The sequence below is a fragment of the Tachypleus tridentatus genome, chromosome 7 (assembly GCF_004210375.1).
Source record: "Tachypleus tridentatus isolate NWPU-2018 chromosome 7, ASM421037v1, whole genome shotgun sequence".
In the NCBI taxonomy this organism is placed as follows: Eukaryota; Metazoa; Arthropoda; class Merostomata; order Xiphosura; family Limulidae; genus Tachypleus; species Tachypleus tridentatus.
The window spans coordinates 160,497,677-160,554,904 of NC_134831.1; the positions used below are offsets into that span (position 1 = coordinate 160,497,677).

Genomic DNA, 57,228 nt, shown 5'->3' on the forward strand with positions numbered 1-57,228 from the left:
GCTTCCACCGGGACACGCGCGTAGGGTGGCATGGACCACGGCTAGTCTCTCTCAAAAGTATAGGAAAATGATCACTGCCTAGTGGATTATTGTCAACCCTCCATTAAAAATGGGAAAATAATGAAGGGGAGGAAACCGAGAGATCAATAGCGGTAAAGGACTGACTAGGTGCGTGAAAATAAGTGGAAGAACCAGTATTGAAAAGAAAAAGGTTGTGATCAGAGAGCATACGCTCTACAGAGCTACCCCTCCCATCAATAACAGCACTTCCCCAGAGGGATGATGTCCATTAAAGTCCCCCAGGAGCAGAAAGGGAGACGGCAACTGTTCAACGAGAGCATCAAGGTCTGATTGATCACATGTCGCTCCAGGGGACAGGTAGAGAGAACAAACAGTGATGGTATAAACCCAAAGAAACACGGATCGCTACAGCCTCCAAGGGTGTGTTGAGTGACAAAGACAGGGTGGGCACATGCTGATCAACCAATAGTGCCACCCCTCCATGTTCTCACACAGCCTGTCATTTCTGTACAGAGAAAACTGCCGAATGGTGACTGTATCAGCAGGTTTTAGAAATGTTTCTTCTTAGGAAAGACATACAGGATGGTAGGAAGCAATCAGTGTTTTGATATCATCCAAATTAGAACGCAAACCTCGACAGTTCCATTGTATCAAGGTGGTCATTTTTAATGACGGGTAGGCGAAGTAGTTGGAGAACCCTTCTGTTTACGACCACGTCTTTTTTCCTTACTGTCCTTATTCGGAGGAGATCTATCAACCTTCATGGATCCTGCCCTGGGTCAATTGGGCAGGTCTTTGTTATTGGAAGGGGATTCCAGTGACTGAGGACGCGAACGAATGATTGTTTTGCCTCCTGGGGTGGAAAAAATGTATCAGAAGAAATGCCTGTATTTGAAACTGAAAGATGTGGATCTTGAGATTTGTTGGACTTGTGGGAGGAACAAAGATGGGTGTAGAAGTCGATTCATTAACCTTTACAACCATGGAGGTCAAAAGGCTTTTCATTGATTTTGAAAACGATTCTCTTGGAGGCACAGAGGGATCTGTCTGCACTCCCACTATAGTTGCGGAACGAAGTGCAGCAGCATATGTCCGAGATGGAGTGGCGGGCAGCAATTTGCGAGCCTCAGGATAACTAATGTTATGAGTCGTTTTCAAACGCAGCACCTCTTTTTCCTCCAACCATTTTGGGCAAGAACGAAAGTAGGAAGGGTGAGAACCATTGCAGTTGACGCAATTTGGGTCTATGTCACATTCATAGGCATCATGGTCCTTGCCACCGCAACGAGCACGTCAGGGGACCACGACATGATATCTTTGAGTGGCCGAACCTCTGACATTGGAAACATTGGAGAGGGTTTGGAATGTATGGCCGTACCCTGCCAATTAGATAACCTGCCATGATGGTGGCAGGTGCACGTGATGATGTAAATGTCAATACGAGGGTCTTAGTTGGCAGTGTAACTCCATCTTTGCAAGTGGAGATGCGCCTCACAGCAGAAACTCCTTGAGTGGAGAGACCAGCGAGAATCTCTGACTCGGGGACATTCTTCAAATCCCTCTCAGCAATAACTCCTCGTGATGAATTCAAGGTAGCATGAGGGGTAACCTTAATAGGTATATCCCCAATTGCCGTTGAATTCAAGAGGAGTTCACTGTGGTGGGTTGTGGATGTTTCAACTAATATGTCTCCAGATCGAAGCTTCTTTACTGACTTTGGAGAGCCAGCAAGTCCTCTAGTCCCTTCTGAATAAAAAAGGGGGTCAATTGCCCTAAAGGTTTTTTCTGAAAGAGAATGTAATATAAGAAAATGAGGTACGTGTGTTACAGATGTTGAAGATTGCTGCTCAGAGTCTTCAAGACGTGGTCACTTACCTATTGACTGTTTTTCAGTAGTTCATTTAAATTTTTTGAAGGAGGATCCATAGGAAAAAAGAAAAATTTCGGTACCCACTGATCCCACCCACCATGGAGCCCTACGAGGGGATGCACTACAATGTCATGCAAGGACAATGCAGCAATGCCAGGGTTACGTGAGCACTATACCCAAACACCAGCATCAGGCACAATGTCCACAACACCCGTTGAGAACTTCCAACACTGGTACTTGGTTGACTCTAGCCCAAGTGGACCAGCCGATTGACCCAAGGGGGGCCACCCAAAGGCCGCCCGTCTACAGGAATTCGAGGCCAAAGTGGTGTGTTAGGGTTGGACCCCTCCTCCCCTTCACGGGTCGCCACGCACGGCAAACACGTGGGTGGATGTTTAGATCCCAGAGAAGGTAACCAGATAGAACAGAACCTTCCCTGGGAGGTCCCCTCACCACGTACAGGAATCCACACCGAGAGGCACTAGAACAGACCACTGCTTTTATTAGAGGTGAGTAACCTATGACTATCGTTGGTTGAATCTACAAGAAATTTCTCCACCAATCAGAAATAGCCCATCATAACAAGCTCTCCACAACCCATCAGAATACTAGAATAAAGACTGATTAAACCAAATGCACATTGACCTTAATACAAAAGGCATAAGATTTTTGAAACATCATCCTCTACACTCATATTTCTATAACAGGCAATTGCCATCCATTCTACAAAGTTTCATTTGTTTCAATCAACTGTCAGACAGTCAAATGGTCATCAGAATGTTCTTCACATTCATCCTACAATGAAACACCACTTGGCAGCTTGGAATGCTACTTCATACCAGTCCTTGATTTTTCAGTTTAAGTTATGGATTTATCAGCTTTATCTCATTACTGAGTGCTTGGCCCCAGTTCCTAATTGCAGATATTCTGCCGAATTCGAGGAGTTCCTCTTCTTGTTTACATCTACTAACAAATATTGCTCAATATCTCAAAAAGTAAGGACTGCAATGCTCTTTCTATCATTAATTTTTCAACCAACTCTCCTGAAATGTAACATAATCAAATGATTATCACATAATGTATTGCATGTATACCATATAGTGAAACATGATATTTGACAGCTTAGAAAACAATGAACACCTCTTTCTTTCAATCAAGTGACTGTCATAGCAGTTCTTTTGCCATTCCATCACTAGTATGTTTGCTTGATTCTTTCAGCAGTAAGAAGCACTCACAGGTTTCTAATTCCAATTATTCTACTAAAAATCTAGCACAGATGTTGCATACATCTTAACAAACGTGGTATCCTTGGATAAAGTGCTTAATAAGATGACTTGGCACACCGTAATGTGTTCATTGTAGTAAATGTGGTGTTTTATGATAAACTACATCATCACATCCCATAGTGTCCTCAGCCAATGCAGACAGTTTAGCAGGACCATCTTCAGTTTACACCAATAACATGGAAGGCTCCTGACAAAAAATTTTAATCCTGTTGGATAATAACAATATGCTTTTTCTAGTGACATTATGATGAAATGGGAAAAATTTTAACTAGCATGTGCATAACTACTTTCTTTAGAAATTGGTAATGTCACACAATGCCTTGGTGACCAGAGACTACCCCAGCAAGTCTCAAGACTTTCATGCCATTTGCTGCCACCCACAACTCCTACCTATGGCATTAGAATCCTGGAAACAAGGTGTAACCATTTTAGGTTTCATTAGGATCACCTGGGATTCCCCAGGTAGGTTCCCTTCAACTGAAGGAACAATTCAAACACAGACAGTGTTCTCATCCAACATGGCTGATGAAAGCTCTGGAATGCCTCTCCCAGACTTTACTACTCTCTCAGATTATGTCCTCACTATCACTACTCTGCTATAAAGTTTGTGGTCTCAGAAACCTATAATACATCATAGCATCACTTACAAATTCATTCTACCAGATGTCCAGAAGAAAAGCCAGAAGTTTCCAAAATATGCAAGTTCAGGATTGTTATGCAAAAATTAAATTGAACATGGAAAGTAAAGAAAAACAAGCAAACATCAGCATATTTTTAAACTTTGTTTTATTTTAACAAACAGTGTTATGTCACCTACATTGGTCAAACTTATTCTGTGTTATCATCATCAACAGTGAAATAAAAAGCAAGAGAGAATTCTGGAAATATTTTACCTAAATATCCATGTAAAACAAAGAAAGTCAGGTATCTCAAAAATTCATTTGTTGATGTGTGCAACCTTTAATGTACACACAGTGCTAAGCCTAGCCAGTTGTACATGTTTCTGTATTGTCTGTTTTAATAGGTTATTTTCTAAGAAGTCCATACAAAAACACATTAAAGTTAGACTGACCCTCCACAACAATAGCTGTAGTCATCTTTCTTGTGTAAAGGGGTTAACTCATATTTATTACCTCAAAACATCTGGTCAATACAGACGTGATTAACTACATACAGAAACTGCAAGGAAATTTAAAAACATTACACAAATGTACCTGAATACAAACATATTTCATGGTAATTTAGGAAGGGCAAAACCTGTGATAACTTCAAACAACTCAGTCAGTGCAACTTACTTTTCTCAATATTCTCATAGATTTGGGTAAATCGGTAAAATACCCAGCTCTAAGTTTAAGCACTGTATTATGCTAGTGCCACTTTTGTAAATGAGTATTTCCAAACAACAACAACTGTAACATTCACCACTATGGAAAAATTAAAATTAGCCATGTCAACAAACATACAAAACTAGAGTAGCATCACTGTATATACACCTAACATTTGTAACTTGTGTTGATATAAACATTTTCTAACCAGTTAAACCTAGTTTCTCAAAGGTTAAGTTCTTGAAAGCTTGAGGCAAATAAAAACTATTACATAAAAGTTTTGTTAAACCTGTGTCATTATTTACAAACACTTGTATGTCTGTCACATTAAAAACCAACAATAAACTTTTACAATAAATAAAATTTATTTACATCTCTAAAATGGATAATGTACACAAAAAGTTTAAGTAACATCTTATCACTACTCTTTGTAAAAATGTACTATAAAACAACAAAAACTGTTCGTACAAATTAAATATTTGTTAGTATCACAATAAAAATATATGCTAAAAGTAATAAACCAATGTCAAATTTTGTAAGAGAAAAGACACTACACTTGAGCAATTCTTTTAGCCACAAAATTTATAAAGTATTTTAAAATCACCAAAATACACTCTTTAATGTGCAATATCAGCACAAAAAAAATTGTTAATCATTACTAAGGCATTTATCCTATGATAATAATTTATAGACAGTTTCTTTTGCATTTTAACACTCAAGCAAGAATTTAAAATCTTATTCTAGGCAGAGTCCTTGACCATTATCTTCAAGGAACACATGTATAACATTATACAAAATTAAGAATTTTTAGTAAATTTATTTCATTGGACTTATCAACCAAACTGTTAATGTTCAGAAGATATTCCTCATGTTTGTTCTTCACCCACAGAGTTTTGAAGAACTCCTTCAAAGTCTAGTCCCTTGAATTTAATAGATGTTTGTATTATATCTTGAAGATGATTATCTTAGTCTGTATAAACTTCCAGCTTATTAAAACACAGAAAGCAAAAAATTAGTTTCTCTTGAAATTATTACTAATACAAAATATTTTATTAATTTTGTCACCTTAACAGTTTCTTAACTTGCCTTCTCACTGAACTCGGGTCTGCCAGAACGGTAGTATGTGTGATAAGCTTTAAGCAGGAATACTTTTTCCTATGTTATACATAGCTCTTTGGTAGTAATAAGTAATGAAGAGAAAGAAACCATTATTTGAGTTTTATTATAATGACTGCTCAATCAGAACTGAAGTAATATTAATTAGACCAAAAGTATTAAGAAAACCAAAACCTTACAATCACAAGCATTTTAAAAGTTTCCTTGGAACACTGTCACTTAGTGTTCATAATTATTAGCATAAATCTCAGGAATGTGGTCAGTCCTCAGATTTGTGTCTCAAGAATACAACCACTTCCTGTACTTTTGACAACCAATATTATTATGATCTAATTATTAAGCTGTATAAAATTTGAATTAATTTTCTAAAAGCAAATTCCTTGAAGTACATTTTAAGCAAGTCTTAAAATTTCAAAATTATAATGTCATTAAAATGTCTTCTTTCCCTTGCAAGTTTTAACAGTAAAGATTTTGCAGTAGAAATTGAATAAATACTTAATGAGGAAGTCTGCATTGAAGTTCAACACTTCAGTTTAAAGTTAAATATCAAACACTAATAACTAACGTAAAACAAGTGTTCAACTTTGATTTTTAAGTTTTATTTTACATGATATATAACTAATCACTAGAAGATAGGCTTAGCATTTCATTGACAAAACTTGCACATTTGGTATTTGTTTAAAAATATGAGCATACCAGTTGTTATACATAAATTTGCAGTCAATTACTGTTGAAGTCCTATTTTCTCTGTGCAAAAAGAATTTCTTGAAATAAAGCAACAACAACAATAATGTTTGTCTTCAAGTCTAAGAGATTTAAGGCAAGCAATCCCACAGTATTTGTTTCGTAGATTCATGTAAAGTGTCAGGAAACTTTATGTCAAAGATCACATTCAAGTCACCTCTTCTATTTGGCTCTTTGGGATATGGAAGACCTTGTCCAACAATGCGACGAACCATATTAGGTTTAATGATGTCTTTGATACGAAGGATCAGTTTTTCTCCACTTAGGGTAGGCACATCAATGCTAGTTCCACATAATGCCTAAAAAACCAAATTGAATAATACGAACTTTAGAACTTAAGTCTGATTTTTACAACAACAACACTTATTGTACAACAAATTAGAAACATCAGTAAAAAGATTCAAAATTTTTCAGTACATTTTTGTACAGGTGAAACTATACACCATTACCAGGTAGTTGCAAATACACAGGATGGTATCTTAAAGTTTTGTTTTAACAAAGCACAAGGATTGAGTACTGTAGAATACCAGGTGAGCTGACTGAATAATAAGTGATACAACAAAGACCAGTACCTTTACTAATTTTAGAATATACATTTGCATTTATGTTTTTGGAAAGGCTTGCATCAAGCCTCCAGACCAGAATGTATTTAAACACTATTTTATTGGTAAAATATGAGCATATAAAACAAACTTCTAACATTTTATAACCAGAAACAAATTAGACTACATACAAATATTTCAATGCTGGACAAAGAATTTATAGGTACAAATATCAAAACAAATTTGGTACAAAAAACACAAAATTGTCAGGATGGGAAGTCACTATCACCATCAATGTCAAACATACACACATTTTCCCAACATAAACAATTAACATATTTAAAAGAATTGGTTACATAGACATATCAATTCATTTTATGAGCCATAAGCAGCCATGCTACACCTGAACCAAAACCATTTCTATCTTAAACTACAAATATTTTCTGTGAATAAAATATATACACGTGCACATACACTTTCTGAAGTTGAATAAACTATTATTGAAGTATTAAGGTTACTGAAAAAAAAAGTCAAACATTTTCTTTTGTTAATTTCTACTTCCTTTCCAACATTCATGTTGAACTTAAACTTAATTTCTGAAACATTAATTTGTTACAGTCAATGGCCAAGAAAGTAAATTTCAATCTACCTCTTTCAAAGTGAGTTTAGCCACATATCTAATATCGCTGCCTTCTCGTTTAAAAGTAGAGTGAGGTTTATCCCTAATGACAAAGACTATATCGGCAGGTATGGTGCTAAAGCCTTGGTCTCCCTCTCGCTGGAAAGTAATCTTAGTGCCAGCTTTCCAACCAGGTTTAATGTTTATTGTCAGCACCTTTTCTTCTCGTCGTGTTGAACGACCATCGGGGTTTAGAACTCGACGACTGATCTTCATCTTTTTGGTGCAGCCCCTGAAGGCTTCTTCTAGTGAGAGGTAAAGATCATGTTCGACTGGTGGGTCTTGCTTGTTTGGCTTTGATCTATTCACATGTGGGCTCCCTGCAGTAAAACTCTGGGAGCGGAAAGGATTATTACGACCACTAACTCCAAAAGGTGAAGCAAACAGATCAGTTTCAATGTTCATATCATCATCCATGAAGAACAGGTTTGGCCCCCCTCCGTGCCCACCCATTGAGAAAAAACTTTCAAATGGGTTATCAGTTCCAAAGAATTGGGCAAAAGTGGCTCTAGGGTCTCCATGAAATGTGTAAGTAAACTGAGGCCCTGAGCCACCTCCACCTCCTCCACCAGTTCCTTTCAGTCCTTCTTCACCATACTGATCATATATTTCTTTCTTGTTTTTATCACTTAACACTTCATAAGCTTCCGCTATTTCCTTAAACCTTTCTTCTGCCTCGTGGCTTTTATTCTTATCAGGATGGAACTTTAGAGCTAACTTTCGATATGCTTTTTTAATTTCTTCATCTGAAGCATTTCTGCTTAAGCCAAGAATTTTGTAATAGTCCTTCCCCATGGTATTTAAGAACAGAACCTGACATGAGAAAAACAATAACTAAAATCTTCAAAAATCTTACAATACTCCTACTAGTAATACTGAGTAAACACAAAGTTGATTTTCATTTAAAGTATACAACAACCTTAAGAAGTGAAATAACGTATGAACAAGAAATTTCAGTTTTAAGTGTTGATATTTATTAAAATACTTCTATCTATACTACAGTAATTGATCATTTTTAAATGAGATGATGAAAGCTTTCTGAGACAAAATTGCCATTTCTAAAAACAAGAACTACTGAAATGGCTTCTCACCACCCTGTTAGAAGAACAAGTCCAAGGTTATGGTGGTTCCTACCATGCAAAACTATGTGTTTCTCTCTTCATCCTACCATTCTCACAACTGTATTAAAAAAAAAAAAAGAAAGGATGATGCACTGATACTGCTGTAAGCTATAATTTTAATATTTTAATTTAGATGTTTCCTAGAAGGAATTTGTCATTTTGATGACACCAAGAATATATTAAATTCACAGATATCTAAACATAAGAGTGTGCTATTTATAAAAACAAGTAACCAGTTGCTGATGAGTTGTGAGTAATGAATCCAAAGTTAGTAAACATTTTGTGAAGTATTCAATAATTTGACTGCAAACAAAAAGTAAATTTAGGGTCAGGAAAGTTACACACCTTAATTATTATGCCTATTCTGATTTTCTTTATTTGGCAAGTTACATATTTATCAAAGGCAATAAACTCATGCACAAGTCTTCTTGTTTTTTCAGAAAATATTTAGTTACCAAGTTTAGGCTGAAAAGTAGGGTTGAGGGATTAATGGTATTTACCAATTAATTAATTGATTAGTACAATGTTCTTCAAGTCAAAGGATGTACAAGAAAAAACAAAAAGGTAAATATGCTGTCAGACAGTTGCCCTCTCTCTGGTACATAGTTAAAAAAGAAAGAAATGGGGAAAAAATGTAGGCAGTGGATATTGGCAGACAGTTGCCTCTCCACTAACCAAAATTAGTGATAGAAAACCTTAGCAGTTTTTTCACAGCAGATATAGGGCAATGAATATCAAGCCTAAGACCCTTGAGACATGAAAATCCCAATCTACCCATCTGACAATGAGGGTGTCCAATGACAATTACGTTAATTGAATGAAAACTAATCCAAATCATGTTATTATCTGCAGAATTAAGAAAATTTGAAATTTTATAAAGGTACAAAGATAATTATGAGAGAAATCATTAAAATGATTTTGACAGAATACATAAAATGTTAAGATTTAAAGGGTGACTAACTGTTACAAAATTTAGGCAAGTATCAAGTACTGAAAAGTAAGGTGCATTGGAAAATAATTTTTCAATAAGTTCAGAGGTCTTGTAGCCATGACTAATATCCAACTGTCTACATTCAGTCTTATGATTCCCATAACCAAACAGATCTTTAATCATTCAAGTTCCTAATAATGAAAGACCTGCTCTTTAAACTTCTTTTTGTAGCTTAGTTTCTTTATATCTTTGTAGTAGTTCATCTCTGCACATTTACTAGTGGGTGATTTTCTTTAATATAAAAACAGGATTAAAGCTGTAAAACAAAAACCTTTAACATCAATCCTATTTTGTTTTCAGTGAGTTAATGGTTAATAGTGAATGTGTATGTAATAGTTAGTTTGTTTCAGTGAAGTATTTGATCCAATACCACACATTAATTTGACTGAATAGCTGTGAATCACAAGTAAGTTCATTCTTATGTTACCTAGTACTGGTACTAAAGTTTGCCTCAATGTCATTCATAAATTTAGGCTACATATCACAACAGTAGAAATGTCCTTTGTTACAAGGACTGGTCTTGGCCTTATTTTCACCAAGTAATTTGAAATGATTAAAGAACACTTTCAGAATATTTATAATTTAAAGACTTGTGTCAGTAACACTAATTATTACTGTGAAGACACAGAAATATATCATTCCAGTCATTATCAAAGAAAATGTGCAATAGCAAGCACAGTGCCTAAAGGTACAGTTCATAATGCTTGTTAAAATTCAAATCTGCTATTATTCTATGCAACATACTCAAGTGCAAGTTGAAACTTGTTCTTCATAGTTTTCCAGAAGTCCTATTGGAGTTAAGATCTGGACAATATATCCAATGAAATAAGTTACAATGATTCCCAAAATTAGGCAACCTTATAAATATACCGTGTAGATCATAGTTAAGTTTTTGTGTCATTTATTATAATTACAACTGAATAATAAATAGTCAATAAATTATGTACATTTGCCAGCGTAATCAAGGTGTTTGGTTTCGCTGGCTGCAAGAAGGATGTTACTGCTTTATGAATGGATTTGGATTATTTAGTGTGTTGGGTAAATGAACTGCAGATGAGTTTTACATACAATAAATGCAAGGTGGTACATGTGGAATATCTTAATTCAAGTTAAGTATAATTAGCAATATTATGAAAGAATGGAATCTTGGGGGAATGGTTGATCAGTCTCTAATGCTATTCAAAAAGTATGTTGTTGCTAATGATAGGGCAAATGAGATTTTAGGTAGTATCTACAGAAATACTTAATACAAGTCTAAAAAAATTATAATTTCAATGTATGGGTCACTGGTTAGGCTATATTTGGAGTATTGTGTTCAATCTTGGGATCCTTTCTTTAGTAAGGACATTGAATTATTGGAAAAGGTTCAGAGGGAGGTTACTAGAATCATATCTTGGAGATAAAGGTTGTAACACAGGGACTAGTTAAGATCTCCAAAATTATTTTCTCTAGAAAACAAAGATTTATAAGGAATCTGATTGAAATGTTTAAAGTTATTAAAGGAATTGATAATATCAATGCATCTTTTCTTAACATAATGTTAAAGAAAAACATTGGAGCTATTGGCTGGCTCATCTAGGTCTGTAAATTAAATTACAATAATTTTAAAAGGTAAATAAAATATCTTAAAGCTGGCTTTTATCATTCATTTACTTATCACGCTCTTCCTTAAACTCACTCAAATTTACTGCCTCTACAACATCCAAAGACAAACAACCCATTCTAAGGACCAATCCACTTGTAGAAAAACAAAACTATCTTAGCTGAAGATAATTCCTACCCTGCCAAAATTTATATTTGTGTCCACTGGTCCTATTGTTCATATTGTTAAATATTAAAAAAGATGATGCATCAAAACTATTAATTCTCTAAACAATCTTAAACATCCCAATCAGAACCCCAGTAACTGTTTTTTCAAGAGAAAACAATTTGAGAGGTTTCAGCCTCTGTCTCACATAATGACCGTTCCATCCCAGGAAGTAACCCTTCTCTGAGCTCTTTCCAACAATTCAATGTATAGAGTCCAACACTGAACATGATACTCCAATGTAGCCTAACCACTAACCTATACATTGAAATTATAACTTCTTTGGACTGCTAATCAATATTTCTGTAAATACACTCTAAAAATCCTATCTGACCTACCACTAGCAACATCACACTACTTGGATGGCTTTAGACTGATCAACCATTACACCAAGATCCCTTTTTTTCCTAATACTGCCAATATTATTCTCATCCAAATTATACTTATAATTCAAATTATGCTAATCTATGTGTGATATATTGCATTTATTATAATTAAAATTCATCTACCATTTACTTGCTCAAATCACTAAATAATCTAAATCCTTTTGTAAAGCAGCATAATCCTCTCCACAGCTAGCAACACTCAAGACCTTAATATTATCTATAAATTTAAGTAACTTATTGATCATTCCTTCATCTATGTCATTGACACAAATCAACAAGAACAGCAGTCCTAAGACTGAGCCCCAAGGTACTCCCCCCGAGATATTAAACCAGTTTGACTGAACTACATTTGTAACAACCTTCTGCTTTCATCCATCCAGCTACTCTTTTTATCTTATTAATCAACTTATCCCTCAAACCTATACAGAGAAGTTTTTAGAAAACCTTTATGTAGCACCTTATCAAGTTCTTCATGAAGATCCAGATACACCAAATCTACATCCTTGCCCTCACATACATGAGCAATAACCTTCACAAATAATATAAAGAGGTTTGCAAGCCAATATTTTCTCTTGTTGAAGCCATGCTGACTGTCAAATAAAATTCTAAAAACTTTGTTAAATGACTTTAAAAAGCATCTTTTAACAAAGTTTCTGAAACTTTTTCCACAACTGATGCAAGACTAATGGGTTTATAATTAATGAAATAATTTTTACCACCTCCCATGCAAAGAGAAGTAACAGTAACTAACTTCCAATCTTCTGGTACCTGCTCAATATTTCAAACATGAGAAAACAGAAAAAAATAATAGTACGTAACTCGCATATTCAATCTTTAAACAATATCATTTTCAGCAGTTACTTACAAGTTACAGTGAAACACTGTTCCTGTTGCTGTACCGGTAATATTAACTTTAAAGTGATATTACACTGCTAAAGCTACTCAAACTAGTACCGAGATAATGTAATACACAGACAAGCACGTGAACAAGTCAATCACTTGTCATCTATACTTCATTCAGCATTAAATAAATATCATTAAACTGGTTCAAACGTAAAGTGTTAACAATGATATAAAGTAACTTACATAACGCTGTAAGTTATAGCAGCTTGACAAAAACACGGTCTATCCCAACTAGTGACACAGACACCACTACGTCAACGAAGCTTTTATTTCCCGTTTTCTTTATTTGCGTCATAACGTATTCTATATAATAAAAACATTTTGAAAATTTGTACGAGAGGTTAATAAGTGTTATCGCCTTTACCTAACAGTAACCACACTGATACCCTTCATACATAAACAAACGTATGAAGCACAGCTTAAAAATATCACTACTCTCACACACAACCCACCACGTTAACCAATAAATGAGCAGATAGAAAACGGTGTAGTCTGTAATATATATTGCCTTACGTCCTTGTTTATAACCCTATAAAGGGACCATTATAAAAATTGCAAATAAATAAATTTTTATTGTATTATTTAACAGCACGAAATATGAAAGTTATGATGTATAATAGGGCTTATTAGTTAAAGATTCCAATAATGATTATTTTGTGAAATATGTAGTAAAGCTGGCAAGCTGAAATCCTTTATTTGTTTAACTTTTCTATCTCAAAGAAAATAAAATTACACAGTTGAGCGTGAAAGTTTAGAAAAAAATTAAATTATATAAATTGAGAATAAAAGTTCGGTAGCTGTCCGCTTATTGTTTAATCAAGGCTTCATTTGAAGAATTAGAAATCTCTTCTTTATCTGTAAAATACTCTCATTTACGGCTTTACCTACTAGCTAGACACTGTTGATTGTGATGCACAGTTTTTTCTTTAAGATTCATGAGTGTGAGCCTGAATGTGGTAAAGAGATCATTACCTGTAACTTTGGGACGGCATAGTCCAGTGACGTGAGCAGATGTAGCTGTTGAACGATTTTATTTATGATGGAATCAGTAAAGTAGTTTAGAAAGCAGTTGAGTTTTAAAACAGATTTCAGTCTCAGTAACTCTCGCAATAAATGTTCCAGAGGACTGGTAAACGTGCGCATGAAATTAAGACAATTCACAAGATTTCCTCAAAATGAAGTGGAACGAAACTGCTAAATTGGGTGTATAGTGTGGTTTAGGATAGTTTATGAAAACAACCAACATCAAAATGTCCTTGTTTGTTGAGATGACCAGAATAGTGTAGGGAAATCTGTTCAAGCTAGTGTATTGATGTATACACAGCAGTTACTACTATTGAAGACTATTCCAAAAAGGGTAATTGATGTCATAGTGGGAAAATGAAAGAGCTACAGCAATGGGCTGGTCAGAGACGTGAGCTCTCTGTCAAACCAAATTAAATCTATACTGAGTAGCCCCCAAAGACTGGTAAGAATGACTCTGAGATAAACACCAACAGTTTTAAAAAGAGACATATGACTCCAGAAATGTATGCAGGAAACTAGAAAGAGCTATCCAACAAATCTATCTGAAAAAGTGCCTGTATGTGGAGAAACTCAAAAACTTTCTGACATCTTTTTTTAAAGGTACACAATGTAGTGTGTGAGTATTTATTAAGAGCTGTTTCTGTGTTCACCTTTTATGTCTACATTTTTTGACCAAACTTGGCATGCTCCCTTAGAGTCTTCAGATGAGTGTCCTAGGAGAGGTCAACTATCAGATTTGACTCTTTGAAAGTTTCTGTCAATCTGTATGTCTGTCTGCCTTTTATGTCTGTAGATTTTGATCAATCTCAATCAAATTGTACTTGTACCTTTAGGATCCTAAGGAAGTAACATTGACGATCACTGAATCCCTGGGGAATCCTATTCTGTTGATCTCTATTAAACTTTAAAAGCACCCTTAAGGAGGGTTTGCTTGTATTTTAGTGCCTTTGGTTGTTTCTGTATAGTTTTCGTTTACATGTGATGTATTTGTTGACTGTGTATTACGCAGTGGTCGACCCTACTATTAATAACGGGGCCCAGCAAGGCCAGATGGTTAGGGCGCTCGACTTGCAATTCGAGAGTTGCGGGTTTGAATCCCCGTCACACCAAACATGCTCGCCATTTCATCCATGGGGGCGTTATAATGTGACAGTCAATCTCACTATTCGTTGGTAAAAGAGTAGACCAAGAGTTAGAGGTGGGTGGTGATGACTAGCTGCCTTTCTTCTAGTCTTACACTGCTAAATTAGGGACGGCTATCCCAGATAGCCCTCGTGTAGCTTTACGCGAAATTCCAAAAAAATAAAAAATAAACTGTTAATAACATGATCTATCTTTCTGATACTTCCGAGGAAACTAGTTCACTAAATTGAGAATACCACGATATTTCACACAGTTTGATCAGCTTAGAATATTTTGGTCACTCCTAAAATCCCCAAACAAGTTAACAACGCAAAACACTTATTTTTTGTAAGGATAGTAAAAAAACAACAACAACACTCTCAAGACAAATAAGATATGTCAACTGAGAACCATTCTAACTCTTGGCTTTAGGCCTAACGTAAATGTGTATTTAGATGAATTACAGTTTATACAGAAATTTACACTTTCTGTAGAAATTATGTATTATATGTATTATATAGGACCTGGCATGGCCTAGCGCGTTAAGGCGTGCGCTTCGTAATCTGACGGTCGCGGGTTCGCGCCCGAGTCGCGCCAAAACATGCTCGCCCTCCCAGCCGAGGGGGCGTTATAATGTGACGGTCAATCCCACTATTCGTTAGTAAAAGAGTAGCCCAAGAGTTGGCGGTGGGTGGTGATGACTAGCTGCCTTCCCTCTAGTCTTACACTGCCAAATTAGGGACGGCTAGCACAGATAGCCCTCGAGTTACTTTGTGCGAAATTCCAAAACAAACAATGTATTATATTTTGTTGAAATAATGTGTCACTGTTTCAAAATGTCCAGTATGTTATCTTGGTTGATTAATGCCTTGAAAACAAATTCTTTATACTTCCTATAAATTTCTTTGATAGATTGTTTAGGCAGAGTGTTCATGAAGAAACTTTGTAGAATGGACGGCAACAGTCCTCTACACGTATGTCTCCACAACAGCCAATTGCCGTCCATTCTACAAAGTTTCATACCGTAAACTTGTTTTTCTTAATGCAAAGCTACACAAGAGATTATTTGTTTTCTTGTCTACCGTGGAGAATCGAGCTCCTTATTTTAGTCTTGTAAAGCAGTAAACTATTTTCTCATTATTTTAGGTCAGCGCCATTTTTACTTTTTTATTGTGAAAGTTATATACTTTAGTAATACAGGTTGACTAAGCTATTCTTCTTTGACACATTAAATACGTTTGTAGTGTTTTTGTTTATAGTAAACACCTAAAGAGTTTCATGTAAATTTGATACTATTTGTCTTAGTTCTAAACATTCACGAAACAAATTAATAAACATAGATACAAATATAATTTATTTTAACTAATCGATCTACGGTTAAAATAAAATTTCACGATAAAATTGTGAAGAAGAATTAGCATGTTGATCAGTTACTTTATGAATAATAATTCTGTGTACTCGCAGTTTAGATTTTTTTTAAAGAATCAACTGTGTGCTCTGCAGTTGTAATACAATATACATTCACGAAGTAAATCTTGCATTTTTTGCTTTATTTTGTCTTTGAAATTCAAATAATTTACCATGTCTTGCCTGTAGTTTGAGAAGACCATAAAAACGTCTTTGCTTACGATATTTGAAATTACTACATTACTGTGACTACTAAGTAAAGGCAATTAATTCATGATGTCCATTGGTACTATCGTTTCAACGATAGAGTACAATATCTTTTTAGTATTATCTTCTTTCCGTATTGAGAAAACGTAAAGTTCAAACTCAGTATCCCTTGAACAGTCCTTCAAATAAAATTTAAAGGAAGACTTATTATATAAAGTTATTTATAGTCCTTAAAATACAGTGAGAATAATTCAATAATATTATTTATTCTACTTATAAATTTTGATTTTTGATTTTGGAGGCAGCTGTATAAATAATAATTTTGAAGTCTAATGAAAGTATAAATAGAGTCAATACAGTTAACACATTATTGACTCCTAGTCAGTTAGAATATCTGAAAATCACATGGAGTGGTAAAGTTTTCAGATTTGCCAGGTAATCTGCTGCTAACATATTTGTGCAATTTTTCAGCTGTCTGTGGAATTGCGATTTTAATCAGATATAAATTAATCACTTTTTTGTTTGACATTTTAAGGCAGATTTAGGTCGAAAAATATTTCTACTATAGGGACGGCATCTCAAAGGTGACATTTTATTTACTGAACATTTCAGAACTTCATCTACAATAGGGTTATATTTTTATATAAGGGGTGCATACCAGCTGTACCCTTTCTTTTAGCGCACCATTGTTCGTATGCTCCTTTTAATCAATAAGAAGCTATTTGCCTGTGAAAATGACTAAAATTCTATTAAGACTCTTTTAAAATGGTTTCTATAGTATAACTTAAACCACCAGATGGCGAAATTAAAAATGAGCGCTCATTAGTTGTTCTTGAATGTTTTGTAGAGACTTTGCAAACTCCGTTTTAAGTACAATAAATTATGTTTTTCTCGCAGTTTATATAAAGTGAGCTGGCTATACATTTTGAACAAATCTTATGAATATTTATTGTTAATTTTTATGGCAATGCTAGAATATATTATTACTGATACTGGTGGATTAAAAGAATGAGAACCAGCCTTAAATTTAAAGTTACACTTTATGTTTGAACATTTATCAAAGTCATACGCTTAAGATGTTACTGCTATAAGTTGTAATAATAAAGTAATGAATCTTACGGTGAGTTGAAACTTCATGTTAATTCTGTATTTTTTGTTTTGAGTGTTTTTTGTTATGGAGATACTATTGACAAGTTTTTGTGACTTTCAAGGTTTTAAATTTCAACAGATTCTTTGTTTTAGTCTAAAGTATTCAAAGTTTAGATGTTATTCAGCATGTGACATGTATTTATTGATATTTTGTTTGGAATAAAGTGAATTTTTAAAAAATATGTATTGTTTATAATACTACTAGTACTAACACAACAGAATGATGTTGCTTAGAGAGGTAGTATAATAATTAGTATTTTAGTCATTACAATGCAATGAGAGCATATCCTGTTTCAGATGTGTTTTTCTTTTCGTGGTTTAATTTATTGCAGAATGCCCATTTTGGAATTTCTCAATGGTAACTAATTAAAGATGAGCTCAACAGATGACAGTGACAGTATGGATGTAGAGGTAGTTGAAACTGAAGATGATGATGAAACAGAAATATCAGAGGAAGATGCTAATTATCAGCACTTGAGTGAAAATGATGTGGGTAACTTTTTAAGCAGTTTAATAATTGATAACATAGTAGTGTCTGTCATAAAGATTACAAAATCTGATTAGAAAAGGATTGCTAATTTCAAAATTTATTATGCTTTTGATTTTTAACAGTTGTTAATTTATGTGTAAAACTGTAAGTTGCTTTTACGTCCAAATTCAAAACAGTTGAACGTTTTTTCTCTGTGGAAATGTATTTGCTTTAAATGTGGCTAAACCAAAGTGACTTTTAATCAGGATAAATTTATTTATGTTTGGTTAGTGGCAAATTTGTAATACTTAAAATTAGCAGTTACTAAAGAAATAATTGGAAAATATATTTATAAACAAGAAACATAATGATGAGTTAGTTTTTAAAAATTCATTTAATAAAAACTTTGATCATTTAAAAGAGGAAGATGAAGTCCAATTAAATATTTGTGAAATAATTTAATATTTATTCCTTCATAGCTAACTAATGTAGCAAGACATCTTCAAGCTTTACCAGTGGTGCTGGCTGGTAGTGATACCACAGTAGAACAACGTAACAGAGATGTATCAACACCAAGTGAATCTGTTATTACCAGTGTAATAAATCCAGATGGCTGTAAATCAGAATCAAAAAATGGCATTCAAAAACTTTCTCCCAAACATAAAGAGAATAACCTGGATGAGTCTGAGGAAGATGGGCAGGTATTAATGTAGATAAAATTATCTGGAGTTGTAATTTATGTATTTCATTTTACCATACATAATTTCTACAAAAACTTTTATTAAGTTCATAAGGTGAACAGGATATGGTCTTTCACCACAGATGATTTTTATGATGTATTACTGTTAGCTGACAAAATTCAAGAATGCAGGCTTGTAGGTTATTTTCACAGTATGTTTAAAAGTACTAATGTTTAGAGTTAGGACATACTTAGCAATCAACTAATTTCAACTGAATGCATGAGATAATTTATAATGATCTTTTTCACATTTAAAATAAATACACATTAGTTTTATATTTTGCTCTGCAGTAAGATGAGTAAAATCACAGTCAAGTGTGGTGAGTGTGATTTTAAGCAAGTGTTATGTTTTCTTTATTATAGATTTGTACTATCTGCTTTGATCGCTGGACTAATTCAGGTGTTCACAGATTGGTGTCTTTAAAGTGTGGTCACCTCTTTGGTTTCAGGTTGGTTTTATAATTTGGACCTTTATTCATACATGCTTTTCATTGTGGGATCTAAAAATTGGAGGATGATGGTTACTCGTGTGTGTGAATGCTAAAAAAAGAGAAATACATGATTACTGTTGATTTTACTTTTTAACTGCTGATATGTGTTTGTAAACATTTTGTGTGTTTTTAATTTTCATTTTTTTCAGTTTGCTTTTTTGTAAATTTTATGTTTAATTTTAGTAATCTGTATTCCAACTTTGTTCTGTACCCTTTGCTAATGGTTCACTTTCATTAAAGGTTATGATCCACCTCAGGCAATTGATTGCAGATGTGCTCTATAGGGCTCACAAATGTTCTGCGTGTTTGTTTAAAGTAGTCATTGATTGCAGATGTGCTGTATAGGGCTCACAAATGTTCTGCATGTTTGTTTAAAATAGCCACAATCAAAGGATTCACATAGGACATTTATCCAAATTGATATTTAGCAGACAATTTTCTATTTCATCAGTTGTGTGTTCCCTTTTTATCTGTGTTATTAAAAGCTGCTACTTTGATGATGGTGTTTACATGTGAAGCCTTAAGAAATAAAATTGTTATTTTTTTCTTGTGGTATTAATCTTAATATTTTAGTTTTTTTCATTCATATATCATCAGTGGAGTCTATATGTAGCATAATATTGGTAATTTTATGTTTTACCATGTTACAACACTCAAGGTAAAGAACCGACGAAAAAATATTTGGGTGAAATCACTAATTTTATGTAATTAGTGGAATTAATGCAATTGTAATTACATTTTTTAATTTTATGAAGCATCTGTTATTAGAGACTAAAGAAGCTCTTTGGTGCTTACAAATGTGTTAACAAAATCAGTGGGATCTATATGGATCCTGTTGTTAATTTTAGGCTGATTCTTTACAATGTGTCCTGAGGTAAACTCTTTAGACAAAGAAATGTATGTTAAATTTTGCTTAAGTCTAAACTAAATATTGTTTCCACTTAATGTAATAGGTGTTGGTCATGTAGGCTATTAGATTTAATTAATCTAAAATGTAAATAAAAGATATAAAATGGAAGGAAGCAACTGGTATTGCAGTAGGTATTCATTTTGCAGAAATCTTAATATGAAGCAAAGATGCCAACCATTCAGGTTTTTAATCTTTGCTTATGTTATTATGATCACACATCTTAAAGTCATGTTTTTTGATACAGTTTGTGAATTTGTTTAACATGTTCCAGTAACTTTTTTATGGGTATGAAGTAAAGTAACTCCACCATTGATATAGTAATTACTTAAATGTTTGAACACAATTAACTCAAATAAGAAGCAACCACTTGTTTTTAACACTGAATACAAATTGGTGATTGATCTAAAATCATTTGATTGTTAGCCCATTGTATGGTGGAACTGTAATATTAAGTTTTATTGGAAAGGTGTTGAAACAAAAGGTATCATTTATATAAGAATGTATATTTGAAAAAAAACCAATAAACACCACAGGGATGGGAGCTCTATATTGGTATGCCACCCTAAAAGAAGAAATTTAAAAGAAATAAAGAAACAAAAAAAAGCCCTCCCAGTGACTCAGCGGTATGTTTGCAGACTTACAATGCTAAAATCTGGGTTTTGATTCCCTTGGTGGGCAGAGCACAAATAGCCCATTGTGTAGCTTTGTGCTTAATTCAAAAAACAAAAAAAGAGCAAATAACAGATTGGTTTATCACTTATATCAACTCTGAAATATGAAGCAAACATAAAAATAATAACCATAAAAGTTAGAGTATAAGAAGAAATTGCATTCTCATATAGAATTTTGGTATTTTGGCTAGTAAATCTAATGTGAAAATAACACAAGTAACAGGTACATAAAGAAAAAAAACTACAAAATAAAGTTCAACTAAATTGAATAGGTAAATTGTTTAAATACAAAAAAAAATTGTCTACCACAATGGTTACAAACAGCATTGTGACCTGGAGCATTTGCCAAACATAGGTGTAGAAATTTAAGTCTAAATATACTTCACAATGAGCTTATATAAAATCACATAAAACAAAAGAAAACCATGAATTTTGTTTACTTTATAAATTTCAACATCACTCATGGCTAGAAAATGAGTGCAGAGATAAAAACTTTCCAAGATTCCAATTCCTCTTTTTGACACTAGTTAAAGCTGCTATTTCTGGATAAAATTGCAGAAACAATAGTGGCATCCTCCATGGAATTCTGAAAAAAATGAGGGATAGTTTAATAATATAAAACAAAAAAATATTTTATGGAGCATTTGTGTGCACTTGTAAAGCACTGTATTTTCTTTTCATATATTGATTTTCCAGTTTATTATTATTGAATAAAAACTATTCGTTCTATATAAAACTTTGATACTTTAATAGTTCCATTTTGAACTTACTTACTGATTATTAGTATTATTTTATTACAAGTTACAGCTTTTACAGTAAGAAAGAATATTTTAAAAAAGATGGGACGTTTTTGATTACTGGTGAGATCATTCTCATGAAATTGTCTATTTGAAAGGGATCGCACCAGTGATTGAAACATCGTACCTGTTTTAAAAAAAATATTTTTTTTACCATAAAAGCTGTAATATGTAATAAAATAGTACAATGATATTTTATGCCACTAGCTTACAGATTAAAATGTTATCATTGAATTTGTTATTTGCTTTTTTAATTTCTTCATAGCTGTATTGAAAGATGGCTAAAGGGTCAGGGAGCCAAGTGTCCTCAGTGTAATGCTGCAGCAAAGAAATCTGAAATTAGAACAATCTATGCCAAGTGTTTGAAAGTAAGTGAAAAGACCATGTGTCATTACGTTGTTAATTTAGAACATGGTTTCCATGGGTCAGGGAAACTGGAAAAAGTCGAGGAATCCTGCATTGTGTTCCCAATCTGCGAAACATCAGATAATTTCATTCCAAAGACAAAAGCTTGTGAATTTTGTTGTTCATTGATTCTTCCAGGACATGATGTAAAGAAAAAAAAAAAGGTTATCATTGGTTCCAAAAAACTGTATGCTGGTTAATTCATATATATCTAACATGTCAGCATAGTTAGTTTATGCATAAATGTTGTTTTCTATACTTTAATCTATTATGTTCACCATTAATTATTATTTAGTATGAAGACAACCATAACTGATTACTTAACCCTCTGCTCGGGCATCATTTACTGCATGTTATGAGTTCTTGGTGTTTTACATTGAAAATCTAATTAAACTACTTTTTGTTTATGTTATACCAAAGAATATAGCATATGCTTGTGGCTAATAATCCATATGTTAATAATATATGAGTTTTAAGCTCTTAATTTTATAAGGCAATATTTAAAAAAGATCCTGAATTTCTGCTGTTGTGTGAACTGTGACATATTGTCTTTATATTATTCATAATGCCTGCAACAAGTACAAAATTTGGTGTTGGTTACTCACTATGAAATTGTCATTGCTCAGACAAACCATAATTTTTATAACCTTCAATTTTTATTTGGTTGCTGAGCCATCAAATAGAAAATCAGTTCTATCTTGCCACAATCACCTGTAACATCCTCTCTTTCAGGAATTGTTAATAGTTTTCTCTTACTTTTTAATTATATATATGTATATTAAGACACAGCTTTTTCATATTTTTATTCATTCTTTATTTTTTCATTGTTTTGCTTTTTATAGGAGATGTTAAAAGAAAGTCTGTGAAGTTAACATTCAAAATATTTGTGGTTAAGATTTTAATAAAGTTTATTTGATACATGTGATCTTTATTCTTCTTGCTTTATATTTCATTGTGTTATTTATTACAAGGTCTCAGTCTCAGTCTTGAACATTAAAGTCTTCACCACAATATTAATTTGAATCCCTGTCTCACTGAATGTGCTTGCCCTTTCATCTGTGGGGATATTATAAGATGATAGTCATTTCCACTATTCCTTGTTAAAAGAGTAGCTCAAGAGTTGGCAGTGGATGATATTGACTAGCTGCCTTCTATCTAGTCCAGCATTGCTAACTTGGGGACAGCTAGTGCAGATATTCCTTGTGTACCTATACTTGAAGCTTAAATCAAACTGATTTATCTTACATATGTACTGGTCTGTTTCTTGTTGGTGCAATATATTGTTTCATCTCATAAAAACTTTGCCACATTGAGATACTTCTTCAAAGTTTGGTAATTACATGACAACTCATGATTGGAAAACTCAGTGTGTATAAGTCTTGGTATTCATAATTCTCACTGTTTTTTGTATCATAGTAGTTTCCAGCATGGGACCAGATGACTACACAATCTGAACCATGTAGGCATGGCTCTGCTTTTATTTTTTGGTAAATGTCTACACTAAGACAACATTTTTTCCTGCATAGATTATTTTTTGAAATTAATAAAGCACGTGTTATCATTTTACAGTAGGAAATACTGCAAATGCAATTTTTTTTATTGAAGGTTTTAGATACCTCAGAAAGAGATAGAGCCTTGAAAGAATTGGAAAAAGAAAAGGAACTGCGACGTCGTGCAGAATTGGAAGTTGCTCAAACGAGGCTAAAATATCAGATGGCTTTCCAGGAATGTGAGCGAATAAAGAAAGAACTAATGGAGAAGATAGAAATCATAGATAAACTCAGGTGTTGTATAGATAGACATAATGATTATATATATAATGTAAAAGCTTAGGTATTATTCATGTAAAACTTTACATACTACTGTTGTACGAAAAATTGTTTTTTTCATATATAATAATCAGTACCAAAGTACCACTATTGTACTTTGTGTTTCGTTAGTTTTTTCTACTACATTTCATTTTCAAGTACCTTATCTGGAGGAATGCAGAAAGCTGTTACAAAAGTTTCAAAATTTCTATGTATTTTATTATATGTGAGGATTGAATTTTAGTTTATTTATTATATTGATTTTGTATTTAAGTCATTTTGGTATTATATTGTTGAATATGAATGCTATTAGTATTTTGTGAGGGGTAGGGGTATAGTGTGACAGTTAATCCCACTATTCATTGGTAAAAGAGTAACCCAAAAGTTGGTGGTGGGTGGTGATGACTAGCTGCCTTCCTTCTAGTCTTACACTGCTAGTGCAGATAGTCCTCATGTAGCTTTGTATTAAATTCAAAAACAAAGAATCACAGTTTACTCAGCTTTCATTTATACAATGTTTTCTAGCTCTTCTCGTGGAATGATTGAAAGATCCATCCAAGAATATTCCATGCTTAAAAGAGCAGAGAAAGGAACTCATCCTTTTGTCCTTGAGAAGAGTTTGGAGATGTGTAAAGATGGTGGTTGTCGAGTTCTTGGTGCCCAGAGTATGTTGGGAATGTTAGTTGTTTCCCAGCCTAGCCCTGTTAATCTGTTCAGAGGGTTTGGTATCAAAAAGGTATTGTTATGTAGCAATGGAAACATTAACTTTAAAAATATACTTTTGCTTCTCTTTACTGGGTCATCATTGTTTCAGTTTTGTGTAATAAAATAATTTATCTAATGAGTTAATTTTTTGAAAGAACCACTTTTGTTTTCAATATCTAGTATTACTTCAGTCCTACTTGCTGTAATGTAGATTGTTGATATTGACTGTGAGTTATAATTGGGAAGAGGATTATATGTTCACTGTTATTAGAGAGATATACCTGTAGCTAGTGAATTTTGATTATATCTTGAATGAAAGATGTAACTGGTTGTGGTATATAACTGTATACCAATACTTATAGTGAATAATAGTCACCACAAGACTCTTTACAATCTGCAGGTTACAAGTTTGAATCCCATCACCAAATATGCTTACACTTTCAGACATTGTAGGTGTTATAATGTAAGAATCAGTCCCATTATTGCTATTAAAAGAGTAGCCCAAGAGTTTGGGGTGGGTGTCGTTCACCAACTGTTTTGTCTCTAGCCTATCACTTCAAAATTACGGGTAGGTAATGCAGACAGCTTTCCAGTAGTTCTGTGCAAAATTCAATAAACAAACACAAACTATTTCTATATCCACTCTCTTGTACAATTGTTCAATAACAGCTGTAACAGGACTGTTAATTATAAACAGTATAATGTATATAATTGCTAACCAGTGAATTTAGTGGCCAACAATATGCCAGGACTGTTGGTATGATTTTGTTTGATTGTTCTCCAGTAGGCTTAGAGAGTAACAATTATTAGAAGCCCCTTAATTATATCCAGTGCAATGTGCAGTTGATCACTGGCAAGTGTAGAAAATTACCATTGTGAAAAGACTGGCTTATATTCACTATAATATAAGGTTCGTTTGCTAGTAAATTTTGTAATGAATAATTATGACCTTCGATGTAATATAAGGCAGTTTTTTGTTGAAAGTTATAACCTATGTTCATTTATAGAGAAGCTTATTTTATTATATCTTATTTGAGAAAGAATTGTGTGAAAGCTTTATTATCTGTGTTTTCCAGGTTTCTTTGTTAGACCTGAAATCTACTGAATTTGTTCATGTTCACAGCAAGGCTATCAAGGACCTGGCCTTCCATAGTAACGATGCCCTTGTTTTAACTGCATCTCTGGACAGAACGTTAAAACTTACAAATGTTATCAGTAATAATGTTGTACAAACGTAAGTCTCTATAGTTTTATTTATAAAATAAAATGCCTAGGTAGAAGGTTTGTCACACTAACTGTTAGTTTATTTGTAAAGAAATATGTAGGTGTCAAAAATCTTCTAGTATATTTCCATGTTGATGTTATTGTGTTAATCAGCAGTTAATGTTTCTTTGTTATAGTAATTTCATAATCTGATAATTATAAAAAAAAAATAATTGTCTTGTCAAATAGTCTATGTAATGTCCTTTGAGCAAGTGTAATGTTAAATTTCCATATACATAATTAGTTTATTTTGTGTCTGAACTTGAGGTTTGATAAGCTCTTTTCACATATCCTTTGCACCATATATTTGCTGTCACATCTGTTGATGAACTTATTGTTTCTTTCAGATATCCAAACTGTCATAATGGTGGATAGTCAGATCTCTCCCTTTGTTTTTCCAAATATCTTTTGCCTCCCTTAATAGTAAGAGATGGCTAGATAATTGCACACTGATGTGTGGCCTAATAAATCATAGTTTCATCTCATCCACGTTTGCTGATATAACAAATTATAGTTTGGTTTTTTTCTTTGTATATTATATGAACAGCTGGGAGTCAGTTCTCTCTTTCCCAAACACCCAATAATTGCATTGATTACATATATATATATAATTATTTTCCCTCTAGATACTCTGTGCCTGCTGATGCTTGGAGCTGTGTGTGGAGTAAAGATAATTGTTGCTATTTTTATGCTGGATTAAAAAATGGTTCAGTGCTTCAGTTTGATACTCGGATGACCAGTGGTCATGTTCTTCAGTTACCAGGTGCAGGAAACTCATCTCCTGTAGTAGCTCTTCAATACGTTCAGAGTCAACCTCGTGTTGGCTTAAGGTAGGAAGGTTTATAGGCATTGTATGTGAAGTTGGTTATTATGATCAAAATGTTTGTGTGGTAATAGAAAATTTGTCTTGAAAGATGCTGAGGGTTTAGGAATAGAGTAAATAGTTTGATAAGAACTATATGTTTGAAGTTAGTTTCAGAAAGTAATTTGTGATGAAACTTGAATGTAAGACCTAGTTAAATCAGTACCTATTTAAGACAATAGGACACCTAGATGGAAACCTAAATAAACAACTTCCCAAGAATCAGAGAAATAATTGTTTTTTGTGTTTTTTTAATACAAATTTTAAAAAAATGTTTTAGTAATATTTGTGCTGTATAAAGTTTTTGGTATTGTTTCTTTTTATCACTCTAGTATGGGTGGCCTTTTGGTAGGCCAGCTATCAGCATGTTTTATGTATGAAGGTAAATCTGAACAAGAATATAGAATCCATCCTCTTCCAGTTGAAGGTGAGGAGTTATTTTAAAGAGTTATCTTTGTACAACCACAAAATGTTCTTTGGTATTATTACATAGCATATATCTAAATTGGTGGTTTTTATTAATGTTTGAAGAAGTGTTTATGAAATATGCATAATGGTTTCTGCAAAATCCAAAAGTAAAGGCAAAATAGTATCAAGTGACAAAAGAACTGAATATTCTGGTTTTAAATAACCATAATAGAAGAATTTTTAAAGAAGACACAGCAGAAAGATACTGTTCTCATTCATTATTATCCTCTATATGAGAAGTTTTTTCCATGTTTGTCTTTTTGTAATTCATCTTATTGCATGTTTTGTTGATTGCTTTCAATCTCATCACAGATCATCTTTTGCACCTCAACCTGATATATTCCATGGAGTAGGCATTACACCCCTTATTTTTTGGCTTCTTTACTATCAGTGTGGTTCTCTCCAAAGGGATACCTGTGCTACTCAACATTGAGTTTCCCCTCTTTTAGTTGCTTGTACCTCATTCGTTCCTCTGGCAGTCGATAGTGAAGGCACCCTGGATTGGTCACACGTATTTTTATGTGTACCCATTCACTCCATTACTTCTTTGGGTTATTGCTGTTGTCCACTCCACTCAATGTAATGTCTTACTGATTTCTTTCTCTTGGCCTACTCAGCTTTGGTGTTCAAGGTTTACATTGACTGCTCCCTCCTGTCCCTGATCCACTTTTTCCATTCTTGTCAACCATGATTCATATCCTGTATCCATACCTTCACTTTTCACTTCTTCACAATTGGCCTTTCTCCAGTCTTTGACAAGACAGTGTGGTTTCTCATGTTAAGTTACTTCTTTGTTTGCTAGTTCCATCCATACATCTTCCAGGATGGTGTACCTAAACATGGGGTGAATGTTTGTTTACTGCCGAGAGCTTTTTTGTTGCATAGCTTGACGTGACTTGTTTGGCAGTCATTTCTCACAACCTCTCAGTGTGGATTCCTGTACATGTTGAGGGGACCTCCCAGGGAAGGTTTTGTTCTTTCAGTTTACCTCCTCTGGGATCTAAACATCCACCCATGTGTTTGCCGTGCGTGGCGACCTGTGGAGGGGAGGAGAGGATCCTGGTGGTTGAGGGGTCCAACCTTAACACACCACTTTGGCCTTGAATTCCTGTAGACGGGCGGCCTTTGGGTGGCCCCACTTGGGTCAATCGGCTGGTCCACTTGGGCTAGAGTCAACCAAGTACCAGTGTTGGAAGTTCTCAGTGGGTGTTGTGGACATTGTGTCTGATGCTGGTGTTTGGGTATAGTGCTCACGAAACCCTGGCGTTGCTGCAATGTCCTTGCATGACATTGTAGTGCGTCCCCTCGTAGGGCTCCATGGTGGGTGGGGTCAGTAGGTACTGAAATTTTCCTTTTTTCCTATGGATCCTCCAATTAAAAATTTAAATAAAATAGTGGAAAAATAGTCAGTAGGTAAACGACCACATCTTGAAGACTCTGAGCAGCAATCTTCAACATCTGTAACACCTGTACTCCATTTTCTTATATTACATTCTCTTTCAGAAAAACCTTTAGGGCAAATGTCCCCCTTTTTTGTTCAGAAGGGAGTAGAGGACTTGCTGGCTCTCCAGAGTCAGTAAAGAAGCTTTGATCTGGAGACATATTGGTGGAAACATCCACATCTCAACACAGTGAACTCCTGTTGCAATCAAAGGCAATTGGGGATGTACCTATTGAGGTTACCCCTCATGCTACCTTGAATTCATCACAAGGAGTTATTGTTGAGAGGGATTTGAAGAACGTCCCTGAGTCAGAGATTCTCACTGGTCTCTCCACTCAAGGCGTTTCTGAAGTGAGGCGCATTTCCACTCGCAAAGACGGAGTTACACTGCCAACAAATATCCTTGTTTTCACATTTACATTACCACGTGCACCTGCCACCATCAAGGCAGGTTATCTAATTTGCAGGGTACGGCCGTACATTCCAAACCCTCTCCGATGTTTCCAATGTCAGAGGTTTGGCCACTCAAAGACGTCATGTCGTGGTTCCCTGACATGTGCTTGTTGTGGTGGCAAAGACCACGATGCCTATGAGTGTCACAGGGACTCACATTGTGTCAACTGCAATGGTTTCCATCCTTCCTACTTTCGTTCTTGCCCAAAATGGTTGGAGGAAAAAGAGGTGCAGCGTTTGAAAGCGACCCATAACATTAGTTATCCTGAGACTCAGAAATTGCTGTTTGTCACTCCATCTCAGACATATGCTGCTGCACTTCGTTCCACAACTACAGTGGGAGTGCAGACAGATCTCTCTGTACTTCCAAGAGAATCATTTTCAAAACAAATGAAAAGCCTTTTGACCTCCATGGTTGTAAAGGTTAATGAATCGACTTCTACACCCATCTTTGTTCCTCCCACAAGTCCAACAAATCTCAAGATCCACATCTTTCAGTTTCAAATACAGGCATTTCTTCTGATACATTTTTTTGTTCCAAACCCACGATGCAAAACAATCATTTGTTTACATTCTCAGTCACTGGAATCCTCTTCCAATAACAAAGACTTGCCCAATCGACCCAATAGACCTCTTCCAAATAAGGACAGTAAGGAAAAAAGAAGTGGTTGTAAACAGAAGTGTTCTACAGCCACTTTGCCTAGCCGTCATTAAAAAATGGCCACCTTGATACAATGGAACTGTCGAGGTTTACGTTCTAATCTGGATGATATCAAAACGCTGATTACTTCCTACCATCCTATATGTCTTTCCTTACAAGAAACATTTCTAAAACCTGCTGATATAGTCACCATTCATCAGTTTTCTCTGTACAGAAATGACAGGCTGTGTGAGAACATAGAGGGGTGGCACTATTGGTTGATCAGCATGTGCCCACCCTGTCTTTGTCACTCAACACACCCTTGGAGGCTGTAGCCATCTGTGTCTTTTTGGGTCATACCATCACTGTTTGTTCTCTCTACCTGTTCCCTGGAGAGACATATGATCAATCATACCTTGATGCTCTCATTAAACAGTTGCTGTCTCCATTTCTAATCGTGGGGGATTTTAATGGACATCATCCCCTCTGGGGAAGTGCTGTTATTGATAGGAGGGTTAGCTCTGTAGAGTGTATGCTCTCTGATCACAAACTTTCTCTTTTCAATAGTGGTTCTTCCACATATTTTCATGCACCTAGTCAGTCCTTTACCGCTATTTATCTCTCGGTTTGCTCCCCTTCATTATTTTCCCATTTTTCATGGAGGGTTGACAATAATCCACTAGGCAGTGATCATTTTCCTATATTTTTTGAGAGAGACTGGCCGTGGCCGATGCCACCCTAACCGCGTGCCCCGGTGGAAGCTGGATCAGGCAGACTGGTCCACTTTCACTGCTCTCTCAGAACTTGATCCTGCCATCGTGAATCAGCCATCAATAGACAACTGTCTGGCAGCAGTAACTGACTGTATTATACAAGCAGCTGCTCAGTGTATTTCTAAAACCTCAACACGTATTCCATGATATCCTCATCCGTGGTGGAATTCTGCTTGCCACTTGGCATGGAAGGCTCAAAAATGAGCCTGGGATACTTTCCGTAGATAACCCACACATTCGAACCCCATCGCTTTACAACGGGCCCGTGCACATGCTAGGTGGGTAAGACATCAAAGCCTGAAGGAAACTTGGATTAAATTCACGACTATCATATCTTCTACCACCAGTTTCATGATTGTATGAGACAGGATTCGAAATGTCAGTGGGCACAACAATTCTGTCCCCCTCTTGATCTTACTCTCTGATGACCAAGAGGTAGCTTATGTCCGGAGCATCGCCAATATTCTAGGTGAAAGCTTTTGCCAGATGTCTAGCACTTCTGCTTGTTCCTCCACCTTCTTGGCCATCAAGACTTGGGCAGAGCATTCACCTCTTTCCTTTCGAACTGACTGTCTTTTTCACTATAATTGTCCCTTTACACTGGTGGAACTGAAAATGGCCCTTCATTGGTCTGGCAGTACATCTGTTGGACCTGATGATGTACATTATGACATGCTGTGCTATCTCTCTCCTGCTTCTCTTGATATTTTTCTAATTGTTTTTAACTGGATCTGGCAGGAGAATGTTTTTCCTGATGCCTGGTGCCAGGCTATTATCTTACCTTTCTCTAAACCTGGGAAAGATCCCAAGATTCCTTCACACTACTGTCCAATTGCTTTGACAAGCTGTCTCTGTAAGATCTTGGAGAGGATGGTTAATGCTCGTCTTGTTTGGTTCCTCGATTCAAACAACCTCCTGTCGCCCACACAGTGTGGGTTCCAACGACAGCATTCCACCACGGACCACCTAATTTGACTTGAAACATCAATCAGAGAAGCCTTTCTCAAATGCCAAAATCTTGTATCAATATTCTTTGACATTGAGAAGGCTTATGACACAACATGGAGGTATGGCATTTTGTGAGACATCCATATATATGGGTTATGTGGCCATTTACCTATGTTTATTAAAATTTTTTAATGGACAGGAGATTCCATTTGCATGCACTTTTACTGCCAACAGGGTATCCACCCTGATCCTGAACTCCGTATCGGTGAAGTTTCGCTGCCAGTGGTCCCTGAGACCAAGTTCTTGGGGCTTATCTTTGACCGTGAGCTGATCTATATACCACACTTAAAGCAGCTACTGGTCAAATGCACAAGAGCACTGAACATCCTCTGTGTCCTCTCTACTGCCAGTTGGGGAGCAGATCGATGTTCTATGTTAAAGATATATTGTGCTCTTATTTGTTCAAAACTACGACTATGGATCAATGCTCTGTGGCTTTGCCAGACTCGGCCTTAAAGATGCTGGACCCCATTAATCATCAAGGACCTCGACGCTGAACGGGGGTTTCCACACCTCCCCAGTTCAGAGCTTATATGTGGAATCTCACGAACCTTCTCTGCACCTTCACCGTTTGCAACTGTCTTTACTGTATTCTTCGAAACTTTGCTCCTTACCAAAGCATCCTACTAGCACTAGGGGATGTGTTTTCCTTCCTCAGTGGGCCTTACTTTTTCAAAACAGACGATCTGCCATTGCTCCTTTTGGCCTTTGCATCCAGTCACAATTGGATGAATTGGGTCTGTCATTGGAAAACATTGCACAATCCATTGGTCAACCCATTCCCCCATGGCTTATTACAGCCCTCAAATGTGACCTTTCTTTAAGTCATCTGAAAGAGGCTGATTCTCCCGATTGGAAGTGCCGTCTTTTATTTACTGAACATCTTTTGAACAACCTTTCTTTTCCAATTTATATGGATGGTTGAAAATCAGGTGACTCTGTGGACTCTGCCATGGTTTGTTGCAGTTTGGTGGTTGCTCGCAGAATCTCCTCTACAGCTTCTGTGTTCACTGCTGAACTGTACGCCATATCTCTTGCCCTGGATCATATTGAGGCTGAGCAGTACTCCAACTGCACTATTTATACTAACTCCCTTAGTTCTCTGCTGGCCTTGGAATCACTTCACGTTGGCTCATACCCTGTTCTCGCTGATATTCAAAACCGACTGGTCCATTTCTCATTAACATCTACTTCTATCCAGTTTTTCTGGATACCAGGCCACGTTGGTGTTCGTGGGAATGCACTTGCAGACATGGCAGCTAAATCTATCTGCACTGGCACTATCACCACTGTGCCTATTCTGTACATGGAATATGGTCCTGTACTTTTCGTAGGTATCCCAGACTTGTACTGCAATGCTTTCCAGCAGGTCCATGCACACGCTCTGTGGGTAAGACGTCAAAGCCAGAAGGAATTTTGGATTAAGTTCAACCACCAGTTCCAGAGGCACATGGGACAAGATTCGAAAGGTCAGTGGGCAGCACAATTCTGTCGCCCTCTCGATCTTGCTCTCTGATGGCTAGGAAGTAGCTGATACTGAAAGCTTTTGCTGGGTATCTAGCATTTCTGCTTCTTCCTCCACCTTCTTAGCCATCAAGACTCAGGCAGAGTGATCACCTCTTTCCTTTTGAGCTGATTGTCTCTGACTATAATTGTTCATTTACACTGGTGGAACTCAAATTAGTCCTTCATCTATCTGGCAGTACATCAGTTGGACTTGATGAGGTACACTATGAAATGCTGCACCATCTATCTCCTGCTTCTCTTACTATTCTTCTGGTTGTTTTTAACTGGACCTGGCAGGAGAATGTTTTTCCTTATGTCTGGCACCAGGCTATTGTCCAACCTTTCTTTAAGTCTGGGAAGGATCTCAAGAATCCTTCAAACTATATCCAATGCTTTGACAAGCTGTCTCTGTAAAACCTTAGAGAAGATGGTTAATGCTCATCTCATTTGGTTCCTCGAATCAAACAACCTCCTCTCACTCATCCAGTATAGGTTTCAACGACAGCGCATTACTATGGACCACCTGATTCGACTTGAAACGTTCATCTCAAGCCTTTCTCAAACGACATCTTTTATCAGTATTTTTTGACACTGAGAAATTTTATGATACAACTTGGAGGTATGGCATTTTGTGAGACCTCTATTTATATGAGTTAAATGGCCATTTGCCAATTTTTATTCAAAATTTTTTAATGGATGGGAAATTCCAAGTTCGTGTGGGTTCGACACTTTCCAGTTCTTTTCTGCAGGAACTTGGAGCCCCTCAGGGCTGTGTTTTGAGTTTCACTCTTTTCAGTATAAAGATTAATGCCATCACTGAACAACTCCCTTTTACTGCTGCAAACTGGCTTTATGTCGATGACTTCCACATATCATGTCAGTCATTGAATATGAGGCTTATTGAGTGGCAGCTTCATACTGGCTTCAGTAGTTTACTGAATGGACCACAGCACACAGTTTTAACTTCTCTCTCTCTAAAACTGTTTGCATGCACTTTTGCTGCCAATGGGGTATTCACCCCGATCCTGAACTTTCTGTTGGGGAAGTTGTTCTTACCGTGGTCCCTGAGACAAAGTTGTTGGTGCTTATCTTTGGCCATAAGCTGACCTTTATACCACACATCAAGCAGCTACGAGACAAATGTACAAGAGCACTGAACATCCTCCATGTTCTCTCTTCCACCACTTCAGAAGCAGATTGATGTTCTATGCTACTGTTATATCATACTCTTATTCAATTGAAACTGGACTATGGGTCTTTGGTCTATGGCTCTGCCAGGACCTTGGTTTTCAAAATGCTGAACCCTGTTCATCATCAAGGATTTCTGTCCCTGCATCAGAGCTTTCCCATTCCAAAACTTGTATACAGAGTCTCATGAACCTCGCCAACACCTCTGCCATTTGCAACAGTCATCACTATATGCTCCGAAACTTCAATCCTTACCACAGTATCTCACATGGGGTTGCATTTTCCTTCCTCAATGGGCCATCCTTTTTCAGAACAGACAATCTGCCATTGTGTTTTTTTCGCCTTCGTTTCCAGATGCAGTTGGATGAATGGGGTCTGCCTTTGGATAACATTTATGTATCCACTGGTCAACCCATTTCACCATGGCTTGTTATCATTCAGAAATGTGACTTCTCTTTAAGCCATCTGAGAAAAGCAGATACTCCTAATTGGAAGTACCATCTTTAATTTCTGAAATTTTTCAAACCATTTTTCTGTTCCCTTTTATATGGATGGTTAAAAATCAGATGACTCTGTGGGCTCTGCAATGTTTTGTTGTGGTTTGGTAGTTGTGCAAAGAATCCCCTCTACAGTTTCTATATTCACTGCTGAAGTGTATGCTATTTCTCTTGCCCTGAATCACATAGAAGCTAAGCAGTACTTTAATTGTACTATTTATAATGACTCACTTAGTTTTCTTCTGGCCCTAGAATTGCAACATGTTAGTTTTCATCCTGTTCTTGCTGATATTCAAAACCAACTGGTCCATTTCTTTTTAACATCTACTTCTATCCAGTTTTTCTAGATACCAGGCTGCACTGGGAAAGAGCTCCTCAACACTGCAGCTATGTCTGTCTGCTCTGATGGTATCACTGTTGTGCCTGTTCCATAAATGGATTATAGTTCTGTATTCCATGCCAGTTAGCAATTGACTTGGGATGAGCAACACGAAAACAAGCTTTTCCAGATAAAACCCTCTATTGGACTTTGACTGTCTTGTTTCCGTAAGGATCAGAAAGAGGATGTTGTCTTAATTAGACTATGTATTGGTCCCAGTTTTTTAACTCATTGTTTTCATTTATCTGGGACTGGTGCACTGGTGTGTGGTCTATGCAACAGTAAGGTTGCAGTAGCCTACATTTTACTTTCATGCTTTTGTCATTACGACTTTCAACAGTGGCACCATTTTAGACATGTTTTGCCCCAAGGTTTATCCCTGATGTTGGACAGTATCATTAGCAATGGTGACATTGTCCACTTTACAAATGTTTTTAGTTTTTTAAAGGCCATTCACTTTTGTAATGCTATTCAAGTTTTTAATTAATAAATTAGACTTTGTTTTTTTAACATGATTCTTTTTTTATGAATGAAAGTAAAATTAGTTTGATACAAAATTAGAAAATGGCTGTGACATCAAATAACTCAAAACCAAGACCGAAAAGGCCAACTTCAGGTGACTGATGCTGATGTTTGAACTTACTCTGTTAGTCATCCTGGCAAGTTACAATAATTAAAATTATGCTAGAGAACGTCCTTTAAAACTTGTATTACTTTACTTTCTCTTTTACTGCTGTAAACTTGATTTAAAAATCAAATTTATACCTATTTAAGTTGTTAATTCAAAACTTAATCTTTCCTTTTTAACTTGATTCCTTTTTATGAATTTTGATAATTTTACTTTATTTTTATTTTGTTTTACCAGTTGTTTGGGGCAGATAGCCTAGTTGCTTTGTGCCATACAACACCAAACAACCAACCAACTAACTTCACCTTTTTCTTCTAGTGGAGTATAGGAGTCTTTATTATTTATCAGTTCCAAGCTGCTGGAGAATTGACTGTGTAGGCACCCTTCTGAAGGAGTTCCACACAAAAATGACTATAACCATTAGGGTTATAGTATGTTGGTGGTGTTCTGTGGGTGTAGATGACATAATATCCTCAAATTTGTAATAATCAATGCAAGTAATGAGATGGAAGAATGTAGTTCACCCCTTTAGTTGGGAGCCCTCACCTTACCCTAGTAGGTACCCTCCAGGCAGGTTTTGGATTTCTAATCAGTCAACATAAATCGTCACACAGGTTTCAGGTTGTTTATCTTCTTCCTTCAATTTCCTTTATCTTTGTTGTGGGTCACAATAGTGGTACAGGGATTGTTCCAGTTCCACTTTTGGCATTCCCTCATTTCCTCTTCTTATGTGGATGCCATTACCAATTGGATGGGATCAGATGGTTTCACAGTTGGGGGAAGTGATTGCTTACAATAGACATCCTTTTGGTAGAGGATGTCAAATTCCCATATCACTTGCTCATAACTAATCCTTGTCATACCTGGGGAATTGAGATCCACTCTAATGACTGTACTCATTAAGTCAGCTGTGCCCTAGCTGTTCTATAACAGGGAATGCATCCTTGTTTATCCACTTTTCTCACTGTGGGATTCCATTACTGTATCTTTCTCCAGTTCTTATCAGTTTTCTTCTACATTTTCTCAAATGAACAGTAAGTATACCTGACTCAGAACTTGTATGAATCTCATCTTCACATCTTGTGATCTGACTTGCTCATCTGTGGAGATATCCTTTAGATGCTTTTGGGAGGTGCATTTGTTTTTTCCTCATGCTGGTGTCTCCTAATCAGTGTGGGTTTCTAGCTAATCTTGTGAGATGAGGGAAGTATCATATTGGAAATTATAATTTTCTTATGCTGAAAATATATATTTGAAAGGTACTTCCCTTTTCTCACACCTCCCATCCTTCATCCCCACACACTTCTCATATTTACATTTTCTGTCAGACTTTGGAGTGATAGTTTGGTAGATTTTTATAGAGGGTGTGACATATTTCATGTGAATGCACTATGCTCTTATTGGTGAAGAGGTAACTCATGATGATTTACATGAGGGACATGCTGGAATCATTTGATTCCAAGGGAGGGGGGGAGCCAAAGGCTTTTGGCATATGTAAAGAAAAAGTTGCATGCAGAGGGCAACAGTCAATGAGAATAGCTAATCTTGTGAGCAGAGGAAAGTACCTATTGAAAATACATTGTTAGTGGAAGAAAATTGTAACTTAAAAAAAAAAAGTACTTTTATCATGTCTGATTCTGAGAAATTCAAGCAAAGCAACTCCTGCTAAGACTTTAATAGTACCACAACCCTAAAGTTCAACTGTAACATTGCTTACATTTGATTGGTGATTTGAATAGTCAGCTAATCATATGTTTGTGGAACATGATTGATTATGCTTTTGGTTTCTAGATCTTGAATTTGGTTCATTTCTGTTTTGTGTACTGTTATCCTCAGTGTTTCTTTTATTCAGAATGTATTTCCATTTAGTTTGATATTCCTTGTCTCAAAACAAACAAGTAGAAAAATTCATAAAAAATACAGTTCACATGTTGGGCAGACTGCCTAGATCTGCATGTAAAACAAGAACTATAAAACTGTTTATTTTTACATTTTTTTGTGGTTCAAAACATTTTACTATTCAGTTCTATCATAGATGTCTGATAGAAAAAAGTCATTACTTGTCTTTTTTACACTTGTTACATTAGTAAATTAATATGTAGAATTATACACGGACTTTTCTCTATGCTAAATTTGTTGTATTTACTGGCTTTTGACTATTGAAGGTTCAAGTAGAGTGCTAAGAAGATGCAAATAAAAGAAAACTATTGAAATTTAGCATAGAGGAATGCTGGTGTATAATTCTATATAGAGAACCATTATAATGAAAATTATACTAAGGTTGTGCCATGCATATGTTGGAAACTTGTGTCATACTGTATTATCCTAAGTAAAAGATTTCTGGAAGGTTAAACACAGGAGAGCTGTTGATATCTAATTGATGGATGTTTATCCAATATCACTGTGGTTTTAATTTTTTTTTTTTTTATGGGCAAATTTTCTTTAAATTGATACCACTTTAGGAAATTTTACATCCCTTTCTTATGAGTCTTCAACCAGCCATATTCTAGTTTCTTGTCGTCCATCTAATAAACAGCCACAAGTCACTCATATGGTAAGTATAAACATTTTTTTATAAAACATTAGTTTGACTTTAATCTTACATTATCAGTAATTAAAAATATTTCCTTGTTAAATTTTAATCAAAAAGTTCACTGCATATGGAATTAGTTTTTTTAATTATAGCCATCTAAAGAGCAACAGTCTTGTAACCAAGGGTAGGAGTAACTGTTCATACACAAGTACAGTGTGTAATCCTTGGAGCAACACAGGCTGTAATTCCATTTATGTAATCCTTGGAGCAACACAGGCTGTAATTCCATTTTATGATAACTTACAATAGGTATAATGTATTGTTGCAAATCATATTCTATTATAAAAAGAAATATAAAATACTTTTTGTAATGGTAGACAAAATGGTAAAAACGGTACCTATGGAATTCCATTCTTGTACATAAACAAGTGACTTCCAGCGTCTTGTTGGTGTCCAATGTCTAAAGTTAATAAAGAGACATTAAAATACCATAATCATGGCGGTTGTTTTTAAATGGAGCGTTTGAATGTCAGAAATGCATTTATATAGTTTACAATGTGTATTTTAATGAACTAATTAGATAATTAATATTTTGTTTGCAACTATAGATAAAAAGAGCAAATTTACTTTAACCTAAGTACCAAAATAAAAAGATGTGTATATGTGACTAACTTGACTCCTGTATGTTTTAAACTTTAATCCATCTATTATCAAGATAAGCAGATGTAAATAGATGTGTTTGTGACTAACTTAACTTATGTATTTCTTAAATTTACTCTTAACCCATGTAGTACCAAGATAAACATGTATCTTGTTAATGTGATTTTTGTAGGTTTTAAATATATTTCATGTATTACCAAAATAAACAGACGTGTGTGGTTAAATGATTTATGTACATCTTTAATGTACTTTAATCCATGTATTATCAAGAGTGTTTCCATGGTGGGATAGCAGAAAGTCTTCCATTTTACAACCTTGTAACCTTATGAGGTGATAGAAATGTAAATAACAGTTGAGACAGTAAGTTTTCATGTTGTTATTTAGTAATGTGATGGAATATAAAACCTTTATTAGATTTGATGGTTATGCTTGATTGGTAAATTTCTTCATGACAAATTGTGTCTTGGTTAGTATCAAGAATCTGAGTTAGTGCTTTAAAAATTCTTCTAAAGACTGTATGGACTGCAGTAATTTGTAGTTCCAAAACATATGATCCACTGGCACCTATAACTATTCCTCTACCTTCACTTTGCCCATCTAATTATTGATCTCGCTTGTTTCAGTCTTTTATACCCCACTTAAATGTCCTTGGCAATTTTTGAGCTTATGACATACTTTGCCGACATCAGTGCACCCTCTATCCTGGAACTGTATATAAGCACCTCACTCGTATAAAGTAATGACATTTCTTGACAGAATCTTGGTTATGGTTTTCTCTGATGAAATGCTGTGCTTTGTTACATTCTGGATAGTGATTTTGACTTTGCTTTGTGTATTTCTGTACAAATATCATTTCCTAAAAAGTAAAAACAATTAACATGCTGTCTTTGGACATGAATTACTATGTTACTATTGTCAGTGTGGAGTTTTATCAGACCTCCCCTATTCTATTTTTTTCTAGACTCTGTATGGGCAGGGGATCATACTCAGTTGAATCTGTGATTTTATCCATTGTGAGACAGAGACATGTTCAGCCTGGGGGTATTTCTTCTATGGGTTTATAGGCTGCTTTTCTTAATGATCTAGGACATGCTGGCAGAATTTGCATTTTGTTTTTCTGGTGCCTTTCTTTACAAAGTTAGCTTCTTACGAGGCCAACTTAGGGAAGGTTCTGTTCTTTCAGTTTACCTCCTCTGGGATCTAAACATCTACCCACGTGTTTGCTGTGCATGGTGACCCGTGAAGGGGAGGAGAGGATCCTGGTGGTTGAGGGGTCCAACCCTAACACACCACTTTGGCCTTGAATTCCTGTAGATGGACAGCCTTTGGGTGGCTTCCCTTGGGTCAGTCGGCTGGTCCACTTGGGCTAGAGTCAACCAAGTACCAGTGTTGGATGTTCTCAACAGGTGTTGTGGACATTGTATCTAATGCTGGTGTTTGGGTATAGTGCTCTTTAAACCCTGGCATTGCTGCAATGTTCTTGTTTGGGATTGTAGTATATCCCCTCGTAGGGCTCCATGGTGAGTGGGGTCAGTGGACACAGAAATATTCTTTGTTTATTATGGATTCTCTGATGCAAATTAAAAATAAAATAATAAAAAATAGACTATAAGTTAATGTCAACCTTTTGAAGATTCTGAACAGCAGTCTTAAACATCTTCAACACCTGTACCCAAGTTTCTGATATTACATTTTTTATTAGACAAATCTTTATGGCAGATGTCTCCCTTTTTTATTCAAAAGGGACTAGAGGGGCTTGCTGGTTCTCCTAAGTCAGTCAAAATGCTGCATTCTGGGGGCATTTTGGTGGAAACATCCACTTCCAGAATGAACTTCTCTTGTATTCGAAGGCTATTAAGGATATACCTATTGAGGTTACTCCCCATGCTACTTTGAATTAGTCACGAGGAGGTATTGTTGAGAAGGATTTGGAGAACATCTCTATGTCAGAGATCCTTGCAGGTTTCTCACCCAAAAGAGTTTCTGCAGGAAGGCATATCTCCACTCACAAAGATGGAATTATGATGCCGACCAGTATCCTAATTTTGAAGTTCACATCACCACGTGCACCTGCTGCCATCAAGGCAGGTTATCTAAATTGCAAGGTGAGGTAATATATTCTTAATCTTCTCAGATCTTTCCAATGTAAGCAGTTTGGCCACTAGTGCTCATTGCAGTAGCAAAAACCATGATGCATATGAGTGAGAAATGTACTTTCTTTGTGCCAATGGTAGTGCTCTCATCTCTCTTACTTTCGTTCTTGCTCTGATGGGTGGGGGGAGAAGAGATAGAGCATTTGAAAATGGTTCACAACATTTCTTACCCCGAGGCTTAAAAGTTACTGTCCATCATTCCATCTCACATATATGCTTCTGTTCCACTGGTACAGTGGAAGTGCAAACAAATCTCTCTGTATCTCTGACAGAGTTGTTTTGAAACCATGTGAAGAAGCTTTTGGCCTCCATGGTTAACTGAATTGACAAGTCAGTGCCAACACATATCTCTATCCCCACCATTCCTTCCACTGGCTCCCTGGATTCACTTCCACTGGCTCTGACTTCTGGCATTTCCTCAGGTCCATCTTTCTCTTTGGCCCCAAGGTGCAGAATGATTATTCATTCATGCTCTCAATTACTGGAATCTTAATTTACTAACAGAGACCTGCCCACTAGATCCAGGGACATCAATAGACCTTTTAATAAAGAGAAATGGTGTGGTGTAAAACAGAAGGACTCTCCATCCAATTTTACTTTACATAAGTAAAAATGACGACTTTAATAATGTGGAACAATTGAGGTTTCCATTCTAATTCTGATGACATCAGAGCACTGATTGATTCTTACCATCCTGTGTGTCTTTTCCAGGAAATATTTCTGAAACATATTGACACAGTAACCTTTTCCCTCAGTGTGGATTCCTGTACACTGTGCAGGGACATCTCAGGGCAGGTTCTGTCATTTCAGTTCACCTCCTCTGGGATCTAAACATCCATCCATGTGTTTGCCATGCATGGTGACCCATGAAGAGGAGGAGAGGATCCTGGTGGTTTAAGGGTCCAACACTAACACACCACTTTAGCCTTGAATTCCTGTAGACAGGCAGCCATGGGGTGGCCCCCCAAGGGTCAGTCGGTTGGTTCACTTGGGCTAGGATCAACCAAGTACTTGTGTTAGATGTTCTCAATAGGTTTTGTGGGCATTGTATCTGATGCTGGTGTTTTGGTATAGTGCTCACAAAACCCTTGTGTTGCTGCAGTCTCCTTGTTTGGCATTGTAGTGAGTCCCCTCATAGGGCTCCATGGTGGGTGGGGTCAGTGAGTGCCAAAACGTTTTTTTTTGTATTATGGATTCCTCAAATAAAAACTTAAATAAAATAGTGATAAAACAGTCCATAGTTAAATGGTCATGTCTTGAAGACTTTGAGCAGCAATCTTCAACATCTGTAACACCTGTACCTCATTTTCTTATATTACATTTTCGTTCAGACAAACCTTTTGGGCAAATGTTTTTCTCTTATTGAAAAGGGACTTGCTGGCCTTTCAGAGTTAGTCAAAAAGATTTGCTCTGTGATATATTGGAGGAAACATCCACATTTAAACACAGTGAACTCCTCTTACATTCAAAGGTGATTGGGGATGCACCAATTTAGGTTCTGCCCCATGCTTGTTTGATTAATGCCCCCATTAATCACGAGTAGTTATTGTTGAGATGGATTTGAAGAATATCCCCGAGTCAGTGATTCTCACTGGTTTGTCCATCCAAGGAGTTTCTGCAGTGAGGCATTTCTCCATTTGCAAAGATGGAATTATGATACTGACCAATGTTTTCATTTTAACATTTACATCACTGAGTCCACCTACCACCATCAAGGCAGGTTGTCTTAATTGCAAGGTACAGCCATACATTCCAAACCTTCTCAGATTTTTCCAGTGTCAGCGGTTTGGGCACTCGAAGACATCATGTCGTGGTTCCTTGACATGTGCTTGTTGCAATGGCAAGTCTCACAATGCCTATGAGTTTGAAATGGACCCTCATTGCATTACTTACAATAGCTCTCACCCATCCTAGTTTTGTTCTTGCCCTAAATGGTTGTAAAAAAGAGGTTGTGTGTTTGAAGACGATTCAGAACATTATTTAGTCTGAGGCTCGAAAGTTACTGTCCACTACTTCATCTCGGATGCATGCTGCTGTACTTTGTTCCACTACTACAGTGGAAGAGTAGATTGATCTCTCTTTGCCTCCAAAATGATCATTCTCAAATCATATGAAAAATCTTTTGATTTCCATGCTTAAGAAAGTTGATGTATCAACGTAAACACCCATCTCTGTCCAAAGCATTCATTCCAGCAAACCCAAAGATCCACTTCCTTTGGTTCTTGGTACAGGAATTTCCTTGGTTATATCTTCTTCTGCCTTAAGATGCAAAACAATCATTTGTTCACATCCTCAGTCACTGGAATCTTCTTCCAATGACAGAGGCCTTCCCAACTGACCCAAGGCAGGATCAATGAAGGTTGATAAACCTCCCTCAAATAAAGAAAAAAGACATGGTTGAAAGCAAAAGGGCTCTCCACCTAAATCACCTACTCATAATTAAAAATGGCCACCTTGATAAAAGAGAACTGTCAAGATTTATGTTCTAATCTTGATGACATCAAAGCACTAATTGATTCCTACCATTCTGTATATCTTTCCTTACAGGAAACATTTCTGAAACCTTCTGATTCAATCATCTATAGGCAGTTTTCTTTGTACAAAAATAACAGGTTGTGTGATGGACGAATGCATGGAGGGGTCACACTGTTGGTTGATCAGCATATGTCTACCCTGTCTTTGCCACTCAACACACCATTGGAGGCCATGGCCATCCTTGTTTCCTTTGGTCATACCATTACTGTTCTCTCTACCTGTCACCTGGAGAGACTTATGATCAATTAGACCTTGATACTCTCATTGAATAGTTGCCGTCTCCCTTTTTAATCCTGGGGACTTTAATGGACATTATCCCCTCTGGGGAAGTGCTGATTTTGATAGGAGGGGTCACTCTGTAGAGCGTATGCTCTCTGATCACAACCTTTCTCTTTTTGATACTGGTTCTTTACTTAATTTCATGCACCTAGTCAAACCTTTACTGTTATTGATATTTCAATTTGCTCCCCTTCACTATTCTCCCATTTTTCATGGAGGGTAAACAATAATCCATGAGGCAGTGATCATTTTCCTGTAATCTTGAGAGAGACTGGCTGTGGTCGATGGCACGAGACACGCGTACCCTGGTGGAAGCTGGATTACGCAAACTGGCCCTCATTCACTGCTATCACAGAACATGATCCTGCCATTGTCTGTAAGCTATCAATAGACAACTGTGTGGCAGCAGTAATGGACTGTATTATACAAGCAGCTGCTCAGTGTATTCCTAAAACCTCAACGTGTTTTCCACAATATCCTCATCCATGGTGGAATTTTGCCTGCCACATGACATGGAAGGCTCAAAAACGGCAAAAACAACTGCCCTCAATCGTTTACTGAAGTGGACCACAACAAACGGCATTAACTTCTCTCTCTCTAAAGTCGTTTGCATGTACTTTTGCCACCAGTGGGGTATTCACCCTGATCCTGAACTCCATATCGTCAAATTTGTGCTCCCTGTGGTCCCTAAGACAGTAAGCTGACCTTTATACCACACATCAAGCAGCTAGGGGTCAATTCACAAGAGCACTGAACATCTTGCATGTGCTCTGTTCCACCACTTGGGGAGCTGATTAATGTTCTGTGCTAAAGATATATTGTGCTCTTATTCGTTTGAAACTCGACTGTGGATCACTGGTCTATGGCTCTGCCAGGACTTTGGCCTTAAAGATGCTGGACCCCATTTATGATCAAGGGCTTTGACTCTGCACTGGGGCTTTCTATACTTCCCGAGTTCAGAGCTTATATGTTGTGTCTCATGAACCTTCTTTGCACCTCCACTGTTTGCAACTGTCTTTACTATATGCTTTGAAACTTCATTCCATATCAAAGCATTCCACCTGGGATTGTGTTTTCCTTCTTCAGTGGGACATACTTTTTCAAAACAGACGATATGCCACTGGTCCTTTTGGCCTTCTTATCCAGCTACAGTTGGATGAATTGGGTCTGTCCATGTATAACATTGCTGTATCCACTGGTCAGCCCATCCCACCATGGCTTATTACAGTGTCCAAATGTGACCAATCTTTTATGTCATCTGAAAAATGCAGACACTCCCGATTGGAAATACTGTCTGCTATTTGCTGAACATCTTTCGAACCATCCTTCCATTCCTATTTATACAGATGGTTCAAAATCAGGTGACTGTGTGAGCTCTGCCAAGGTTTGTTGTGGTTCAGTGGTTGCATGCAGAATCCCCTCTACATCTTCTTTGTTCACTGTTGAGCTGTACTCCATTTCCCTTGCCCTGGATCATATTGAGGCTGAGCAGTACTCCAACTGCACTATTTATACTAACTCCCTTAGTTCTCTGCTGGCCTTGGAATCGTTTCACTTTGGTTCACACCCTGTTCTGCAGATATTCAAAACTGACCCATCTCTCTTTAACATATACTTCTATCCAGTTTTTCTTGATACTGGGTCACGTTGGTATTTGTGGGAATGAGCTCGCCTACACAGCAGCAAAATCCATCTGCTCTGGCACTACCACTGCTGAGCCTGTTCCATACATGGGCTATGGTCCTGTATTCAAGGCTCATCTCCTTGCCAGTTGGCAGTCGACTTGGAATGAGCAACGTGACAACAAGCTTTTCCATAAAAAACCCTATTTTGGACTTTGGTCATCCTGCATCTGTAAGGATTGGAAAGTGGAAGATGTTGTAACTAGACTATGCATTGGTCACAGTTTCTTAACTCGTCATTTTCTTTTATCTGGAACTGATGCACCATTGTGTAGTCTGTGTGTGGTCACAGTAAACCACGTTTTAGTTTCTTGCCGTAGTTATGACTCTCAACGATGGTGCCATTTTCACCATATTCTGTCCTAAGGTTTGTCTGTAACATTAGACAGTGTTATTGGTGATGGTGCACTGTCCACCTTGGAAATGTTTTTAGTTTTTTAAAGGCCATTAATCTTTTTAATTTATACATTAGACCTTTTTTTAATGAGATTCCCTTCTAAGAATCACAGTCCATCTAGTTTGTTTTGAAATTAGAAAGTGTTCATAAAGTCAAATAACTCTAAACCAAGATTGGAAAGGCTAACTTCAGGTAACTAATACTGCTGTTCGAACTACCTGTTAGTCATCCTGGCGAGTTATTATTACAATTTTGATACAAGTCTTTTAAAACCTTTATTACTTTACTCTTTGAAAATGGCCATAACATCAACTAACTCTGAACCAGAACTGGAAAGACCAGCTTCGGGTGACTGACGGTGGATTTTGTTCTTACCTGTTAGTCTTCCTGGTGAATTATGATAATTACAATTATGCTACAGAAAGTCTTCTACAACTTGTATTACTCTAGTTTTTCTCTTAATGCTGTAGATTAGATGTAAACATAGGTTTTATGCTTTTTATTTTACCTTAATTTCCTTTTATAAATTTGAAATTTTACTTTAATTTTAACTTTTTGCTGGATGTTTGCCACAGATAGCTTAGCTGCTTTGTGCCATAAAACACCAAATCAACCAATCAACATTTTTTTCTGAGCTTGGAAAGATTTCCAGGATTTCTTCCAACTACCATCTGATTGCTTTGATGAGCTGTCCGTATAAGATCTTAGAGAGGATGGTTAATGCTTGACTTGTTTAGTTCCTTGAATCAGACAATTTCCTCTTACCAACCCACTGTAGGTTCTGATAACAGTACTCCACTGTGGACCACTTGATTCGACTTGAAACATTGATCAGAGAAGCCTTTCTCATGCGATAACATCTTATTTCAGTATTTTTGACCTTTAGAAGGTTTGTGTTAGCACGTGGACATATGAGACGTCCACTTGTAAGTTACATGGCCATTTGCCTTTTTTAATTAAAGATTTTTTAATAGAGTGGCAATTCAAAGTCCATGAAAGTTCAACACTTTCCCATTCTTTCCCACAGGAACTTGGAGTCTGTCAGGGCTGTGGCTTGAGTGTCACACTTTTAATTGTAAAGATTAATGCCATCAGTGGACAACTCCCCCTTATGATTAAATGCAGTTTCTACGTTGATGACTTCCACATCTTATGTCTGTCATTGAACATAAGGTTTATTGAGCAGCAGCTACAGACTACCCTCAATCATTTAGTGAAATGGACCACAGCAATAGTTTTATTTTTTCTTGCTTTGAAACTGTTTGCATGCAGTTCTGCAGCAAACAGGGTATTCTCCCTAATCTCAAGCTGTTTCATAGAAATTGTGTTTCCCGTGGTCTTTGAGGCAAAGTTCCTGGGGCTTATCTTTGACTGTAAGCTGACCTTTATTCCACACATCAAGCAGTTGGCTATGTGTGAAGTGTAAAAGGGCACTGAACATCCTCCATGTCCTCTCTTCCACCACTTGGGGAGTGGATCAGTGTTCTGTGCTAAAGATACATCATGGTCTTATTCAGTCGAAACCAGAATATAGATCACTGGTCTATGTCTCTGCTAGGACCTTGGTCTTGAAAATGTTGGACTGTGTTTACTATCAGGAGCTTCAGCTATACACAGGGGTTTTCTGCACTAGTCCAGTCCAGAGTTTGTACACAGAGTCTGATGAACCTCCTCTACACCTGTGCTGTTTGTAACTGTCTTTACTATATGCTGCAATACATCAATCCTTACCATATCATCCCACCTAGAGTTATGTTTTCCTTCCTCAATGGGCCATGCTTTTTCAGAATAGATGGTCTGCCATTGCCCTTTTAGCTTTCTTATCCAGGAGCAGTTGGCTGAATTGGGTCTCTCCTTGAATGATGTTGCTGTCTCCACTAGTCAATCCATCCTGCTGTGCCTTATTACCATCTTTTTGAGTCATCTGAAGAAGGCGTATACTTTCAGTTGGAAGTTCTGTCTTCTATATGCCAACATCTTTTGAACCATACTTCCATTCCTGTTAAAATGGATGGTTTTAAATCAGGTGACTCTGTGGTCTCTGCCATGGTTTGTTGTGGTTCAGTGGTTGCATACATGATCCCCTCTACATTTACTGTTTGCTGCCAAACTTTACTCCATGTCTCTTGCCCTGGATTACACAGAAGCTATGCAGTACACAAACTGTACTATTTATACCAATTTGCTTAGCTCTCTATTGGCCCTGGAACTGCTTCATGTTAACTCTCACTCTGTTCTTGTCAATATCCAAAACAAATGGCTAGTTTCTCTTTATCATCTATTTTTATCCAGTTCTTCTGGATTCTAATCTGTGTTGATATTTGCCTGAATGATCTTGCTGCCACCACAGCTAAGTCTGTCTGATGTGGTGTTATCATGACCATGCCTGTCCCATACATGGACCATGGTCCTGTGTTCAAGGCTTGGCTCTGGGCCAGTTGGCATTAAACGTGGAGTGAGCAACATAATAAGCTTTTCCAGATAAAACCTTCCATTGGTGTTTGGCCGTCTTGCTTCTCTAAGGATTGCAAGGAGGAACTTGTCCTAGCTAGGCTACGCATTAGTCACAATTTTTTAACTCATGATTTTCTTTTATCTGAGACTGATGCACTCAAGTCACAATAGCCCACATTTTACTGCCATGCCATCCTTACAGTCATAAGCTACAGCACCATTTTTTACCATGGGTTCTTCCTTGACCTTGGACATTGCCATTGACGATGGTGACACTGTCCACTGCAGTCGTGTTTTTATATTTTTAAGGACCATTGATCTTTTTAACTCCTTTTAATTCAAAAATTGGACTTTTTTTTGTTTTAATATGATTTCTTTCTTTATATTTTAATAATTTTGCTTTAATTTAACTTTTTTACCCATCGTATGGCGCAGATAGCCTAATTGCCTTGCACCAATAAACGCTAAACAACCAACCAAATGTCCTTATCACCAACATGAGATGTAGGAATAAAAAAACTAATTCCAACCCTCATTTGTAAAACCTTGGTTGTCTGGTTGAGACTTGCTTATAATGATGATTATTCATATACTGTTCTACCCTGATGCAGGAACTAAGTTCAGGGTAAATAGTATACCTAGCGTGAGTGAATAGTAAATATGTTTTGGAAGTTAACATTTTTTAAGGCAGAAATGCATTTCGTATAATACCTCTCCCGACACTTTCCCACCGTTAAATCCCAGTAAGAACCAGTGATAGTGATTGGATGGCATAAGCCTTGAAAAATTTGTTACATTATGTGAGTTAGAGGTACTTATATTTAGTATCAGGATAGAGGATACATGGACGTGTATATAGACCGTCACAAAGTAAAAAAATTGCCAAGGGCATTTAAAAGGAGCATAAAAGACTGGAGCAAGTGCAGCTAATGCTTAGATGGGCAAAATGAAGGCTGAGAAATGGCTATAATTGTTGTTGGAAATACACTTTCAATCTAGGAAAATGTTAACTTATACAGACGGTTACTAATTAACAGTGGAGTTATGTTGTTCAAGTTTGAAAGAAAACGTGAATTTGCTTAGAATTTTTGAATTTTAACTTGGAGAAAAATTTAATTTTTGACTTTTCCAAACAGGTGTGTGAATTAAGCTTAACCAATGTCAGTAGTGATCCCACCATTGTGGACAATAAATGTGTATGTAACGTGGTTCAGGTCCTTCATGGTGGTCAAAAACAGATTCAGATTTCCAGATCTCGTCTATTTCCTGATCCCAAAGATGATACTTCTGTTGTGGTTTGTGGTGGAGATGAGAGTGCTAAAGCGGTAGGAAGTTTTGTGATTTAGTGATACAAAGCTATCGGTGAATTTGTAGATTAAGGTTAGAAGTATTTCATAATATCTATCAGCATTTCATAGGATCTTCAAGAGTGAGTTACATTTTGTGAAAATTGGCACTAATTGTGTTTTAAAAAGTAAGAAAATAAACAAAACATTACTGTCATGTAGTTGTTTACGAGTTTATTGTCACGTGACTAATATATAGTTTATCCTCATGTAGTTAACGTTTAAGTATTGTGTTGTCACGCAGCCAATGCTTAAATAGTTTACTGTTGCGCAGCCAATTTTAGGCAGTTTCCTGTTATGCAGCTAATGTTTATAGTATTTATTGCACTTAAGCCTTAAGATAATGAAGAAGACGTTGGTTCTAAATTTTACATGCAAAAGCATTACTTGTAACTTTTGTTTGTCCCATTAAAAATTATGATTTTGAGTGAATTTGTGTGGTTATCTTGCTAATTAATTACACTTTCATGTGTTGAATTGTTAGCTTCAATATTTTCTATGCGAATAACCTGAAGTATGTGTTTTTAGTTTTGACATACACTGAATTTATTATATTACAAATGGTTTTAATTTCATTATACAGATATGTTTTATGGAAGTGTTTGGTCTAGTACTAGGTTGTATGTTTTTCAATATCATATTGGCTCCCAGTTTTCATGCATAACGGGTGTTTGTCCACTTCCAGGCCCTGCTCTGGAGCGTGAGTACTGGAAAATGTTTTCAACGCCTTCAGGCCGATTCCCCGATTTTAGACATTGCAACAGCTACTTTCAATAATAAATTCTGTTTAGCTACACTCACTGAAAGGACGTTAAACGTTTACAAATGGACAGATAGCTAAGAAAATTACCCAAGAAAGCAATTTTGTAGAAGTGATGTAAATATGTACTGCTCATAATAAATGATAATAAAATATCTCTATCATGTAACTTAATTATTGTCTTTTTATAATTTTTCATAATTATCTCCAGAACAAAATGGACGTTTTTTTGTTTAAATGTATATCAGTTTCCTTTTATAAGCAAACACTAAAAGGAAGGAAGTTGAAATTGAGTAAGAACACATATTTAAACACTGGAGTAAATATATATGTGTAAAAATGTATATTATCCATTGTTTTTGTAAATTATTTTGAATTGTATGGTTTCCCATAGTTGAAAAACAAACGTTACAGACTTAATATGCCTCTGCAATACGATTCTTTGCATTAACTGCTTGGAAGAAAAGTGTTTTTTTTTAAGAAGTTTAAATAAAAACATTTTAATATGGAATAAATTAATGTGAAATGTATCAGATATCTTCGTTATTTATATATTGTGAATTTGTTAGTGGAAATATGTTTTTGATAATGGTACTGACTTTCAAATAAAGCTATTATGGAGTGACTACTTCGAATTGTTCGTTTCTCTCCAAGCAACGGTTCATTTTATACTCAACTGTTTTGTGTATGCTTGTTCGTGATAAACTTATTATAAAAGTCAATCCTTATTTTAATACAAGGTAATGTAATTTGTGTAAATGGTTCTATTTGTAGGGATAGGAATTTTCCAACACTTGAATGTTGCCCATGGGTGAACGTGTAGAAGGGATAAAACTTTACTCTGTATTTGATCTGTGTAGGGATACACCCGAAAATGAAACGTCTCATTATTTCAGTCTTGAACAGTAATAACACATTCCCTACCTTCCAATATTTTCTATATAATTATCATAGTTTTTGGCTAGTCAGAATCTAATACGTTTTCCTGATGTTACAAAATCACTGTTCATGGTGGTATGGATTTTCCATGCTGAACATAGTACATTGAAAACGTCCATGTTAGTATAAATTAAAAAATGTCCATGAATATTAAGTGGCATAATGTTATGATGGCTAGAGAGAAGTTGATAATTCGGTTAAAAAAGAATTTCACTTTGGACTAATTGCAGAAAGAAGTAAAACTTTGTTTTACTGTATTCGTTATAAACGAAGATGGAATAAACAGCAATTGTGACAACTGTGGGAAAAGCCCTAGAGAACTAATTTATAAAAGTAGCTCAGGTAGAAAAGGAAGATGTTTCGAAAGACTTTCGGAATTTTTTTTTTGTAAAGTTTAAGAACGTAATACCTATGTGTATGAAAAAAAGACGGGAGGAATACATTCTTTTTTTTTTTTAATTTCGCTGCCTAGCACACATTCAATATATTTACTATTTTTTTCACATTTTTATCCCTAACATTTGTGCAAATCTGTAAGTTTTAATTACAAAATACGTTATCTTAAGTAATCAGTTTGTTTGTGTTGATTGCAACTAGAACCCTTTGTGCATTTAAATAAATTCCGCAATGTTTATTTTACTATCAGGTTGGAAAAGAGATGGCATATTTTCTGATGGAGCCTTGTATCCTCTATAGTAAAAATAAATCGTGTGTTAAACATAGGAAGTAATATAACCCAAAATGCGCAATACACAACATTTGAGGGTACAGGTTCGAATCCTATCACCAAACATGTTTGTTCCCTTTCAGCCGTAGGGGCATTATAAGCGATGGTCAATCCCAAAATTCGTTGGTGAAAGAGTTAGTAGTAGGCGATGTTGATTGACTGCCTTCCCTTTACTCTGTTGGCGCTAAATTAGGGGCGACTATTAAAAATAGGTTTCGTGTATCTTTGCGTGACCTACAAAACAAACTAAACAATACAAAACGACTTGGTTTGATTCATTATATCATTGACATTTATTAAAGGGTGTAATTATATATTTGAAAATTTATGTACATAGTACACAAAGTTATTAAACGTTCTAAAAATAATTTGAGATTGTATTTTTGAGGACTGATTACCAATCAAAATGGATAATTATTTTCTACTTAAATCAGTAGTTACATCTTGAAATAATATGTACGGTTTTAGAATTATCTGAGAAAACTATAATGACTTATTGGACATGGTTCAGAGGTTAGTTGCAAAGATTGTTCCCGAGATTGAATAAAGTTTATCTTTATAGAGATAAGTTAAATCTAATTTTTCAGGGGAAGGGGAGGGTAAAAGGTTTCTGAAGTTAATAGTATCAAAAAAAAATTTTTAGGTTCGGAAAATGGCAGGCTAGACTTCACTTTTCTAATGTGGTGCTTGCCTTATGACCATCATTTTACAGTATTTTAAGAAGGAAATGGATAATTTCCTTTAAAAATGAGAATATTTAAATTTTCAATTTTCTAAAAGGTGAAAGGGTTAAGGAAATCCTTGAAGGACCAAACAGTCCTATATTCGCAAGTGTTATGTTAATGTGAACATTCTTGAGTGAAAGTTAAGTAGAAATTCTTAATAGTATTTTATAGACAATAATATTTCTTTTGAATTTCAACTTACATTTGAACAAGTCAAAGTAATTTTCAATAAGAGGCGGATTATAGTCATATTTATAACGTAGATGGCGCCATTTTGTCATTTTTATTTTCAAAATTTGATCTTCAATAACATTTTCTCCAAGTTGGTGATTTTGTTACACTTTTTGCAATATATTTTACGCATGTGTTTTATATTTATATTATTCTGTCTGTCTAGGTGAAAGCGTTTAGGTTCGGATTTCTTTACCATCCAGTTAATGTAATTTCAGTGTTAGTTCTTTCCTGAAATATCTCATTACGTTTTGACGAATTAGTTAGTTTTAACTTTGTACATAAGCATCAGAGATTTACACAAAAGTAATCAGTCATCGTTTTATTTAGTCACATTAATAACCAAATAAGTAGTTTATAAAACTTTTGATATTACACATTCTGATGTGATAACAATAATTAACTTTTACTTTTTTATCACAAAAGTATTGTATAATCTAAAAATAGCTCTAGGAAGATGGTTATATTAAAATTTTATTTTTGTTGTATTACTAATAAAGGTAATTTAGATTAGAATCTTCGTGACAGCTGAATACTCCATAACTAGGTGGCGCTTTAGGGTTAGATGAACCTCTTGTGTGGAGAAAATTATAACTGAAAAAAAAAAGCTTCCGAAGTCAATATTAACTATTTTAATTAGAGGAAAACTCAATATATATATATAACTTAATGAGAAAAAACAGCAAATAAACAAAACTTAAACTTCTAAAATAAAACACAAAATAAAATAGCTACATCTTAGTATTTATTAAATAACTACATTTCAGTATATATTAAATAACTACATCTCGGTATATATTAAATAACTACATCTTAGTATTTATTAAATTTAACAAACAGATCAGAAAAGAACTATGCATGAACAATATTAAATTAAAAATAGTCTGTGGTGTTTCTAGGAGTGTTTTTATTAGTGTACAAATAATTAGTTTGGGTAATAGGGGAAGGGTCAGGTGTTATTAACTATAAAGGCAAGAGGCTTTTTTTTCTGTCTTTAAGTAGTTTATTTATTCATTTTCATTACCAGAAAAGCCAAAATCACCCTAGGCTCACTGTCAAAGATTCTAGTCGAATTGATGTTATCTCAAATTACCATTAAACCTACCTTCATTCACCTAGGTTTCAATTACAATCTATTCATAACTCTCACACTTTAAATAAATGTAAGATTAAAGGGAGATTCCGTAAAGGAATTACGTCATTTACCGCTACAAACCAGTATTGTTAGTCTGACGTAGAAAGTTTACCCGAACAGAGAAAAATTATATTAGCTCTACCAACACGAGGATAACAAACAAACATGGAGTAAAACCAACTTCTAAGCTATTGTATTTAGAGCTATGTTACCAAATATTGTTTCCAAATTGTGCCATATATGTGAAAAAAAACTGAAAGGTCTGGCAGGGTCTAGTGATAAGAGCGCTAGCACTTTTAATATGGGAATTTTTATGGTTCGCTGCTTGTTGCCAAAAAAATCGCTTTTCACACTTTGGGACTAAGAATGTGCTTTAAGATTTAAGGTCAGGTCCCATTAGTCGGTTTGATTTGTTTTAAATTTTATGCTACGCGAGGGTTATATGTGTTAGCCATCCCAATTTTAGCAATTTAAGACTAAAGGGAAGGCTGTTAGTCATCACCCCCCACCGCCAACTTTTGGACTATTCTTTTACTAACGAATAGTAGGACTGACCGTTACATAATAACGCCTCGACAGCTAAAAGGACAAGCATGTTTGGTGTGACGGGGATTCGAACCCGCGACCCTCAGTCAAGTGTCTTAACCACCTGGCTATGCTGCTCTCCTTATTCGGTAGGACAAAAGTTTATGGTGGTACTGATAACTAGTTGCCATCCCTCTAATCTATCAATTCAACGTTAGGAACGATTATGCGAAGATAGCCTTCAGGTACTTTTGAACAAAATTCTAAATCAAACAAATACTAAAAAAATGGACTGAAGTAAAAAAAAAACACTAGCAATAGTCGAACAACAGTGAAAACAGATAATGTAATCATTGTAGAAATTAAATATTCTGAGAACAAACAACAATTGTTCTATAGTCATTCTATCAGGAGATTAGAAGTTGCGGTATCTGAGTTATGTGTTTCATAGACATTTTATTACGAGATTAGAGGTTATGATATCCTAGGGATACGTAGCCGTAACAACAAATACAGCTACTGTTCCACAACTAAACTAGCATAATAGTTATTATAACAAATTCCAGGAATACACAGGTACGACAACATATATACAGAAACAAACACTGATTGTTCTATTGTTCATTGCTATAACAATATACATCAAAACTGCGTTGTAGCCAGCAAGGCTTCGTGCTGATTCCTGAAGGTCTCCTTAATAATTGAGGAATGTAATACCATTTCGTTAAACTACAGTTTGAACACATAATTTATTTTGTAATGTAAAAGTAATGTAATGTAAAGGTGTTTCACTTTACACCTAATTAATTGTGACAGTACTGTTTTTTCTATATTTGTTTGTTTTGAATATATTGAATGTGTCCAGATCTTTTTGTATTCTAAATATTAAAGGTAGCTGTTTACATTTAGTTATTCCTAGAAATAATGTTACTAATCACATCTAGACGGTCCTGGAAACATTGTAACTCTCTACACTTATTCAGTCCTGCAAGTGTAGTTACTGTTTACATTTAATCAGTCCTAGCGCCATTGTTTAAAGTTCACACCTAATCAGTCCTGTATACCTTGTTAATGTTTAGATTTAAACAGTTCTCAATACATTGTTATTATTTACACCTAAATAACCATAGTAACAACATAAGCACTAATTTACATGGGTTAACGAGTTTCTTATTTTGAGATCTTCAATTTTTTTTCATCCTACATGATTTCTTAGTATCATGAATAGATGGACCCGATGAACATTTGTAATTTGGTTCTAGTTAGGTCTAGTGTGGCTTACTTCTTAATAAGTTTAATAACATTACTAAATTTATTTACTAAGTCTTAACCACACCTAAATTCTTAATTCCTCCAAAGTTAGGTCTAACGAGACTTAATTTTAAGTAAGTCTTAACCACATCTAAATTCTTAGTTCCTGTAAAGAAAGGTCTCGTAAGATTTTTTGAGGCTTGATAAAGTTCATGTAATCAGTCTCAGTATCTCTACACTTAGGTCTCATCAAACCCTCATGAATATATCCATAAAATAATTCGAAATAAGAATGATAAAATAAAAACAACGATTGCGAAACGTGAAGAAGTGAAATAAGTGCTTAATGCGAGTGATGGCTAGGGATTTTGCTGGCATTACTTTTTATCGGCTAGCTTATGCTGCACGTGTTCAGGGGACGAAAATAGACCATAATGTTGTTTTATACAGAAGGAGTTGTTAGAGGAAACGGATTTTGTAACCTTCGCCGTGTTTTGATTGCATTTGTACAAACTCTTGAAATAATTTATGTCACGTGATACATATCAGCCAATAATTCGAGTTCACTAGAGGTTGATAATAACGGTGAGATTTGATCTGTTCAAGAGAACTTCTTTAATATTTAGGTCAAGAGACCAAAATACACTGGGTGAGTTATGAAAAACGGGGTACGGAAATGCTTTTTTTTTTTTTTTTTAATGGAAGGTTACGAAGAGAAGGGAATTTCTTATTTTTTCTCTAGTGAAGCACATCTGTATTTTGTTCAGTTTGAGCTCTAGCTTTTCTTAACTGGAGGGGGGCAATGGGACAAATAATGAAGCCAAATTTAAAATTATATTAATGAATGCCCTTAACCTGGGGAAGGTAATCTTAGTTTCAGGGGACCTAGCCCCACCCCTGATTTTGCTTTTCCTTCAGAATATTCAAGGACTGAGTTGGCAAGACAAATGTTTCCAGTCTTCTCTGTTATGTTATAGCCTGCACAGAGTACACAGACAGACTAACTCTATGTTTTATTTTTAATATTTATGTCATTCATAACCATTATTAATTAACCTCAGGCGCTAGAACACGTGCATACCTTATTTATAAT

The 57,228-nt window shown here is 35.7% G+C and overlaps 2 protein-coding genes and 1 long non-coding RNA gene across 6 annotated transcripts in view; 1 reads left to right on the forward strand and 2 right to left on the reverse strand.

Moving 5' to 3' along the window:
• Positions 1 to 3,946: 3,946 nt before the first annotated feature.
• On the reverse strand, positions 3,947 to 13,297 carry LOC143257035 (dnaJ homolog subfamily B member 4-like). Of its 3 annotated transcripts, XM_076515126.1 has the most exons (4): positions 12,975 to 13,263; positions 8,675 to 8,762; positions 7,554 to 8,396; positions 3,947 to 6,661 (listed from the first exon to the last, which is right to left on the reverse strand). In XM_076515126.1, the coding sequence occupies exons 3-4, from the start codon at positions 8,376 to 8,378 to the stop codon at positions 6,434 to 6,436; spliced, it is 1,053 nt and encodes a 350-aa protein (XP_076371241.1). In that variant the 5' UTR covers positions 8,379 to 8,396; positions 8,675 to 8,762; positions 12,975 to 13,263; the 3' UTR covers positions 3,947 to 6,433. The 3 variants fall into 3 exon arrangements, with proteins under 3 accessions (XP_076371241.1, XP_076371240.1, XP_076371242.1); XM_076515125.1 differs by lacking the exon at positions 8,675 to 8,762 and having other exon boundaries at positions 12,975 to 13,297; XM_076515127.1 differs by lacking the exon at positions 8,675 to 8,762 and having other exon boundaries at positions 12,754 to 13,263.
• A 4,047-nt stretch (positions 13,298 to 17,344) lies between these two features.
• mus302 (mutagen-sensitive 302) lies at positions 17,345 to 50,776 on the forward strand. 2 transcript variants are annotated; one of them, XM_076515128.1, is made up of 13 exons: positions 17,345 to 17,673; positions 18,035 to 18,191; positions 18,651 to 18,872; positions 19,274 to 19,359; positions 22,045 to 22,147; positions 23,790 to 23,968; positions 24,518 to 24,728; positions 25,774 to 25,931; positions 26,587 to 26,790; positions 27,155 to 27,249; positions 38,266 to 38,357; positions 49,633 to 49,821; positions 50,528 to 50,776. In XM_076515128.1, the coding sequence occupies exons 2-13, from the start codon at positions 18,075 to 18,077 to the stop codon at positions 50,681 to 50,683; spliced, it is 1,812 nt and encodes a 603-aa protein (XP_076371243.1). In that variant the 5' UTR covers positions 17,345 to 17,673; positions 18,035 to 18,074; the 3' UTR covers positions 50,684 to 50,776. The 2 variants fall into 2 exon arrangements, with proteins under 2 accessions (XP_076371243.1, XP_076371244.1); XM_076515129.1 differs by having other exon boundaries at positions 17,345 to 17,460.
• Positions 50,777 to 53,521: 2,745 nt separating this feature from the next.
• The window catches only part of LOC143258196 (uncharacterized), a 14,258-nt gene continuing 10,551 nt past the window's right edge, over positions 53,522 to 57,228 (reverse strand). Inside the window, exon 3 of the long non-coding RNA XR_013032183.1 lies at positions 53,522 to 53,818. This is a non-coding gene — a long non-coding RNA (uncharacterized LOC143258196). The remainder of the gene's footprint in view (positions 53,819 to 57,228) is intronic.

Coding starts and splice junctions, on each gene's coding strand:
- LOC143257035 (XM_076515125.1), bottom strand. CDS start 8,378: ATGGGGAAGGACTATTACAAAATTCTTGGCTTAAGCAGAAATGCTTCA. Junction 6,662..7,553: donor CTAAACTCACTTTGAAAGAG/GTAGATTGAAAT, acceptor TTGGTTTTTTAG/GCATTATGTGGAACTAGCAT.
- mus302 (XM_076515128.1), top strand. CDS start 18,075: ATGAGCTCAACAGATGACAGTGACAGTATGGATGTAGAGGTAGTTGAA. Junction 22,148..23,789: donor TCTATGCCAAGTGTTTGAAA/GTAAGTGAAAAG, acceptor TTTTTATTGAAG/GTTTTAGATACCTCAGAAAG. Junction 26,791..27,154: donor CAACCTCGTGTTGGCTTAAG/GTAGGAAGGTTT, acceptor TTATCACTCTAG/TATGGGTGGCCTTTTGGTAG.